Source organism: Peromyscus maniculatus, chromosome 6 (assembly GCF_049852395.1).
Source record: "Peromyscus maniculatus bairdii isolate BWxNUB_F1_BW_parent chromosome 6, HU_Pman_BW_mat_3.1, whole genome shotgun sequence".
Classification (NCBI taxonomy): Eukaryota; Metazoa; Chordata; class Mammalia; order Rodentia; family Cricetidae; genus Peromyscus; species Peromyscus maniculatus.
The window spans coordinates 42395971-42468059 of NC_134857.1; the positions used below are offsets into that span (position 1 = coordinate 42395971).

General features: G+C 39.1%; 1 protein-coding gene across 1 annotated transcript; it reads left to right on the forward strand.

The window, feature by feature from the left end:
* The first annotated feature begins 10044 nt into the window (after positions 1-10044).
* LOC102904761 (arylacetamide deacetylase) lies at positions 10045-30361 on the forward strand. The gene is made up of 5 exons (XM_076574146.1): positions 10045-10222; positions 19463-19685; positions 26025-26094; positions 27119-27290; positions 28873-30361. Exons 1-5 carry the CDS (start codon positions 10088-10090, stop codon positions 29467-29469), a joined length of 1197 nt encoding a protein of 398 aa, XP_076430261.1. The 5' UTR covers positions 10045-10087; the 3' UTR covers positions 29470-30361.
* Positions 30362-72089: the final 41728 nt, after the last annotated feature.

The window sequence follows — 72089 nt, forward strand, 5'->3', positions numbered from 1 at the left end:
TTTAATTACCTAGATGAACCCCAGGACACAGAGTTTAAAAGAGAAATCATAAACAATAATCAAAGGATCGGAGCAGTTTAAAGAGAATATGAATAAAAACCTTAGCAAATTTGAAGAGGGTGGGAACCAACTCCCGATCGAAGTGCAAGCAACAATAATAGAAGTCTGCCTGAAGACATCCTGTCTGTTCCATATTTATCATTCAGGCCTAGCCAATGGTCAACCAGGACTGTTAAGTCCTGTACTCACTATTTGGAGTCTACAGGACTGCCCCTGATTGTACAACTTTCATATCAGTCCAGAATGCTCAGCCCTGCTTCCCCCTAGTCACATATCCTATAGCACAGCACAGCCTACTGAGACTGCTGCAGCTTAGCCCAGTCACTGCTATATCCAAATTCCAGGGTTAACCTGCTTTGCATATCCTGGGTGCTGGTTCAGTCTGGTGAGTCTCCATGAGTCTAGCCCACCTGCACCACAGCCAGCCCCCAGGCCTAACCTGAGATGCACATTTACATGGGGCCCTCACTTGCCTCTCCAGCCTTGTTTCTGTGCTATGGTAACCAGATTTGGGTATGGAGGTGACTTTAGAGCTAACAGAAGTTCCATTGTTACTGTTTTCCATTTTAGATCTTACATGCTAGAAAAGACAGAAACTAAATTATGGCATCATCTGTAAGGGTAATTTGGGGAGGTTCTCACAGGCACATAGCTTTTCAGTCTTGCAGCAGCACTAAGAAATCGATCACCAAAGCCAGGCGGTGGTGGCACATGCCTTTAATCCCAACACTCAGGAGCCAGAGCCATCTGTTTTTGGTCATCTTTGCACGAATTCATTTTGCACTGCTTTTATTAAAAACTACTGCCTTCTCCATTCCTGAGAACAAAAATCAACATGCAATACTATATAGTCAGAAAGGAAGTTTTGACAAAAGATTGAGAATCTTTTCCAAAAGTCCAGTTTCTGCTCAACCATGGTGGCTCATATCTATGATCATAGCTTGTGGAAGGCTGAGGCAGTGGGATTACCATGTGGTCTAGGCCATCCTGGTTTACAGAAGGAGTCTCTGACTTAAATATCAAAACCACATAGTTTATTTCTGTCATCTACCAAAAAAAATTTTGACTCACCATCTTTAGATGTTTTAACAGGCACCAACTCCATTTGGAGTTTTGAGTCATTCATAGGGATATGGCAGAAATTCCACTCTGCAGGAATTCTGCACTAGGCCTCAGCCATGGTAGAATATACCTGTGTGCTTCACCATAGATAGTGAGAGAACTTGAACAAAAAGCAGGTTCTGCAACTCAGCTTTATACTTACCCTCAACCCAGTTCAGTCTGTTCCCATGTAATCTGAACTACTCATATGATATAGCCTGTGTCTTGCATCCCATAGCACAAATGATGCAGGGCTGGAAAGTTTGAATGAGGTTTTAACTAGAGTTCACGAATAACAAAAAGGATCCTATGTATATAATCAGAAGTCCTGGCTCATCCCTCTCTTTTGAAGTCAACTTTAAGGATGCTTTCTTCATGAATTCCCAGTCTTCCATTTGCAGAGTTCTGTCTTTGGGGGTGAAGAGAGGACAAAGAAAAGTGTTTTCATTTTGCTCTTTACCTAGGAAACCAACAGGTACATAAGTAAATATTTATTGTCAATTACAGTGGTTCTCAACAGCTGGTTTCTAATGCTGCAACCCTTTAATATAGTTCCTCAAGTTGTGGTGACCCCTGTGGTGGTATTGTGTTCCCCAAAATATTGTGTACTCTAATAAATTTATCTGTGGTCAGAGAACAGACAGCCACTAGATACAAAGGCTAGAAAATGGTGGCACTCACACCTTTAATCCTAGCATTCCAGAGATAGAAATCCCTCTGGATCTCTGTGAGTTCAAGGCCACATTGGAAATAGCCAAGCATGGTGACACACGCCTTTAATCCCAGAAAGGCAGCCTTTAATCCCAGGGAGTGGTGGTAGAAAGCAAAAAGAAATATAAGGCGTGAGGACCAGAAACTGGAAGCATTTGGCAAGCATTTGGCTGGTTAAGCATTTGGCTGGTTAAGCTTTCAGGCTTTGGAGCAACACAGTTCAGCTGAGATTCATTCGGGATGAGGACACAGAAGCTTCCAGTCTGAAGAAACAGGACCAGCTGAGGAACGGGTGAGGTGAGATAGCTGTGGCTTGTTCTGTCTCTCTGATCTACCAGCATTGACCCCAATAACTGGCCTCGGGTTTGATTTTATTAATAAGAACTTTTAAGATTCCTTCTACAGATCCCCAACCATAAAACTATTTTGTTGCCACTTAATAACTGTAATTTCTCTATTGTTATGAATTGTGGTGCAAATATCTGATATGCAACCCCTTGAAAAGGTCAATTGACCCCTAAAGTTGTCTGGACCCACAGGTTGAGAACCACTGGTCTATTATATTTACACAGCAGTGTCAGAGCCCATCTTAGTGAAACTAAAATGATTACTTTCTTAACAAGGAAGAGTATAGTAAAATCAGTAAATTTATCTTTCAGATATAGGGAAAACTTAAGACTGTTAAGAATCTCTAAGGAAATGTTTCATATAGGCCTATTATAGAATCTTTTTATTTACATAGTTATAATTGATGTGTGGTTCTCTGTATATTTTAGAAGGAGCTTCTCACAAGACTGTTTCTCATGCATCTATAAAAAGAGTACCTTCTTTGTGGGTTTGCCAGTTTTTAGTTAACCAGAAACTACAGTGAGGGTTTCGTGTGTGTCCTTGTAGAACACATGCCGGGGTAAGGTTCCAGGAGAGGAAGAACAGTAATTAGCAACAGTTTGCATTTTGTTCAAACTGTAAAAATGTTCATTAATGTAAATAAAAATACTATTTTCAGAAAGATAATTATCTGCTGGATGGTGGTTGCACCTTCCTTTAATCCCAGCACTGGGGAGGTAGAGTCAGGCAGATCTCTGAGAGTTGGAGGCCATCCTGATCTACAGAGAGAGTTTCAGGACAGCCAAAGCTACACAGAGAAACCCTGTCTCAAAAAAATAAAGATAAGCATTTGATAAAGATATTTACTTGAAAATTGTAAAGGTGTTGATATATTGATGTATAGACTCCTTACTACAGGTTTACTTTAGAAGATAAGATTTAATTTGCCAAGAGAATTATGACTTGGAATGAATAGCATCTTAGGAGTGAGATGAAATTTGAATCAAGTCATTGCTTCAAAACTGTGAGCAGTCAGTTTCTTGTAGACAAGATATATAGAAGTACATATCTGGTTATACAAATCCCAATTTGTTGGTTAGATTACTATGCAATATAAAAGCTAATCTTTATCATGGCTCATTCAGTAGACTTTATGATGTTCATTACACTGACAATGTGGTATGTATGCATTTAGTTCTGACTGCTTGTCAACTTGACACACAAACACATCACTGTTAAGCCAAACCTTTCCTTTTTATTCATCCCCAAGACATCATATTAAAAACATAACTAATTTTAAAAGTTCCAATCTTTACAAATTCAAACACATTAAAATTTCACTCTCTTTAAAAATAGCCAATCTCTTTAAAATCCAACGTCTTTTAAAATTCAAAGTCTCTCAACTGTGGACTCCAGTAAAATACGCCCTTACTTCAAGAGGGAAAAAACTTACTTCAACAGTCATAATTGAATCAAAGCAAAATCAAACTTCAACTGTGCCATGTCTGTGATCCACTCTCGATCTTCTGGACTCTTCTAAAGGGCTTGAGTCACTTCTGCAACTCTGCCCTCTGTGGCACACCCAGCTTGGCTCCACTTGCCTGGTGCTGCTATTCTTAGTGGTTATCCCATGGTACTGGCATCTCCAAGATGCTAGAGTCTTCTGCTGCAAGGGGGCTGCACTTTCACCAGTAGCCTCTCATAAGCTCTCTTCAGGGTACCAAGTCTCAACATTTGCATGACCCCTTCAGTCCTGGGCCTTCAGCTGACAGTGAGGCTGCACCTTCACCAAAAGCCTCTACTGGTCACCACTTTGGAGACTCTTACACATTACCAATTCCAGCTGCCAATAATCTTATCCACTTCCGGAACATAGCTTGTGTGTACTGACCCTGGGTTAGCACTTTCTACAAGATTTTTCCTCAGTGATGCTGGTCTCTTCACCCCAGCTGGCCAGAATGACAGAATCTCTATTCAGAATAGCAAACAGCCCTGATAGAGTCTATAAACTTCCTTCAGAAACTTCACAAATCAGGTCTCCATGTTCTGCACTGCTCTCAGTGATCTTATCTCCCAAGCTTGTGCAGAATAGCTCACTGATATCACCACACTCAATGTCTTTTCTAGCCCAAAGTTTCAAAGTCCTACAGTCCTCTCCAAAACATGGTCAAGTCTGCTACAGCAACATTCCACTGTGCTGGTACCAACTTGCCTTAGTTAGGGTTTCTATTTCTGTAAGAAAACAATATCAGATATTTATACTACAGTTCATAACAATGGCAAATTTACAGTCATGAAATAGCAACAAAAATAATTTTATGTTTGTGGTTCACCATAGCATGAGGAACTGCATTAAAGGGTCAGAGCACTAGAAACATTGAGAACCACTGCTCTAGTAGAAAGAAAAACATTAAAAAATATTAGATCATTCCAAATTGACCTGATGGGGTAAATAAGACAAATTTAAATGAGAAAGGAAGGGTTGGTTCTGGGAAGAATTTTGAGTTTGGTCTTGACATCTGGATCCTGTATGATCTGAAAGGAATAAAATTACATTTGAATGAATATTTTAATGAGTAGGTATATTTTCATCTGGGAATAATATGTAGAAATGAGATAAATTCAGATAATCATATAAAATAAAAATATCTCAGTCCTCAGGGGAGGCTTGCCATGGAGGAGGTGGGAATGAGGGGTGGGCTGGGGAGAAGTAGAGGGAGACAGGAGGAGGGAGAACAAGGGAATCCGTGGCTGATATGTAGAACTGAATTGTATTGTAAAATAAAATAAAAAAAATCTCACAGAATTTTCCAATTTTCTATATTGTCAGTGTCTACTCTTTAATACAATTACTGCCATCATGTAGACATGATTTTACAGAATGATCAAGATTGAATTTAAAAAAAAAACAGTGGAAATAATATGCCGTATTTCTCCTGAAAGGGTTTTTATGATTTTGGTATTATGTATTATTAAACATGGTAACTTCAGCCAAATATCAAGGAAGATGATGAGAAGCATAGCTTTAACTGTTATGAACATTGTTTTGCTCTGACACTGGGAGCCAATAATTTTAGCATATTACAGAGGGGGTAGTTTATGCATGTCCTCCTATCCAGGAGAATGAATGAGGAGAGGTTCTTCAATTTAGCCTCACAGCTGTAACCCTGAGAGGGTACCAACACTCACCTCAGACAAAAGTGTTCCTTTAAGTATTGCATATATTATGGAAGGTAAGACAATGAGGTCTTACTTCATGGTTTACTGCATGGAGCTTCTTTGTCATGAAATTGTTTTGGTCTAGGAATGTTCTGTTTCTTTTTAGTCTGTGATGGTCCATAGCATATTATATGGTATTTTATACAGATATTAAATAATTGTTGATCAGAATTGTTTAGAAAGTACAGAAGTTGGAACATATAAAGAAAGGTTTACAATGTAACAGGGAAAACAAATGTATGCTTATAGAGATTAGGAGAAATGGGCAAGCCCATAGTCAGATACTGATTTAGTTCCAATAGTTCTTGACTCTTGAGGTGTATCTCATGTTTACCATGCTGCCTTCTAGAGAAGTGAGGCACAATCAGTGTAGAATTCAAACTCTGGAATATACTGTACATTTGTTTTACAGGATATTAGAACAAACCACAGAATGTGTAGCTTCTTTTCTCTGGGAATAAAAAAGGTACCTTAAATGTAGCAGTATGTGGCAAATGAAATGTACTCATAGTAGCTAAATATCCTGAAATTTCATGAACAATTCAGATCTGAAAATTATCAATCCTTTGCCAAGCAAAAGGTTACTATAAACCTACTAATTACTTTCATAGTTCTCTGGCATAACATTTTTCCTTTGGAAAATTAATTATTCTGATACCATGAGAAATTATATCAGTTTTGGCATGCTTCAATTGTGTATACTACAGTTACCATGTTCTCAGTTATGGTAATCAGTTTCATTGATCAACTTTACAAGTACAACCCTCAATATAACAGTACAGGATATTACCTAAGCTTGTTTTTCTTTAAAGAATTTTATACAGGTATATCATAAACTGTGGTCATATATAAACCCCATTTTCTCATCCAACTCCATCAACATCCCAACACCCCCCCTCTCAACTTCATTCATTGCAGCATTTGTGTGTGTGTGTGTGTGTGTGTGTGTGTGTGTGTGTGTGTGTTTGATATTCTACTAAGTCTAGTTCAAACTACTATTAAGTGGATGGGTATGGATTCCCCCAGTGGAGAATGGAAAACTTATTAGAGGCCTCATCTTCAATAAAGAATGATTCTCCATATTCCAGCAACTATCAGCTGCTAATAGCTCCTCGGTAAGGGTGGAGCTTCAAAACAATTTACCTCACTTATGCTTGGATTTGTCTGGCTTGATCTTTTCTCAGTCTTGTGTTTGTAACCACAGCTACTGTGGGATCATGCTTGAGATAGTAATGTCATGTCCAGAAGATAGCATTCACAGCACTCCTCTCCATTGACTGCTGTATACTGAAAAAAAAATCTTGTCTGATAAAGATAGAGAGATTCAAGTTGATTGTTATAATCATAAATATGTAAAGGAAATTTGACAGCATAACCATTCAGAAAAACAATATATTCTACCCTTAGGCCTCTGACCATCCAAGCTACAGGCTTTTGACCAGATCTTGTATAATATTATAAGGACCAGCCTTAATATTATACATCCCAGGGGTTCAGGAGAGAGAACTACTAACAGCAAAGACTATTTTGGGGAATGGAATCTCAGCACACCAAGCTCTATAGTCCATTTGCTTTTATTCCTCTGGGAAAGCATCCTATTTACACAGCTTCAGTTCTGTTCTCGTGCCTAGCTCCTTTCTTGCCTGATTTCTCTTTGTATTTATCTACTGCTCCCTCTAAGTTCTATCTTAATTCTCTCATCTTAATTCTGCCTTGTCTATGTCATTTTTATCTTGTTCTTACCCAGCTAGTACTTCCCGATCTGACTCTTCCTCATCTTCCACCTCTGGTCAGAACCCTCCTTATTCCTCTCCGTTCGCCATCTCTCCATCCTCCCCAAGTTTCTCGGGAGTCCAGTTATAAACCTAAGCAATAGCAATCCCCTGGTCAAGCAAGGTTACCACGCTTGAATTCTACGGGGATATAAAGGTAGGTAAAAATTTTCCTCAAGCAGTGACCACCAGGTTTTCTTTTTCAATCCATAATGGGAGTGGTGAAGGATTGAGTGCTAATGACTGGATAGTATAGCAAAGGGGAATCTATGTGCTCACTCTACATTCCTAGAAGTGGTTAGGTAAGAAGTTAGGGGTCACTAGGCAGTGGTGGTGCATACCTTTAATCCCAGCACTTGGGAGGCAGAGCCAGGTGGATCTCTGTGAGTTCGAGGACAGCCTGGGCTACAGAGTGAGTTCCAGGAAAGGCGCAAAGCTGCACAGAGAAACCCTGTCTCGAAAAACAAACAAACAAACAACAACAACAACAACAAAAAGAAGTTAGGGGTCTATTAGTAAGGTTGTATAAGAAAGGAGGGTCTCACCCCAAATTGCACAAGAAATAAACCTATCTGCCTGACCTAGGAGACAGGTGTTGTTGTCTCGTATGGCCTTGGATGCTTGATAGGCATTTTAGATAAAATGGAGTTCTTGAAAGCATGCAAGAAAATCATTTTAGGAACCAGCTAATATATATTCTTAAGTCATGGTTTGACCTTTGGAGAAGTCCTTGACTTTTCCAAGTAGTAGCTTTTGTGATAGTAGCTGAATTCCATTATGTTTTCCTGCGGCTTGCAGCAACCAGGCTTAACAGTACTGTGTATGACATCCACTCCTGTGCAGAAGGCCTCAAACCTAACCAGAAGAGGGTTAGTTACCCAAACTTGAGCCACTACCTCACTCATCCTCTTGGGAGACTGGTATTGCAACATACCCCATCCAGTGCTATACAAAGCCACTGAAACCCTTTTTTCCCCTAGAAGTCTGCATAGACCCTCCCAGCATGATAAACCTAGCTGGGAGAAAAACAATTTCATCATCAGTTTGGTGTTGGGTTATTTATGTCCTGCAGCTAATTCTGGTGTCTTCAGCAACGGGGTCAGCCTGTAAGGATAGGCTACAGATAGATCCTGGGGCCCAGAATGCCAGTCCAATAGCCAAAAACGTCATAACAACTTTGTTATAACCTAGACTTTCCTGAACATTACAAAACTGTCAAATGGAAGAAGGGAAACAACTTGAAGTAAAAGAATAAAAGGAAAAATTATTCTGAACCAGTGATCAAAACCCAAATGGGCAGATAGCCATGAAAAAACACATGGGGCATGAAAAACAAATAATTTGTATCTTCCCCTCCCAAATCATCAAATCAATTCTAATGACCTACTCATTCACATGATTTAGATGAAGTTCCAGATGCAGAATTCTTTTTTATTTTTTTTTATTTTTGAGATTATAATGTAGTTACAACATTTATCACATTCCTTTCCTCCCTCTAAGCCCTCCCATATACTTTTCCATGCTCTCCTTCAAAATCATGTCCTCTTTTTTCACTTCACCTTCACTGATGCCTTCTACAAGACCATCCACCCCCCTAATCCTGTCTCATAGCATGTGAAAAAAAAAACTCACTGAATACCCCAGATAGTCATGGTATAATAATAGACAAAACTAGACCAGAGTTTCCACCTAATTTTGTTTTCATAGTGCTCTAGGATAAATCCCTATGAAGGAGAGGATCCAATAAATGAAATATTAGCTTTAAAATATGTAATTATGTTCACTCTTTAAAAAGTAGTCTGGTAATACTCTTCCTTATACTCCATTGTTGATAGGGAGACCAAGAGATGAAATGAACTTATTGAGAAAATTAAGTTAGCTGTTTAAATTTGGCATGGAATATGCTTGGTACTTAATAAAACAGAATTCAGTTATTCAAACTTTGAGCCATTTACTATCCAAGTAAATGGGACTTAGAAAAGATGTTATTTTTTTTTTCTGTGGGTTTACTGCTGGCAACTATAAACTAACAGCCTAAAAAAGACATCAGGTTTTAATTATAATATTAGACTGAGTAGAGGAAACAGGTTTTACAAGCAAGTTGTACAGACTGGAGTCAACTGAGCTGTAACTGGAAGGGCAAAGGATGTAATTTCACCTTCATCTCAAAATAAAAGAAATAATATAAATAAAAAGGAAAGAATTTCCTAAGCAGTGCAATTGAATAGTCATTAAAAAAAAAAAAAGCTGAAGTGTCTCAGCAGGGGTCATATTAAGGCACAGAGAGAATAAAGAGAAAGGGACTTCCTTTTAAAAGTACACATTGCTTTAAAGGTGCTGTTAGTCTTCTTTTGTTTAAACTTGATGCACACCCTGGGCTCCTGTATGTTGCAATACCTTTTGCATATAGAGAAGAGAGTCTGAAGATAATACTTTTGTTATGATACGTTTCATTAAAAACTGGCATAGAAGCCGGGCGTGGTGGCACACGCCTTTAATCCCAGCACTTGGGAGGCACAGGCAGGCGGATCTCTGTGAGTTCGAGGCCAGCCTGGGCTACCAAGTGAGCTCCAGGAAAGGCCCAAAGCTACACAGAGAAACCCTGTCTCGAAAAAACCAAAAAAAAAAAAAAAAAAAAAACTGGCATAGAAACAGGATCTGGTTCCTAGATTGGAAGTAACTTGGAGAGAGCAATTCTGTTTTGAAAATTCTTTCTTTGTGTGTGAATTATGAAAAGGACAAAGGATTTTGGAGTGCTTACGCAGTAAGAGATTGTGCGGTGGAATTTGTACTTAATAAGTTAGGTAACACTTTACAGCAGGTTAAAATTCAACCTCCAAAGATTTGAAAACAATTGCATCTGCTGTGCTGCCAAAGTAAACAGAACAGAGAGAAACATGGCGAGAACCATTTTGCTTCTTGTTGCTGTGGTCCTTGTAGCTTATTATATTTATGTTCCTCTTCCAGGTGATATTGAGGAGCCTTGGAAGCTGATACTTGAAATGACACCTCCAAGAATAATAATGGATTTGGTAAGTTCTGTGTGAACAGTAAGTTCTGAACTTCATCTGCCTTATGAATACTGTACAATTTAATAGAGAGAAAATAGTGGTTGAGAAGTTTCTTATCATTCTCGGTCTCTTGCTTTAATCCCAGTATAGACAGCAACAGGGAAGAGGCTGGGGAGAAAGAAGAGGGAGCAAGGATGGAGGGTGTGTGTTTTACAGTACTGCCAGGTTAAGATCTTTAGAAGGATCAACTTCAGGAAAGGAAGAATGGAATAGTATTCTGTTTAGTTATAGAAATCTGTGCAAGTACTCTTGGAGTCAGGCATGGAAACACATGTTTTCTAGCACAGTATGTGAGAATAACTGATTAAAATAAAAATAAAAAAGCAACACATATGATTCCCGATTGGAGCAGGTGTGTTGCTGTAGGAGAATGAGGTCACCTGGCTTGCTGCTTATAGTTGTTCACAGCTAGTTCTTTTCTAGTGAGTATTAGTACATAGAAATGAAATCATGCATGTGTCCTTTAGCCTTCTCTGTAGTAAATATCCTTATGGAGCAAAAGACACCAGTCAATGACACAGCCTGAATATCAAACGTGTCACACATTGTCTTTGTTAGGATTCTATTGCTGTGAAGAAACGCCATGGCCATGACTCCTCTTATAAATGAAAGCATTTAATTGGGGCTGACTTTCAGTTCAGAGAAAGTCATAAGCAGACACAGTGCTGGAGAAAGAGCCTAAATTTATATATATACACATACATACAGGAAGAAGAAAGAGTGACACTGGGCCTGGCTTGAACATTTGAAATCCACCCCCAGTGACATACTTCCTCCAACAAGGCTTTTATACATTTTTTTTTCATTTTATGTAACTCTGAAAAAAAATGTAATGTGCTTTATTTTTATTTTCTTATTTATTTGACCTTATTTTAGTTATATTTAGTTATTTAGTTACTTTGCTAGAATATCTATTTGGTATTAGATATGGTTTTTCTTAATTGCTCAGCGTTTCAATACTAGCTTCTAAATTGTATATAAAATTGTGCAAATAGTTTGTTTTTGGCTGTGCTATACATACATAATCCTTCAATGAATAATATGAAAAATATTATCATTTGTCATTATTCTTTCTCAACTATTTTTATAATACTCTTTCCTTTTGATTTATTTTCTTTTATATAATATGTAATATTTTGAGTTTTAGTTTGATTTTTGGTGAAGTTATTTTGACATTTATTCTTATTCCTTTTTAATTCTCAAAACATGAAGGCTGGTAGCAGTGTATTTTATTTATTTCTCCCTTCTGATTAGGAATAATCTTATAATATCTTTCTGTCTAGTCCTTGATTTCATATGATTCTGCTTTCCAATAGTCTATGATATTTTAAGAATTCATTTCTGAAGTAGTGTATAATATTGTTTTATTATATTTGTGATGACATTTTCTTTATGAATACTTGCACTATTTATTTATAGTACATGTCATTTTGCTCGAATGGTATGTGTACATTTCTTGTATTGTTATCATTATAATGCAATGGTTTTTCATGGACAGTTTTCAACTATGTCTTGGAGAATACAGTCAAATATTTTTATTCAATTTTCAAATGTAAGAAATCTTAATGCTGTAATATCTGTGTATACAAATATATGCAATATTTAAAATATAAAAAGAGATGTAGTCTCTTCAAACTCCCTGGCCAATAATGCAAAGGGAGGTATCACATGTCTGGGCATTTTGTTTCATAGTCTATAGCTTCTGTAGGGTCTTACTTTTGTGGAGTAATTCCATATATATTATTCCATACTTATACACACACACACACACACACACACACACACACACACACATATGCACACATTTCATGTATAAAGTCTTCTTACTCAGTGTTCTACTGCTGTGAAGAGGCATCATAATCACAGAAACTTGTATTTAAAAAAGCACTGAATTGGAGCTTGCTCACAGTTTCAGAGGTGTAATTCATTATCATGGTAGGAAGCATGATGGCATGCAGGCAGTCATATTGCTGGAGAAGTAGTTGAAAGTTCTTTATTCATATCTTCAGGCAGCAGGAAGAGAGAAAAACTGAGACTGACTTGGGTTTCTGAAACCTCAAAGCCCATGCCCAGTATAGATGTAACCAACCGTCTTATTAAATAAGAAACACAGAAACAATGCAAAAGAGAAAGCCGAGAGGTCAGAGCTCAGAGCTAAAATCTCACCCTTCCGCCTGCGGTGTCCCAGCTTCCCGAATCAGGGTTCTATTTCCTGTCTGTTCGTCTATTTAAAGTATTTTGTTCTGCCTTCTCATTGGTTGTAAACCCAAACACGTGACTGCCTCGTCACTGTCTGAATGTACAGCCCCCTAGGTCTTAAAGGCATATGTCTCCAATGCTGGCTATATCCCTGAACACACAGATATCTATGGGATTAAAGGCGTGTGCCACCACCGCCACACTCTGTCTATGGCTCTAATAGCTCTGACCCCCGGGCAACTTTATTTATTAACATACAATCAAAATCACATTTCAGTACAATTAGATTACCACCACAGACCAGATTTTTACTTCCTCTAACAAGGCCACACCTCCACTTCCTGTGAGCCTATGGGGGGCCATTTCCAGTCAAACCACCACATTCCATTCCCTGCCTCATAGGCTAGTAGTCCTATTGTAATGCAAAAATGCATTCAATCCAACTTCACAAGTCCCCATAGTCTATAATAGTCTCAACACTGTTTTAAAGTCTCCTCTGAGACTCAATGCAATCTCTTAACAGTAACTCCCTGTAAAATAAAAACAGAAAAACAGATCCCACACATCCAACATACATATTACTATTCCCAAAGGGAAGAAAGACAGCACAGTGAGGAAATATTAGACCAAAATAAGAATGAAAACCAGCAGAGCAAACAAATTCTGCATCTCCAAGTCTGATGGCAAAGTGTTCTTCAGATCTCCAACTCCTTTCTGCTTGGTTGACAGCAACATTTCTTTCACTTGGGCTCATTTCCACACCCCATTAGTAACTGTTCTTGGCAGGTGTCTCATGATTTTGGCATTTCCAACATCTTGGGTATTCCAATGAAATTCAGGCTCCACTTTCACAGCTTCACACGATAGCTTGTCTTGAGTCTCTATGCAGGGACACCCCAGACACACACCTGGCCTGAATGGCTTTCCATAGCCATGGAGGGGATTCCACAACTTCTTTCTTGTATCCTTTACACTAAATCCAGAACCACCTGTCCAAAACTGCCAAGTGTTTCTACTTTCTGGGGCTGAAACCCAGCCTTCTCAGGCATATATATTTTCATCAGCTTTCTGCTTCCTATGGTTTCCTTCACGGCTTATGCTTTTCTTTAATTCCTTTTCACAAGTTGGAAGCTTATCTGAGTGGACCTTGCCCATATATTATCAGAATTTTCTTTAAACTTCTTATCTCCTGGAGCACTGAACTTGGCTCCATTATACTTCCTGGTCATCCTTCTCTCCTCAAACTGTTCATTTACATTTTCTATGATTCCTTGCTCAGCTTGATCCTTTTCAGTATATACCTACATATGAGTGGCTACTAAAAAAACCACACATGGTCAATACTAGGTTTTCTTGAAACAGTCTCTGCCTAGGCCATTAATCCAAAGCTCTTCAGTTTAGCCTCAGGTAGATTTCTAGGACAAGTGTAGGAAGCAGCCACATTCTTCACCAGAATATCATAAGAACAGTCTATAGGCCACTTAATAATTTTCTTTTCCTCTGAAACCTCCTCAGCTGGATAGTCATAATCTACATTGTTCTCAACACCATTGTCTTCCATGCTCTTACTGATGTGGCCCATTAAGCTTTCTGAACACAATGTCCCAAAATTCACATTCTGCCAAGAAGCAGCATGGTAAGACCTGTCACAGCAATACCCCACTCCTGGTACCAACTTCTATCTTAGTCAGTGTCTTGTTGCAGTGAACAGACTCCATGATCATAGCAGTCCTTATAAAGAAAGCATTTAATTGGGGCTGCTTATGGTTTCAGAGGTTTAGTTCAAGTGGCAGCATACAGGCAAACATATTCTTGGAAAAGTAGCTGAGAGTTATACTTGTGGATCCACAGGCAGGAGGAAGAGGAAAAAACTAGGACTGGCTCGGGCTTCTGAAATCGCAATCCCAGCAGTGATGCACTTCTTTCAATGAAGCCACACCTACTCCAACAGATAGTGCTACTCCCTAAGCATTCAAATATATATGTCTATGGAACCATTCTTATTCAAACCACATCTCTCTTTCCTTCTTTCTTTCTTTCTTTCTTTCTTTCTTTCTTTCTTTCTTTCTTTCTTTCTTTCTTTCTTTCTTTCTTTCTTTCTTTCTTCCTTCCTTCCTTCCTTCCTTCCTTCCTTCCTTCCTTCCTTCCTTCCTTCCTTCCTATCTCTCTCTCTCTCTCTCTCTTTCTTTCTTTCTTTCTTTCTTTATAACTCAGTCTATTTCCTGCTGTCTATATACTCATGAGTTTAAAGCCTTCTTCTAGAGTGGATTGATTCTACAGGGACCCCACTCTTAAAGAGAATGGATTCTCCCTTTCTCAAAAGCATCAGCTGTTAGTAGCTCTTCAGTTAATTGTGAGGACTCATGTTCTCTTCACTTTTCCATGGCAGTGTTGTTTGGCTTAAACTTGCTATAAGTCTTATGCAGATAGTCAAAGCTGCTGTGAGTTCCTGAGTCCAGTAGTCCCGACATGTCCATAAGACACGGTTTCCAGTCCCACTGACATCCAGCCCTAGCAGTCTTTTTTCTCTATTGTACTTTTTGATCTTTGAGCCCTGTGAAGAGACAGTGTGATATAAGTTCCATTTATGGCTGAGCATTCCACAAAACTAATTCTCTGCACTTAGGTCATTTTTGAGCTTCTGTGCTAACCTCCCCTATTTAAATAAGGCATCTTTGTGGAATAACAAGCAGCTATAATTGCATGAATGTACATCTGAGACTGAAGTTCAACTCAGCCACATACCCGTTTTGGTGGCATTACCTTTTTTTTTTTTTTTTTTTTTTTTTTTTTTTTTTACTAGTATGGCTCTGTAGTATATCTTGAGATTAAATGTAGCAATTTCTACAGCATCATCACCATTATTAGTATTGTTGTTGTTACTGGTAGTACTAGTAATAGTGGTATTTTGCTTCACTTTGGTTCTTCTAATCATGTTCAAAGTTGCTTTAGCCATCTGCTGGATTTTGTGCTTCTGTGTGGATTTTAAGCCCTTTCTTTCTATTTCTGTAAAGAATATCATTAGATTTTTTTAAAAAAATTTTAATTGAGAATATTTTATACAATATATTCTGACCTCAGTTTTTCTTCCCCCAGCTCCTCCCTTTCATCAGGATTGCATTGACTCTGTCAATTCCTTTTGTTAGGATGTTTTTACAACATTAATTCTACTAATGCATTGATCATGGATAATATTGCCATATTCTAGTGTTTATTTTGATTTTTTGTTTTTTTAGTATTCAAATTTTTGTCATATAGGTCTTTTAACTCCTCTGTAAGAATTATTACAAGGTTTAAATTTTGATGCTATTGGGGATGGGGTTGTTTCTATTTATTTCTCAGAATTTTTGTTGTTGGGATATAGAAATGATACTGGTTATTGTAAGATAATTTTGTGTGATTTATAATTTTTCTCTGTAAAGTCTGTATGATTTATTAGATTTGTTGGCTTAAGTATGTTGAGCCATTCTAAATTTCTGCTGTGAGTACATCTGTGCTTATGGTGGGTTTTTGTTTTGTTTTGTTTTTGTTTTTGTTGTTGTTTTGGTTTTTTTAGGGTTGTAATATCTTTCTGGTTGAATGTTCCCTTGATCAGAATAAAGTATTAAAGACTTCTTTATCTCTCCTCCTTAATTTTTTGTTTGAAATCTGTTTTGTCAGATATTAGAAAAAGATCCTTGTTTGTATTCCAATATTCCACTTAATAAAATATTTGTCTGAGTAGTTGAATTATTATAAAACTATGGCTTAAAAGAGCAAAGGAATAATTTATCCAGGGGTTATTCTGTATTTATCTCACTGTGTTTATGTTATTTTTGTATTAATATATTAGTCTGTGTCAATTATAGTTTTCTTAAGGGAAGCTATAATCTGATGGTTACAGCAATAGCACCATCTGAAATTCGTCTATATGAGGAACTCCCGAGTTTCTGAAAGAAGAGCCAAGTGCTTCTTTGTATCTGTTTGGGGTGACTTTGGGTGACTTGGGCACTAATGAATGTGTTGGGGGCATCTGACTTACGACATACAGCAGTCTCATAAGAACATACCAGAAACAGTCACAGCTTTCCTGGATTGGTACTTCTAATGGTTCATTTGTGAGGTATACATAAGGATTGTCTACCTAGTACCATAAGATAACCCAGAGATCTTGTTATGGGGGCATTCTATGTGATGCACTGAGGATATCTGATGTTGTTAATACTTACAAGAGAAATCGTCTACCAGGAAATGATTCTTACTGTCCCAAAACAAACCCCAATAATGAATTCTTGCATCAACAACAAAATTAAGCCTCTAATAGAGAAGTCTAAAAAAATGTGTAGAATTACTGAAAATAACTGAATAGTGCTGTGGGATGTCCTGTATCCTGTAAATATATGTTGCTATGATTGATTGATAAATAAAATGCTGATTGGCCAGTAGTCTGGCAGGAAGGATAGTGTAGGAGGGACAAGGAGAGAGCGGAATGCTGGGAGGTGTAAGGCTGAGGAGAGGAGATGCTTCCAGCCACCATGAGGAGAAGCATGATGTAAGATACCAGTAAGCCACAAGCCACGTGGCAAGGTATAGATTAATAGAAATGGGTTACTTTAAGATATAAGAACAGTTAGCAAGAAGCCTGCCATGGCCATACAGTTTATAGTGATATAAGTCTCTGTGTGTTTACTTGGGGGACGAGAGTAGGAGAGATTTGTTCCAACTGCTGGCAGGCCAGGACACAGGAAAACTTCAGCTACAGAATAGTGTCCCCAAGTTTGCCTCATTTTAGCATTTTTTAAAAGTTATTACAAAACTAAACTATTATTTGTGACCCGTCCAAGTAAAAATTTTCATAAGTGTGATTGTGTATACACTTTTAGTATCCTCCTTTGCATAATTCCTCCCTCCCTTCTGAGCCTAAGTTCTGTCTCCTCTTCTCTTTTTTCTTTCCTCCCCTCTCTTTCTACTCCTCCTTTCTTTCATTGTTTCTGTCTTGCTCCGTTTCTGCTGTTTTTGAAAAATTGGTTAATAAACATCCTTTCCTTAACTGGGCCTAAATGAAATGTATGCATTTAAGAATGAACTCTAAAACCTGGGATTGAAAAAGTAACTTCATTTAGGTACTAAGCCAGTTTTTAAGGATTTAAGGCTGTCAAAATGATCCTGGTGTCCAACCATATGCATATGAGGATAATGTGGGTGTTTTATTATGAGATAAATTTAAATTTTGTCATATATGTATCTGGGACAATTAACAAACATGTTTTGATAGATTACAGTGTGTAGGGGTCAATTTAATGTTACCTTATTCCTGGGCCTTTGTTAAGAGTATAATTATGTTTTGTTTTGGCATTTTACTATCTTATTAATTTTTTTTTTTTTTTTTTTGGTTTTTCGAGACAGGATTTCTCTGTGTAGCTTTGCGCCTTTCCTGGAGCTCACTTGGTAGCCCAGGCTGGCCTCGAACTCACAGAGATCTGCCTGGCTCTGCCTCCCGAGTGCTGGGATTAAAGGCATGCGCCACCAATGCCCGGGTATCTTATTAATTTTTTGCTTGATAATTTTTGATTTTTGTCTTAGTGTGTTTTTTTTCTTTTGAGAGAGAACATAAAGTTGGGTGGGTAGGGAGTTGGGGAAGATTTTGAGTTGGAGGAGGGAAAAACATAATCAAAATACAGTATATGAAAAACACTTTTAAATAAAAATTCCAATATGATTATTAAAAGTAAAACATTCTAACTAATATGAAGTTCCATATATGAAAAATATTAAAAGAATGTGTGCTATGATTTGATGACAAAATTATAAAAGCACAAAATGTTTTAGATGATAGTAGCACAGACTGGCATGTAAACCAATGGAAGAGAAGACCCAGATGTAAATTCACATTGAAAATCTATTTCATATTTCACAAAGATGCCAATGCACATACTAGAAAAAAGACAGGATCTTCAACAAATTCTACTGGGACAACTGCATGTGAACATGTAGAAGAAAGCTATATCTATCATACTGCCCCCAAACCAACTCCAAATCAATCAAATATCTCAATGTGAAACCTGAAATGCTGAAATGGCTAGAAAGAAATACAGGCAGTACCCTACATGAATATAGATGTAGAGAGGACTTTCTGAATGGGACACCTTTTACCCAGAAATTAAGGTCAACAATTGAAAAAAATAGCAAAGAAAACTCTCAGTTGAGTGAAGAGGAAGCCCTTAGAGGGAGAGAATCTTTGCCAGGTATATATTTGATAGAAGGTTGAGATCTAGAATATAAAATAATTCAAAGAAACAAATGACAAAATTAAAATTAACTAAAAATTAGGAGCTGAAGAGATGGCTCAGTAGTTAAAAGCACTGGCCACTCTTCCAGAGGACCTGGTTTCAATTGCCAGCATCTACATAAAAGCTGACAACTGTCTATAACTCCAGTGGCAAGGTACCTGGCATCCTCATACAAACATGAATGTGGACAAAACACTAAAGCACATAAGTCAAAAAATTAAAAGATGTACACTTAGTAAAATACATAAATTAACTATGTGGGTGTCAACATCAATTGATAAGTCTACAACACACTCCCTATACCTGAGGCTGAGAGATCATCACACACAGGGAGCAGAAAGATTGTAAGTGCCAGAGGACCAGGATGTCTGAGGTGACCATGGAAACTGCACCTAGGAAATCTCAAAAATCGGTGACCTAAGCAAGACAAGCACACTGGCAATTCCAGCTCACATTCCAGTGAGGATGGCAAAAATTCACAAGACCCCAACCAGAGCTGAAGAGTTACAGGGAATTAAGTCTGATGAGAGATGGAGAATCAGTTGTCTCAAGGGAAGAGACTCTGATAGGTTATGCAATCATGAGCACTGAGCCCTAAAGCATATACACAGGAACAACACTAAAGGAGTTCAGAAGGCTGTATTTACTCTCTCTCTCTCTCTCTCTCTCTCTCTCTCTCTCTCTCTCTCTCTCTCTCATATACATTTTAATCATTTTTCTTCTCTTCACTTAGTTTTCTTTTGCTGAGCTTTTGGGAATCAATCATTTGATGGACTCAGTACAGTTCCTTATGAGATTTCAAGAAGTCCCAGCCACTTCTGATGAAAATGTCACTGTGACTGAGACAACTTTCGACGGTGTTCCTGTTCGCATCTACATGCCCAAAAGGAAGTCAGAGACACTCAGGAGGGGCCTGTTTTTTATTCATGGCGGTGGTTGGAGTTTCGGGAGTGCTGGTATGTCCTCTTTGTTGAGCATTCTTGTTTGTCTGATAAAATGTGATATTTGCTTCACATTAAAAGCTCATATATGTTAGTAATAATAAGATAAGTCAGTGATATATAAGAAGTAATAATGCTTTGATTGTTTGAGATGTGTTCTTCTCTGAAAGGGGGATTGATTACTAAGAACTGTAGAAAATCTCAGGTAAGAAGAGAAAGGGCCTCTAGAACCCTGGGCTTTATTATTGCAGAATGCTGGGAGAACAGAGGTGGGGTGAGCTAGCAGCAAGTAGAGATGTGACTGTGCTCTTTTATAATGAGGGAAAAAAGAACAAAGATGTTAGGTGTGAAAAGCAAAGAACTGAACGTGCTATTTTTATTTGATATTATATATTTCCCTTGTTACATATGGATTGTATAATATAATATTTACCACATATAATTATATTTATTATAATTTTGCTTTACTGAATGTAAATATATAAAATATAAATAATATACCCAATATATCTTATATATTTTATAATGTATACATTTCATAATAACATGAGGAGGCTATGAAAATTTTATAAGTTGATTTTTAAATAGTGGCATATGAAGTATTCTGGAATTTGAGTTGTGATTAAAAGATTAAGTACATTTTGCTTGGACAATTGGAGGTAACTGTGCTTCTCTTTCTTCCTTGGGGATCATCAGCCACTGGTCCATGAAGTTGGAGACAGCAGAAGTGGGGAACAGGGTTCAGACAGCTGTGGATATGATGGAGATAGCCCTCAAAGATATGACTTTGTGAGACAACTCAACTTTATTCTAGAGTGTATGGAATATGTAGGTTTGGGGACAGTAGTTGGGGAATCACCTAATTTACAGTAAACAGCGCACTCCTATCATAAATCCGGGTTAGTGGAAGCACGGCCCTATGAAAAAAGCCAGAGCATGTAATTAAATTACTATGTGGTCAGCAGGGGAAGAGCATTCGCAGGGAACTCAGTTAAGGGTCATCCTTGAGATAGTCAAGTCAGGCATCTGGGCCTAGAGACATCCTCCAAATAAGGGCAGGAAGAGAACAGGAAACCTTGCTGGGGAGGCAGTCCTTCATGTTGCCAAGCTTGGAGAAAGCTGCCAGGCCATGATAGACTGCGACCTCTGATCAGTACGAGCTCCCAACATCTCCCCCAGTTCTTTTTTACAATGGAGAGGTGTCATTGTAAGCCCTGAGGAACCTGTTATCTGAATCAGAAGGGTCCAAGGCCCGGTAGTGAAGCATGACCTGATTGGTGGTAATTTTATCAATGGTAGTAGTCTATCATAGGAGGAATTGAATAAGTCAAGGGGCAAGCTTTGAAATAAAACACAGTATAATCAGGGGACTGATAAAGAGTAGGAGCCAGGAAAATAAGGGGTTATGGAACCAGCTAAGTTGCTCTATGGGTTGGAATTTTGAGAGCAGGTCTTCGCTGAGTTTTTTGAGGGTGTGACATTAGTTTCAACATCTGATTCATTTATGTAGAAGCAACATTCTTCCCCCCAACACCAAACAAGTCCCCCAATGTTCAACATGTTATGAGATCCAGTGCTCTTCTCTTTGGAGCACAACCCCGGTAAGAGAGTGCATCTGTTGCTAGAGGGATTCAAGGCTGTCAGTCATGGATGTCATCACCTGATTATGTCTGTTTCTGAAGTCCCAAGACAAATGTTGTGTCTGGAGCATGGCAGTTGTTGCAGCCCCAGCAGATCCAAGGGAGATGACAATTCCTATTCCTACCAGTAAAGGAAGGACTAGCCCTCATCTTTGGTTTGTAGCAGCAGTGTTGCTTCTTCCTCCTTGTAAGGATAGACCTGGGGAACAATCACAGTGGGGGTGCAAAACGCTGGCAGAGGTGTGTTTATGCAGACTATCTTTCCCTTACTCCAAAGAAGAAGGAGAGGAGCGGCACATGTCAGCCTGGAAAGAGTGATGGTAGTGAGACATTGGTAATGAGTAGGCTTGTCCAGACTGGATGTGCAAACTGGACAGCTAGTCAAATAGGAGACTATCGGATGGGCAAGAACCAGTGGAATCTTTTGTGGTCCTGGGGGAAAGGAGAGTGGTATTGACCAGTACAGCTGTCAGCAGAGGTCTATTGCTGGATGCACAAAAGAAACAGAGGCGTTAGGGTGGGTAGTGAAAGGGCAAAAGTCAATAACATATTGAGTATACTGTGGCCAGCATGGACTGAGCAATGCTTCTGAGTTGTGTCTCCTGTTTTAAGAATATTTTGCGGGCTAGTGTGGTAGAGGAGGTCCACAGTAGCTGATAAGAAATGTGAATATCAGCAGAGGGATGCTCAGCATAACCTGTGGGATATGGTTTTCCCACGACTCCTGTTTTTCATCTTCCATTCCAGGAGTGATAATGGTGAGATGGTTATTTAGGTTTTGAAACAGAAATGGCATCCTTGGTTGGGGAAGTCCAAGGACCCAACCTCCTGGATTTTTGCCCTCATAGATTTCCTGAAGGGAAAAAACGCCAGTAGTGGGTGTTGGGTTGGTAATTAGGGGGCTGAGCATAGGCAGGACAGGCCTGTAATATAGCAGAGACCAGAAATTGTTTTTAAAAGAGCAGAGAGGGATGCTTGGCAGAAGAACATATGGCATTGACAGTGGCCATCAGGTCATGGATGTCTTTTCAGGAGATTTTAGTTGTTTTTTAAGAGGTGGCACTTTTCCCATATCCACTGTCCCTGATTGGTCAGTGAGAAGTAGGCAATCTTTCTGGTCATCAGGTGATGTCAGACATTTCTGAATGGGACCCAAATAGGCCTCAGTTGGTCCTTTCTGTGGAAGAAACCAAGCAAAAAACTTCTTCCCATTGTGAGGAAGGTGTTAGGTCCTTTCCACATTCCATCTGTGGTGTAACTCCATCATACCAAGATGGAAAGGTATTTGGAGTTTTTTTAGATATTAATATATTTAGGGTAGTCATGCCAACTGCATGTTAGAGGTATAGATGTTCATTTTTTGTTGATGTTGTTAAGTTGAGCATTTTGGACTTTGATGTGTTTTTTCTATGATCCTTTAGCCTTGAGGATTGTAAGAAATCCCCATGTGGTAGGCAATCTCCCATTATAAGCAAAGGCCTTGAATTGGGAACTGGCAAAGGTAGGACTATTGTTAGATTTTTTTTTTTTAATTTAGGACAGGGTATGTGAGCCATGCCTATAACCGGTAGGGACTGAGGGATACTGGGGGAACATGGCAGCCAAATCCAGGTTTGATATGTTAAATAGGCACCTCAGCCTTTTGTCCCAGGTTTGAAACATATATAATGTGTGTGTGTGTGTGTGTGTGTGTGTGTGTGTGTGTGTGTGTGTGTGTTAAAGATAAAAAGTAAAGCTAAAAATTAGCTTAAAATTTTAAATACTGACCAAGATGGAATTTGGTCATGACCACCATCTGCTGTGTGGCTCTAAGATGTGTGTTGTTGGGACTTATATGGACGAGACCATATGCCACATACCTTTTTATAAGGCTTTGTTGTTGCTTTTTTAAGAACTACAAATTTCAGAATCCCAGGAAGTTATCTGGCCCTTGGGCAGGTGTTATCTTTCTAAAAACTTTAATTCCCAGAATCCCAGGAAGTTACTTAATCCCTTGTCAGGTGCTATCTTTTTAAGAAGTAAAAGTCCCAGAATTCCAGGAAGTTACCCTGTCTTTGGGCAGGTGGGGCTGATAGGTTACTTCAGGTCTAACATTCCCCCTATGCAGCTGTATCTTGGGTCAAATATTTGACTTTATGATGGGAAGTGGTTTACTTTAGGATCTAATAACCATCAGGTTAATGACACCAAGACAGGAACTATCATTTAGTTATTACATTAATGATGTAAGAGCCAATAGTAATTAACAAAACAGAATGGCCAAGGCCCTGTGATTGACAATATCTCTTTGTTCTGCATAAAGCAGAACAGGTGTTCTATCATATTATAGAACCATTTTAATTAGTGAATCTACCCATTGATAAACCTGAGCCCATTTTTATATATCAATCAACATTATAAGTAGTCATTTTGTCCCCTATGTCAGGGAGTTTTCTTTTGACTTAGCCTTATTTAGCGACTGTTACCAGGGCAGGGATGATGTCGTCTCTTCTGCAGCTCCTCCCATCTAAGCTGGGAAATGGGTTGTCAAGGCCCAGGAAGGCTAATCAAAGGCTGGGCAATGGGTGTTTGTCAGAAGCATCGGATTATCTGCTCCCAGTGGAGGAACAAGGAGCATTCCTATTGGCTGGACTGGTTCATACCAGTTTTCAGCAAGTCCAGAGCTCAGCAGTTTGAAATTTGCAGGTGCTCCCTAGATGGTGACTGTCAACCAAGTAGAAACCAGTTGAGTTATAGATTAGACAGAAATGTCTTCAGTTTGATGGGAAGCACCCTTACATCTGTATTTAGAGGACAACCAAAGGAAACTTAAAATCTCAAGCTTGTGACTAATTTTAGAGCTAGATTAATAGCTTGTCAGAATTCCATTGTTTAATGGTAAAATTCTGAAATTTTGGAATGTTAGTGTAACAATAGAAGGGAAAAGAATTCTGAAACATTTTTATATGCCTTTAGCCATCTTTATATCTTTACAAATTTTATCCCTCCATTTATCTCAAAACACCTTTTAGATCCTCACACCTCAGGTCTTAATGTTCTCAGACCTCTGTAACTTACATTTACACACATTAATGCATCTTCTCAGACTCTAAAACATTTTTATAGATCCTCACAACTTAAAGTTTAAACTTTACACCTTTTTTTCTATCTAATCATTTACCGGGAGACAAAGGTGATTGATTGGTAAGGGCAGGTATTGTAAATTCTTTTAAATAAAAGAATAGGAAAAATTTACATTGAAGCCTATTTTGTGAATATATCTCATTTTTGAGTCTGGTAACAATGTAAACCATGACTAGACCTAGTAGTAGCTCTAGGAAATTGAGGCCTGTGGCCTGAATTTTACACACAAAGATAACAGAAGGAAGCTGAAGCATTGGGAAAAGAAATGGGAGCTTGTTATTAAATCCACTTATTTATCAAGATTATATTATAATAAAATCTTTCATGAACTTAAGATGTTTTACAGCCTTAAAAATAGTAAATATTTTTAAAAGCTGTTTTTTAAAAGTATATCTAGCATTTTTGTAATTTAAATATAAAATTTTAAATTTTTTTTTACAAAGTTTTAAGATCTTTCAAAAACAAGGTATCCTTTTTTTACTTCAAGAGGGAAAAAACAGGGCTCAACCGTAATCCACACGAGGTAAAAACAAGCTCTAAGAGTGTAGATTATTTAATATTTGGGATTTATTTATAAACTTTATTTTTAGGGCAGGAATTGTCATACAAAAAAATCTATGCTAATTGGAGATCTATTATAGTCTCCTTTGTAGGCCCTCTCTCTATGTGGTCACTTTTAAATTATATGGTGGTAAGGCCACATGGCATTTATCTTCTCCAACCCTAGCAAAAAATGGTGACCACTCACGTGGTTCTTTAGAGATGTTAGCAAGCCACGTGTTAGTTATATGCTAGAATGGGATCAAGGCACATGGTCTCTTTTAAGATTACCTATGTATAGAATTTTAACTATCAACCATGTATTACTAATTTTAAGTTAACCCCTTTTATAGGTTTAACAGAATTTTAGACAAATCCAACAAAGTGAATCTTGAAGTATAGAATGTTTACATAAATCAAGTCTAATTTTTTTGGTTGTTCTGTTTTGCTCTCTGTGCCAGGAGATTCAACCAGACACAGGGCATAGAGGAAACTTCTAAACGTGCTAGAATCTAGAGACAGAGAGAGCCAGACCCCAACTCTAGAAACAGCTTTTGAATAAAACAGAACACCAAAAAACATGTTCATTGTTTTCTGCACCAAAAGGACACCTAAACATTTGTTAACACAAATCTGTGACCAGAGAGCTCAGAGGTATATTCTGAGGTCTGGCCATAAGGGTGGTGACTGCAGAGACAAGGGAGATGGTAGAGACAAAGACATCAACCCATTTCTGTTTCCAAGTCGGGGAATAGTCATGTGTACTTTCAACACCTGAAATATGCTAAATGTGAGGGAAACACATGGATCTCGAAGAGAATGACAGTGGTTTAGACCAGGCAGTGTGAAGCTAAGAGAGCAAGCCCCTTGACTGTGTCTATGTGAAACTGCTCAGGATGTGTTTTCTACATTGATGATGACGGGCTGCTAACAGCAGAAGCCATTGCAAACCGTCTTCTCTGTGAGGAGCAATGTGCGTTGTTGTGCCTTTGCTGGCAAGCTTCTCCAGCAGGTGGCTTGCAGCTCTCTCACCCTGTTTTCTCAATTTCAGCTACTGTTAACTACGACCTTCTGACAAGACAGACAGCTGATAGACTGGATGCTGTTGTCGTGTCAACCAAGTAAGACTATGGTTTGCTTCTTCCGTGTTCAGTCATGTGCTTTGTGTGGAAAGAAGCCAACACTCTTGGCCATTTGGATTGGTTTGTTTTGGTTTGTTTTGGTAACTCCTGGAATATTTCAGCTGAAATTAAGAGTGTGAGCAAAGAGAAAGTGAACTTGAGTTGGGGAGAATGGAATCAGAGATAACAAAACAAAAAAGCTGAACAAAACACTTAAATCAACCAAGAACCAAATAGAAAGTTCTGAAGTCATTAGAACACATTAACACTGGTGCAATACACACATCAATGACCTGCATGGAAATCATAGCTTAGCTTCTTCCAGCAGAGTGAGTACTTAGAGAATCACAGGCAAATAAGGTTTGAAATTTTGTCTTGAGTCTTTATATATGTCGTATATTATTAATTCTGTCTAATCTATCCATATGTGAACTGAGAATCATATATTTTCTACACAATATGGTCTTTCTGAGGATTACATGGTAAACTGTACTTAAGTTTACTGTATGTATTGGCATAATCATCAGTGAAAACAATTAGTCCTCAAGCTACATGTGGAAACAGGCAAATAGCATACTAAGCCAATAACTGATAAGCAATTAATTCGATAGGAATGAAAAGAAAAATGAAGTAATTAATAAAACATAGTGAAGTAATTAATAAAACATGCATAAATCACATACCGATTTGATACTAGGTGTGGTTCAAACATGAAATTAATAAGATTTTTTGTCATTGATTAATTTCCTATAAAGTATAATAATAGTAAAATGAAGATGCTGGGAAATGTATTATCTGCTATATTTTTCATTCTTTTATTTTTGCCTCCAGGTGAATTCAATTGGTTTACTCAAGTTTTTACTAGTATAATAATGAAATCAGACAAGGTTTTGGCATGGAATATGTCTGTGGGTATATAGCTAGCAATAATATTTGTTTATTAAAGTAAAATTAGACTTTTATTTTAGAGAGATACCATATAAATTTTATTTTCATTCATTTGAAATAATTCTTCTTCACACAGCTATGGCTTAGCCCCCAAATATCACTTTCCACATCAGTTTGAAGATGTGTACAGTGCCTTGCGATGGTTCTTACAAGAAAACATTCTTGAAAGATATGGCGTAGACCCTAGGAGAGTTGGTGTATCTGGGGACAGTGCTGGTGGGAACTTAGCTGCAGCTGTGACCCAACAGGTTTGTTTGGGATCTTAAAACACCCTATATGTAATTACATTTGCCTCAACATTTGAAAGATCAGTGAAAACATGCTATTTTAGTACCATGTTAAAATATTATAGAAACACCTGGACTGATGTCAGAAAACATTTTGTCTGTATAGTTTTTCAAGATTGTTCTATGTCAACATTTTCTTTTTTATATATACTATGACAGAACACATTTTCTAGACTGTTGCTTGAATATGATTATTATAATCAGTTATGTAATATCCTTTTTGTTATATTAGTTATGTAATATCCTTTATTGTTATATTATTTACAATACTAGTAAAGTGGATCAATGAAACTGATTATCCTGGGAACATGGTAACTGTAGTATACACAATTGGAAGATGCCAAAACTGATATAATATTTCTTTGTATCAGAATAATGAAGTTTTCCAAAGGAAAAAATTATTCCAGAGAACTATGAAAGTAATTAGTAGGTTTATAGTAACCTTTTGTTTGAGAAAGGATTGATAATTTTCAGATCTGAATTGTTCATAAAATTTCAGGGTATTTAGCTACTATGAGTACATTTCATTTGCCACACACTGCTACATTTAAGGTACCTTTTTTATTCCCAGAGAAAAGAAGCTACACATTCTGTGGTTTGTTCTAATATCCTGTAAAACAAATGTACAGTATATTCCAGAGTTTGAATTCTACACTGATTGTGCCTCACTTCTCTGGAAGGCAGCATGGTAAATGTGAGATACACCTCAAGAGTCAAGAACTTTTGGTACTAAATCAGTATCTGACTATGGGCTTACCCATTTCTCCTAATTTCTTTAAGCACACATTTGTTTTCCCTGTTATATTATAAACCCTTCTTTTATAAGTTAGAGCTTCTGTAGTTTTTAAACAATTCTGTCCATAATTATTCAATATCTGTATAAAATACCATATAATATGCTATGGACCATCACAGACTAAAAAGAAACAGAACATTCCTAGACCAAGACATTTTCAAGACAAAAAAAGCTCCATGTAGTAAACCTTAACATTCATTGTCTTTTCTTCCATAATATATGCAATACTTAAAGGAACCCTTTTGTCTGAGATGAGTGTTGGTACCCTCTCAGGGTTACAGCTGTGAGGCTAAATTGAAGAACCTCTCCTCATTCATTCTCCTGGATAGGAGGACATGCATAAACTACCCCCTCTGTAATATGCTGAAATGATCAACTCTCAGTGTCAGAGCAAAACAATGTTCATAACAGTTAAAGCTATGCTTCTAGTATTCTTCCTTGATTTTGGCTGAAGTTAGTATGTTTAATAATACATGACTTACCAAAATCATAAAAGCCCTTTCAGGAGAAATATGGCACATTATTTTCACTGGTATTTTTTAAATTCAATCTTGAGTATTCTGTAAAACACATCTACATGATGACAATAATTGTATTAGAGAGTGGACACTGACAATACAGAAAATTGGAAAATTCTGTGAGATATATTTGTTGTATCTGATTATCTGAATTTATCTAATTTCTACAGCAGAAAATAGAACTACTAATTAAAATATTTATTCAAATGTAATTTTAATTCCTTTTCAGGTCATACAGGATCCAGATGTCAAGACCAAACTTAAGGTCCAGGCCTTAGTATATCCTGCCCTTCAGGCTCTTGATTTGAAGTTACCTTCATACCAAGAAGGTTCAAATTTTCCAATTTTAAGCCCCTCATTGATGGTCAGGCTTTGGAGTAAATACTTTACTACTGATCAAACTCTGGAGAAAGCCATGCTTCTCAACCAACATGTACCTATGGAATTCAGCCATCTGTTCCAATATGTGAACTGGAGTTCCTTGCTCCCTGAGAGATATAAGACAGGTCACTTTTATGAAAGCCCCACTCCTGGTAGTTCTGAGCTTGCTAAAAAATACCCAGGGTTTCTAGATGTGAAGGCATGCCCTCTGTTGGCCAATGACAACACATTGAGTCATTTACCTCTGACCTATATCATCACTTGTCAGTATGATGTCCTAAGAGATGATGGACTCATGTATGTCAGGCGGCTTCAGAATGTTGGAGTTCATGTGACTCATCACCACTTTGAGGATGGATTCCATGGAGCATTCACCCTTCATCGTTTTAAAATTGCAGACAAGATGCAAAATCAGTACTTGAGTTGGCTTATGAAAAGTCTATAGCAAATCCTATACAATGATCTGTTAAAGATATATAAGAAATAAACTTATAAAAAAATCATGGTTTTGACGTTTTGTATACTGTTTAAAACTTCTGTTGTTCCTAAGGAGCTGATAGCTTTTATCTTTTGTTCTTGTTATTTATTATTAACAGACACTTTTCTATGTGATCACTCCTCCTTTATTTACCTACAGACACACACCCACCTCCAAACCAGCACTTTATGTGGGTGCTGACAAATTCATGTCACCATGCTTGTGAAGCAAGAACTCTATCAGCTGAGCCATGTCTCCAGGCCAGAATTCCATCACAATTCTACAGTATACTTTTACTATGCATTATTATTACACATATAAGAAAATTCGTGCTTAAAGAAGTGAAATAATAACATGTGTTCTAAATCTAGATACCAATTGCAAGACTGATACTCAAGTACATGGTATGTCAACACCAGTGGATTTATATTTGGGAAACTAAACTTCATTTTATACTTCATCATGGCCATTAAATTTGATCATAATTGCCCTTTGCTCTTGATATATACTTTAAACTATGTTTCAAAAGAAAACACAAGTATAGTATAAATGTATATAGTTTCTGAAGTATCATGCTACCTGATGCTTACTTTAAATTATTTTAATGTTGATAACATTCTATCAATTCATTAATACTGAGGAGAACCTCATCTTATTAGTTCAAAATCCATGTGCTTGTAGCAAATGTGTTTCTACTCTTATACTTAAGAGAATGAGATTTGCATGTGGCATTCTTTTTCTCAGAACAAAACAGTAACTTTAATTTCTAACATCTCTAATTTCTGTTTCCATTGATTCAATGAAAATGCTCTGTATATGTGGCTAAGTTCAATACATTGTACTAATCTCTTGTACTCTTAACTTTCTTCTCTACTGGTTGTATGAGTTTGTATACATATCTATTTTCTGCACCAGTAAAATGGCTGCAGTGATGCACCAGTAATAGGATTAGGTAGCAAATAAATTAAGTCAAGTTTTAATGAGAAATTATTGTGTAATATATTCAAAACTATAAAAATGTATTTCAGGTAAGGAGGTCCCTAGACCCTGAGACCCAAATCTACATTTTCTCAGAACACTTAGCTCTGAGGATGACAAGCCTCAAGTCCACAGACCTCCAACACCTAACCTACACCTTTACTCAACCAGTTAACTTGAGACATTCAATCCTAGCCCATACACAATAACAACATGAAAACTCAAGGGGCCATGACTCCTTCAAAAATCTGATAATAAGGGATCTGATGAGTATGACCTGGAAAAATAATCAGAAAAATAATTGAAAATAATGATTGTAACTGTGTTTAAACAGCTCAAGAGAGGTTTGACTATGGCCAAAAATAACAAAAATGTAGAACTGAAATAAACAAGGAAGTCAATCCAAGATACAAAAGTAGAATTCAATAAAGAGAAGTACTACAGAAATTCCAAACTGAACTGATGCTGGAAATGAAAAACTCAGGAAGCCAAATACAAACTTCAGTAGGAAGCCTCAAAATACAGTGTGTCATGTAGAAAGCAGAGTGTTAGAGCTAGAAGAAAATGCAGACGAATGGGATCACTCAGGTAACCCAGACCCAGAAAGACAAACATGGTATTTACTCACTCATAAGGGTATATTACATGTAAAGCACAATCCATAGCCTCACAGAAGCTAGGTAACAAGGAGGACCCTAAGAGGGACATGCATGGATTGGCCTAGGAAAGGGAAATAGATAAGAAATCCTGGGTAAACCGGGGGAAGTATAGAGGGGAGGGGATGGTTTAGTACAGAGAGGGACAGAAAGGGATAGCAATGAAAGAAATAAATTTAAGGGGTTAGGGAGAAGCCTGGTGCTAGGGAAATTCCCAGGAATCCACAAGGATGACCCCAGCTAAGACTCCTAGCAATAGTGGAGAGGGTGCCTGAACTGGCCTTCTCTTGTAATCAGATTAGTGACCACCCTAATTGTCATCATAGAACCTTCATCCATTTACTGATGGAAGCATATGCAAAGATCCACAGCCAAGCACTGGGCTGAGCTCCTGAGTCCAGCTGAAGAGAGGGAGAAGGGATTATATGAGCAAGGGGGTCAAGATCATGATGGGGATACTCACAGAGAAAGCTGACATGAGCTAGTGGAAGCTCAAGGACTCTGGACTGATGGCTGGGCAGCCTGCATGGGACCAAACTAGGCCCTCTACATATGGTGACAGTGTATGGCTTGGTCTGTGTGTGGGGCCCTTGGCAGTGGGAATAAAATTTATCCCTGGTGCATGAACTAGCTTTTTGGAGCCCTTTCCCTATGATGGGACACCTTGCTCAGCCTTGATGGAGTAGGGAGGGTCTTGGTCCTGCCTCAACTTGATGTGCCAGGCTTTGTTGACTCCCCATGTGAGGCCTTACTCTTTCTGAGCAATGAATGTGGTGGGGGAACAGGAGGGGAGGGGGAGAGGAACTCTGGTTAGTATGCAAAATGAAAGAAATTTAAATAAAAAAGAATTTGACCACTCAGTAAAGGTTGATAGATTTATAAAAATACATGAACAGATTAGGAGAGTTTGGCAACAGTATAAAAACAATAACCCTATACTATATATCTGTTTACAGATTGTTTATTTATGTAATGTGAAGCCTTAGTCTTTGTTTTATTTATGTTGATAAGAATTACAGGTTAATAGTCACCGTGTGTACAGCTTGTATGGAATGGACAGAGTACTTACTGTCAGCAGCTGAGTCAAGGGCACTTCTTTGCCCAACAGGCTATTTTTTGCTAAGAAGAAGACAAACTCCATATGGGAGAGGGGGTCTCATTTTCCTGCTCCCTAGGGGGGGGGATAGTATCTCTGTGGGATCCTGTAGGCTGGGCGGTGGTGGCTCATGTCTTTAATCCCAGCATTTGGGAGGCAGAGGCAGGCAGATCTCTGTGAGTTTGGGGCCAGCCTGGTCTACAGAGTGAGATCCAGGATAGGCTCCAAAAGCTACACAGAGAAACCATGTCTCAAAACACCAAAAACCAAAACAAAACAAAACAAAACAAAAAAAATCAAAGAAAGAAAGAAAGAAGAAAGAGAAAGAAAGAAAGAAAGAAAGAAAGAAAGAAAGAAAGAAAGAAAGAAAGAAAGAAAGGAAGGAAGGAAGGAAGGAAGGAAGGAAGGAAGGAAGGAAGGAAGGAAGGAAGGAAGGAAGGAAGAAAGAAAGAAAGAAAGAAAGAAAGAAAGAAAGAAAGAAAGAAAGAAAGAAAGAAAGAAAGAAAGAAAGAAAACTAAAAGAATAGTTAAGTCTCATTAAGGACTAGCTGTAACATTTGTAGTGCCAGTCTCAGAGTAATAGGGAAAGCTTATCTGAAGTTCTAGCTAGAGGTGTAAGATGATGGATCACCTAGAACAGTCCTGAAAAGTTTGTAGTCCAGATCCAATCTTTGAGTGGTGTTTATCAGCTCAATGGCATTATTATGAACCAGGTAGAATTGTTCTTTGGTGCCCCATCTTCCTCCTGGAGACTTCAGAGGTCACTGTTAGAAAAATTTGTTGTTCACTGTTGAAATCTTAAACATTATTAATATCAAAAATGGAAAGTTTAAATTTTAGGATATCACTATATCTAAAGAAATGTTCCAAAGAGTCAAGAATAAGTATGGGGAAAAATAGAATTTTCACAATAGTCCCTAGATTTCGGGAGAATCAAATTCATAAAAAGAATAGTTGAGTCCTTCCTCACATTGTATGGAGAACATCAATCTCTAGAGTCCCTAATTTCTATAAGGATGCAAATAAATCAGAAAAGGAAGGATATAAATCAGGAGATTTAATTAAAGTGGTTCAAAGCCCTTCAAATTCTGTATAAAAGTCAGAATCCATATGCCATTCTTATGGTACTAATGGAATTTACAGAACCTCTCAATGTAGTTACTGTAGTTACTCTCAATATGCAGAAAGATTTATATTACATATTGAAACTGCTGAATTTATTCCTGATAAAACAGAATTAACTTAGCTATTTATACAATTATAGGGAATAATCAGAAATAGGGATCATCTTATATACATATAAAAAAACACATCAGATCCCATATGGGTCTGCTACATCCTCTAGCACAAGGTAATGATGAGGTGGATCAATTATTAATATGAAGTGTGCTGGAGGCCTCATAATTTCATTAAAAAAAAACATGATGACAATAGCTAAGGTTTAAAAGGAGATTTCTTCATTACTTGGCAACAAGCTAAGGAAATGGTGAAAAAATGTCCAACTTGTTCCTTCTGTAACAAAACTCCATTACCTGCTTGAAGTAATCCTAAAGTTATACAGAGAAATGCAATTTGGCAGATGGATGTGTTTCATTTTGCAGAATTTGTAAAATTAATATATGAACACCATACAATAGATACATTTTCAAGATTTCAATGGGCAACTGCTTTGAGTTCTGAAAAGGCTGACTCTGTAATTACATATATTAGAAGTCATGGCCATAATGGATATACCTGTACAAAATAAGACTGACAATGCTCCAGCATATGTCTCCAGTAAAATGAAACCATTTTTTTGCATGTTATAATATAAAACATATTATAGGCATACCACACAATCCTACAGGACAAGCTATTGTTGAAAGATTTAACCACACCTTAAAAGAAATTCTTAATCAAAAGAAAGGAGGAAATAAAACCCCCAAAGATAGAATGCATAATGCCTTATTAATGTTGAATTTTCTTAATGCTAATGAGAAAGGAACATCAGCTGTGGAGAGACATTGAACTATAGAAAAAAACTACTGAGCTAAATCAGCCTGTGTACTTCAAAGATGTGTTGACCTCAGAATGGAAACCAGGATGTGTTACTTCGGAAAAGAGGTTCTTCTTTGTTTCCACAGAAGATAAGAACCTGGGATTGCTTCCAGGTTAATAAGGTTTGGTCAAGCAAGACCCCTCTGAAAAATCTCCAATGGGAACAGATGGCCCAGATAATCCAACATTTCAGGGCACCTCTATTGCAGTTTCCTTTGAATTCTGCATCCAGAAAGGCTTCAAAGCTGCTGGCTGAGATGATCCAGCCTCACAGACTACTCTAGTCAGGACTTGACAATTAGTCACTCCTATTGGTTTAATAAAACTCTGATTGGACAGTAGCTGGGCAGGAAGTGTAGGCAGGATGACCAGACTAAGAGAAAGCTGGGAAGAGGAGAGGCAGAGGAAGTAATATGAGAAAGTTGGACTGAGAAAGGTTGCCAAGCCACATGTCTAAACATGGACAAGAATTATTGGTTAATTTAAACGTAAGAGCCAAGTAGTTATCAACCTGAACAGAAGGCCAAAACAGCTTCTTTCTTAACCAATATGAGCAACACATATTCACAGTGTACAGAAAGACCATCCCATAACATTTTGGTTTTGGTTTTCCAACTAGGCAAATTTCTTTTGGTTTGTTTTCATTGGACAGGATTCAGCTATCTGATTATAGAAGACCTCAGGAAAATAGAAGCCTGGTAGCACATTGTTGTCACTGTGGTAAGGACAATTTTGACTTGGTGAGCATGAAGAAAATAGTGGTTTTTTTTTTTTTAAGATTTATTTTTTAATTATGTTTATGTGTATGTGTGTGAGGGTGTATGCATGTGTGTGCCAATGTCCACCATGGCCAGATGCATTTGATGCTTTCAAGCTGGAGTTATAGGCTGCTATGAACTGTTGATGTGGGTACTGGAAACATTTTGTGCCAAGAAGACAAACTTCCAAATGGAAACGTCTTAGAAGCCCAACATTCTCTTGGGATCAAATTGGTGCTGCCTGGAGTCTCACATCAACAGAATTGTGTCTCACATCAACAGAATTCTAAGTTGTTTAAATGCCATATTCTCTAGGTCTATGAAGTGTTTGAAGATTACCTGTCCATCTGACCTATGTATCTGTAAATCCGGATAACCTAACTAACGTAACTATAGAGATGACAGCATAGGTGACTATAAATCTATAAATCTTATCTACCGAAATAACCTACGGACTAAGGCTTCATGTAAACAAAGTAAACAGTCTATAAGCAAATGTATGGTAAAGAATGATGACTTCAAAATTGTGACAATACACAAGATATTTATAACAGAGGTAGGGATATATAGTGCAATATGCAATATGACAATAATCTTAAATACATATCAATATACAGAATATCCTAAACAGATGTAGAGCATACATACATAGAGTAGAGCATACAAAGTATGACAGATATAAATTTACATTTGCATAAATATACAAATATTTCAAATAAGAGCAGAAATATATGTACATTATAACAAATATAGTTCTGTATTTGTATCATTATGCAAATTATCTTAAACAGGAATATAAAAATAGTTTACATTTGTATCAACATATAAGAATCCATAACAGTGCAAATTACAGTGCAAATTATCTAAGGCTGCTATTTTACTAAAATTGTTTACTAGTATATACAATAATCTACCATAATATCTTATACCTATCTATTCCATTTCTTCTTTTCTCTTTTTTTTTTTTGAGACACTTTTTCTTTTCTTAAGGAGCTTGGTCCTCTTGTGGGACTCCTAACAATGGAAACATGGGTCATCTCTGACACTTTTACTGGCTTTTTGTACCCTACTCCTCATACTGGGTCACCTTGCCCAGCCTTAATACATGGGGAGGTGCTTAGTCTTACTGCAACTTGATATGACATGTTTTGCTGATACTCTTGGGAGACCTGCCATTTCCTAAACAGAAACAGAAGAGAAGTGGACTGGGGGTGGGGTAGGAACAGAGGCTGGGTATGTGGGGGTTGGGGTTGGATTGGGAGGAGAAGGAGGGAAATTGTGGCTGGGATGTAAAACAAATATTTAAATTAATTTTTTTTAAAAAAAATCTATACTCCACCAAACTGGGAAAGTATAAAAGATAGAAATAAATTTCTACATATGTATATAATGTACCAACATAAAATCAGGATGAATTTAATTATGTAAATAGATTCATAATATCCAGTAATATAAAAAATGGTAATTAAAATTCTCCCAATTAAATAAGGTCTGGGACCAGATGGATTCAGGGCAGAATTCTGCTAGGCCCTCAAAGAACTAAATGCAATGCTCCTTAATGCTTATGCAACATAGAAAAACAGAGAACATTTCCAAATTCCTTTTATGAAGCAGCATTATCCCTGACTGCAAAACCAAAGCCCATGAGCCCCCAAAAAGACCAAGAAGAAAAGAAAATTATAGGTTAATATCTCTGATCTATACTGGACCTAGACACAAAATTTTTCAATAAAATACATGCAAACCAAATTCAATAAAATTTCAAAAAGATTATCCACCACAAATGCAGCAGCTTCATCACAGACATTCAGGGATCACACAGCAAATATAAATCGATAGTATAATCTTCCACATACACTAAATGACAGAAAGCACATGATTATCTTACTAGATACAAAGGGGCCTTTGGCAAAATCCAACATCCAACAACTATTGATGATAAGATTCATGGAGCCGGGCGGTGGTGGCGCACGCCTTTAATCCCAGCACTCGGGAGGCAGAGCCAGGTGGATCTCTGTGAGTTCGAGGCCAGCCTGGGCTACCAAGTGAGTTCCAGGAAAGGCGCAAAGCTACACAGAGAAACCCTGTCTCGAAAAACCAAAAAAAAAAAAAAAAAAAAAAAAAAAAAAAAAAAAAAAAAGATTCATGGAGAAAATAGCAATGCAGGTACAATATATAGGAAGCCCACTGTGGTGGTATTGTGTCACCAAAATATTGTATACCTTAATAAATTTATCTGGGGTCAGAGAACAGACAGCCACTAGATACAAAGGCTAGAAAATGGTGGCACTCACACCTTTAATCCTAGCATTCCAGAGATAGAAATCCCTCTGGATCTCTGTGAGTTCAAGGCCACATTGGAAATAGCCAAGCATGGTGACACGCCTTTAATCCCAGAAAGCCAGCCTTTAATCCCAGGGAGTGGTGGTAGAAAGCAAAAAGATATATAAGGCGTGAGGACCAGAAATAAGAGGCATTTGGCTGGTTAAGCATTTGGCTGGTAAAACTTTCGGGCTATGGAGCAACACAGTTCAGCTGAGATTCATTCTGAATGAGGACTCAGAGGCCTCCAGTCTGAGGAGGCAAAACCAGCTGAGGATCCGGCGAGGTGAGATAGCTGTGGCTTAATCTGTCTCTCTGATCTACCAGCATGGACCCCAATAACTGGCCTCGGGTTTGGTTTTATTAATAAGAACTTTTAAGATTCCTGCTACAGCCCACAGCCAATGTCATTCTAAACAAAGAAAAACTGAAAATATTTCCACAAAAATTAAGAACAAAACAAGGATGTCTACTCTCTCACCTCTTCAACATAGTACTTGAAGTCTTATCTAGAGCAATAAAACAAATAAAGAAAAAAATGGAATACAAAGAGGAAAGAAGTTTAAGTATCTTTATTCAAATTATATATAAAAATAATTATCTTATCTATAAAGATACTTATAAATGTATACTATCTGTAAAAAAATCTGTAATACACACACACACACACACACACACACACACATATATATATATATATAAAGAATCCACCCTTCAGAAAACACCTACAGCTGATAAATACATTCATCAAATAGCAGTAAACAAAATTAACACAGAAGAGTCAATAGCCTTTATATATACAAATGACAAACACATCAAAATAGAAAGCACAAGAGCCTCAAAAAAAAAGAATAAATCTAGCCAACCAAGTAAAAGGCTTTTACATGAAAACTTTAAACACTGAAAAAAAAATTGAAGAAGATACCAAAAGATGAAAAGATTTCCCATGTTTCCCATGTTCATGAATGGGTAGGTGTGGGAGCCCATTTCTGGGTTCCTTGTGGCTTTATCCAGCAGGTCCGCATAGAGGATGATTCGGACCACGGGCCTGAGTGCAGGTGTCTGAGATGGTCTGCACTTGGCTGTGCTGGGGGAGGAGGTCTTTTGCTCTACCCCTTGGCATCTCTATAAATACTCTGGGGCAGAGACAGTTGGGGCCCTTTAGAAAAGGTTCCAGGCCCTCTCGAGGCTATCCTTTATTTTCTATCTGTTTATCTCCACAAGAGTATTCGCAATAAATCCTTCCATCTAATATTTCCTGCTGCCCGCACTCAAGACAACTCTGGGGAGCTGTGGGGATGGTGGGTAAACGCCCCACAGGCAGGATTGTGAAAATGGCCATTCTTCAAAAGCAATATATGGTTAAATATAACCCCCATAAAGTTCCAATTCAGTTTCACAGAAGTTGAGAAAACAATCTTAAATTATATATAGAAATATAAAAGACTTAAGATACCCAAAAAACCTTGAACAATAACAACAAAAACCTTCTACACATATCACTCTCCCAGATTTGAAATTATTTTAAGGAGCTACAGACCTATAATAATAAAGACAGTTTGGTACTGGCACAAAAACACTCATTGGTCAATTGAATGGTATGGAGTGTCCACATAAATCCCCACACTCCTACAGCCACATGATTTATGACAAAGAAGCTATTACTACACACTGGAAAAACAAAAAGAACATCTTCAACAAATGGCACTGCCTACTTATAGAAGAAAGAGAGTCAATCTCTATATCTAACCTTTCATGAAGTTCAACTCCAAATGATCAAGGACCTCAACATAAGACCTGTTGTCTTGAATTGAATAGAGAAGAAAATAGGGAATATGCTTAGATTCAAGGCTATGGGCAAGGATTTTCTAAACATGATTCTATAGCACAATTAATAAATAGGAAACTACAAAACTTGTAAAGTACACCATCATTTGAGTAAAGAGGTAGCTTACAAAATGAGAAAAATATCTTACCATCAACATGCCTGGTTATAACATTAACTCAAAATGTTAATCATCAAGAAAACAATCCAATTAAAAAAAAGGACATAGGCCGGGCGGTGGTGGCGCACGCCTTTAATCCCAGCACTCGGGAGGCAGAGCCAGGCGGATCTCTGTGAGTTCGAGGCCAGCCTGGGCTACCAAGTGAGCTCCAGGAAAGGCGCAAAGCTACACAGAGAAACCCTGTCTCGAAAAACCAAAAAATAAATAAATAAATAAATAAATAAATAAATAAATAAATAAATAAATAAAAAGGACATAGAAGTAAACAGGTTCTCAAAGGAAGTAATAAAAACGGCTCAGAAACATTAAAAATAAAGTTTGATGTTCTTATCCATAAGGGAAATGTGAGTTAACACTAGTTTGAGATTCATCTTACTCCAGTTGGAATGACTAAGACTAAGAAAAACAAACAACAACTGAAAAATAACAACAAAAATAAGTGACAACAAATGCTGGAGTGGATGTGGAAAAAGAGAAACACTTATTTATTGCTATTGGGAATGAAACATTTTGAAGACACCATGGAAATTAATATTGTTGTCCCCCCCAAAAAATGCTGAGAACTAATCTACCATATGACCCAGCTATACCAGTCTTGTGCATATACTCAAAGGAGTTTATACCCTACTAATAAGATGCCTACTCAATCAAACTCATTGCTGCTCTATTAAAGTCAGCACCAGCTTGGGTATTCCATGTCCTATAACTGGTGCTGACTTTAAAGCTTCATGCCTACAGGCTAACCTCCATAATGCTGAAAGGTGCTATGCACATTGCAGAAGTGGGCTTCCACACTTCTTCCTTGGGATCATCGGCTGCCTCTGCTTGGGGAGAGCCAAGGCGAGTGAGCAGGGTCCCATGGCTTCCTAGTGGTTAAGTGTCACAACTCTCTTTATTCCAGGAAGAACGGGGAATATAAAGGCTGGGGAAAGTGGCAGGGGCATCACCTAATTTGCATTAAGAGGCATGTTCCTATAATAAGGCTCCTAGTGTGTGCAGCAAGGGAGTCTCGCAGCATGAATCTGGGTCAGGGTTCAATCTAAAGATAAATCAGGTATCTGGTTTAGAGACAGCTTTCAGATAAGGTCAGGCCTCCAGGCCCAGCCATATCCTCCAGATAAAGCTAGGTAGAGAGCAGGAAGCTTTGCTGGGGAGGGAGGGAGCCCAGCTCAGAGAAAGCTTCCAGGCTATGGCAGACTGAGAACCTCTACCAACCAATGCCTTGCAACACAGGAGAAAAGTAATCATCAGACTTACTCACCCGTGAACACCAGTCACAGTGACTAGCCTGACAAGACACACCCAGTGATGAAACAATTAAGAATGTGATAGGAGTAACCAATCAAATTCTGTTTGGATTTAAGGCCCACTCCAAAGATAAACCCCTTACCTGGCACCATTATTTGGCCAAGAATCTGTGGCTAGACAGGTCACAGGCCCTAGGAGAGAACTAATTACTATCATTCTGATAAACTGACATAATGTTAAACAGACACCTAATGACATCATTATACCCATAGATCAATGAGTCTCTCAACCTGAGAGATTTACCTTATTTATTAAATCAATAAACCTTACCTGAGAAGCTTCTATTTGGAGCAGGTGACCATTAAGACAGAAACCCACAACTAGCCAAAGTGCAGAGAGTAGGAGACTGTGGGATTCTCAGTCATTAATAGAACATACATACCATACCCTCCTCCAGAGCTCAGGGATCATTGCAGAAGAAGGGGTGGAAAGGATGTAAACCCCATTGGTGGTGGATAATTGCAAGTGTCTTCTTGATACAGCGGGACAGCTACATGTATGAACTCACCGGTGTTATGAAACCATGCAGAAGACCTGCGCAAGTGCAAGCCATACCAAACCTCACTACTGAGAGAGGAGTTGGGCCCTAAGTCCCACCCATATCCAAAGAGCTGTAGGCAATTAGCAGCAGCTGGGAGAGGGACGGTCTTCCCCCACCCCCTCTAAGAATGTTGCCTTTTATAAGTCAGCATGCTCTAGTAGAAGGTCATAAATACAAGACTATTTGACAGCACAAATTAGCCTTTATTGGAAAAGGGGAACAGAAAGTTGGATGAGTAAGAAACTGGTATTGGGTCTGGGTAGAATTAGGGAAGAGGTACAGGAGGGCAAATATGAGCAAAACACCTTAGTATGAAATTCTGGAAATAATAATAAATTATACACATATACAAAGAAATTGTAAAAGACATCTGAGAGAAAGAGATTACAAGAATGACAGGGAAACATAAAAAGAAAAAAGGCTTCCTGGAAAAGTAACCATTCAAACAAATTCAGGATGCTTTAGCACAAACATGATGCATAGTTCTATTATATTTTTAGTGTGAACAGCAAAATAAATCAATTAAAATTAGCTATATAAGTAGGTCTATGCATTAGCAATATAGAAGATGTAAAATGGGATGTCAAATGTTAAATGTAAAAATGTAATGATAAAAATCAAGCATGGGTATTTCTATTATTATTGGTTACTTTTGTGCTTTGTATTTGGTTTTATGATTAATGTTAAGATATCATCATCTTAAAATAACTTGTTATACAAAAAAAAAAAGCATTTCTGTAAGCCTCATGGCAACCAAAAAAGCAAAATTTAGTAACAGAAAATCTAAAAGTAATAATCAAGAAAAAACACCAGAGAAAAATCATTTACACAAGAAAAAGTAAGAGAGAGAAGAAAGGAAAGAAGGAAACAAAATGGGGAGGGGAGGGTGAGAAGAGGGATGAAGAGGGATGGAATGGCAATAGCAATACCTTACTCAGCAGTAAGTATGAATTGAGTCATCCACTTAAAAGACATGCAGTGACTCAGCATATTTTTAAAAGAGAAAGAAAACAGGCACGAATGACAAGAAACTCACCTTGTGAATTTGTGAAAGTCAACCATGATAAACACCACACACCGAAAGCAGGAGACTGAAACAATATTTTTTATGCAAACAGAATCTAACACATATCACAAACACCTGTGCTGATATAAAATGAAATAGAATTTAAATAAAATATAACTATAAAAAAGTAAAGAAATTCATTATATGAGATGTCATGTTTGCAAAATAAAGCAGTTATAAAAGCATATATGTTCAACATCAGAGTACCTAAATACATAAAAGTATTAATAAGCAAAAGAGAGCAATAGACATCAATACAGTAATTGTGAAGAGACTTTAGCACCTCTCTTGTGTTAATGACCCAGGGAGAAAATCCACCAAGCAACAGCAGCATGAAATTCATGGGGGTCTTCTCTGGAAGATGGCACATGAGAAGGCAAATCTATGAAAACACATAGAGGAAAATAAAGATAAAAAGCCACAAATGCAGAAATAAGAGAAAAACTAAGAAAACAGAAATAAGACTGGATGGGATTTTTTTTCTCCAAAGCAGCTAGCTAGTGTCCTTGCCTAGGTACTAGAGCTGAGCTGGGTCTTGCTAATGGAAGCATGTTCAGTGACTCTGAGCCTGGGTACTCTGAGAGCCAGCCATAGTTTATGCTACCATAAAGCCAAATCTGAGGCTGCATTCAGTGTCTCCCAAGAGGAAAGTAAAGACATACCACCTGAAGACGTGTATGGAGTCTGAGGTCTTACTTCATGTCTTCACTTCCTGTTTTCTATTCCCTTACCACTTTGATGATGGTAAGCATATAATTTAGTTAACTGATTTGAGGACACCACCTGATTTGAGACTAAACACACAGATAATGTGGGAGGTTTTTTCCAGATAAAAATGCATTTATTGGTTGGCTAAGATTCTCACCTACATAAACTATGTATGCACACTCCACTTTATAGCTAGCAACCTGTTGGCAACATAATACTCTCACCTGCAGCTGGCTGCAAACACACCCCTCTATAAACAATGGAACAAGTTTCTCTTCCATTGTATAATGACCACCAAATTTAAATTCTATTAAATCATATCATCTGTATGATACGAGACCAAAAAGTCCAGTCCATCCTGAACTTGTTTTGGGTACATCTACAATGCACAATAAGAATGAGTGTGACCTTGAGTTAGTGCTTAAGGGGAATCCTCTGTTTACCATCTTATGATATGCATACGTAAACTTGCATATAGTTAATATCAGATGCATAATGAAAGGAAACATGTACAGTAGAGGAATGATTATATAACTTTGCTGTGGGATGTTTTCCTATATGCTATGAATGTATGTTGCTCTTATTGTTAATAATAAAGATGATTGGCTGGTAGCCAGGCAGGAAGTATGGGCAGGACAACCAAACTAAGGAAGCAGAGAGAGTGGCAGAGTCAGGAGTAGACAACAGGCAGCTGCTGGAGGAGCAAGATGTATTAGAAGACAGGTAAAGCCATGAGACACGTGGCAAAACATAGATTAATAGAGATGGGTTAATTTAAATTGTGAGAGCTAGTTAGTAATAAGCCTGAGCAATAGGCCAAACAGTTTGTAGTTAATATTAAGCCTCCTAGTGATTATTTTGATCGGGTGGGACAGAAAAGCCTCTGTGTTAAGTAACTTAATCTAGTAATTAAAATAATAACTATCAAACTTCACCCTTTGTAATCATCCTCTTTTCCTTTTAATTCCGTACAAAGAGACACGGGATAGTAAGCTGGAGTCCTTGCAACTATTCATTATGTGGCCTGCAGCCCTCTTGCAATGTATTCTGACCCTTTCAACAACTTTGCTATGGATAAAATTTCTTTGATACTTTGCAATAAATTTTGGCTTTATTTCATTCTTCTGTAAGAGCCAAGAACTTGGAAATGCTCATCTTAGACTTCAACAACTTCACTGATTGAACATCCTATCCCTAGTAACATCTGAAGTACTTTTACTTCAGACAGGAAGCTAAAGCTGCTCCCTCTGAAACTTGTTAGGGACACAAATGAAGTGTGTGTGTGTGTGTGTGTGTGTGTGTGTGTGTGTGTGTGTGTGTGTGTGTGTGTGTGTGTTGAATCATCATTCTTTTGAGCATAAATCCAAGTGAAAACAACTTATTAAGGGTCTCAAGTAAAATAAAATTTAAAAAGCACTGGGAAAGGAATAAAACCTACAAACACTTGGAAAATATACACTGTCAGATGCACACAACAATATAAAAACATTCATTTTTAATGAGACAGCCCTCTATTGTGACATTCCCAGAAGCTCATTAACTTCTCAGTACTGAAAGCAAAGATAGCTGAAATGGTAGAAAAGTATTTCAGAGTCTTACTTGAAAATTATAAATGGTATATAGAGGAAAAGCAAATGAATGGAGCAAGGCAATAAAGTCTTCAAAAAGAAAGCTAGAAGTCAATTCAGAACTGAGATAAGAAAATAATCCAAATGGACAAAACAGTAACTTGGAAGAAAATGTACAAGAAATTCAGATGCTTAAACAGCCTCAAACAAAAATTCTCAAAATAAGAATCAATTGATAAAATAAAAGCACCACCAACAAACATAATACAATAGAAGAATAAATTTCAAGAATGAAGAACAAGATAGATGTAATATTACATATAAACATATATTAAAAATGTACAAACATGACCCAAACTTCACAATACTCTGAGATACGTTCAAGAGAAAAATCTAAGAATCAGAATACAGCATAGAACTAAGATAGATGTCTGTGCTGGCTAGATTTTGTCAGCTTGACACAAGCTAGAGTCATCTGAGAAGAGGGAACACAACTGAAGAAAGGCCTCTATATTGGCTTCTGGACAAGCCTGTGAAATATTTTCTTGATTGATGACTGAATTGTGAGGACCCAGCTCTTTAACGGTGATCCTGGATGCTATTAGAAAGCAGGATGAGCATTCCATGGGGAGCAAGCCTGTAAACAGCACCTTTTCATGGCCTCTGCTTCAGTTCCTGCCTTCGGGTTCTTGCCTTGAGTTACTGCCTGGATTTCCCTCATAGATGGAATGTGACTTGAGAGTTTTAAGCCAACATAAATGATTTTCTCCTCAAGTTAGTTTGGTTATGCTGTTTCATCACATCAATAGAAACCTTACCCAAGATGATGTCTAAAAGCTGAGACAATTTATTCAGTGAAATTATAGCCTAAAATTTCCCAAACATAAAGAGATAGAAATATCAATACAAGAGGAATTTACAACTCCAAATAGAGAATTTCTCTACACATATCACAATCAAGATGTCAAAAATAAAATAGTGAAACAATACCAAAAGCTATGAAGGTAAAAGCTAACTGAGGATACTCACAAATATAGAAAAATTAACAATGAAGGTTCTACATTGCATGTGAAGCCTAGCTTTTATATACATATATTAATATGGAAGTGAATATGTATATAAGACATAAAAATAGGAAGGGACAGTGAGAAGTGGAAAGAAGTTTTCTGAAGGATGAGTATGCTGAGTAATAGGACACATGTACCTGAAGGACCACTGGTGAGGAAAGGAAGATGGAATGGGAATAGAAATCTAAGAGGAAGATCAACCAAAGCAAAGTTCTTTTTTACATACCATAATAAAACCTATTAATTAATCCAGACCATTGTGTTCTATCATCGCTGAAGACCCATCCTCACCCATCTTCATCAGTATGAGGTGACACTCTATTGTCTAGGCCACAAAAGAGTAATCAATGTTAGTAGTTTGAAAAAAAATAGAAACCACATATCATTTTTTCTGTTTGCATTGTCATAAAATTAAAATTTTGTAACAATACAAGCTTTGGAAACTATCCAAATACATGAAAATTGTGCATGTTCCTGAGCATTCACTTAATTGAGGCCTCTTACTCCTTTTCATTCTTTCTTTCTTTCCTTCCTTCCTTCCTTCCTCCCTCCCTCCCTCCCTCCCTCCCTTCCTCCCTCCCTCTTTCCCTCCCTCCCTCCCTTTCTTCCTTCCTTCCCTTCTTCTTTTCCTCCTTTTCCTTCATATTCTTATTTTTATTGTTGTTTTTTGAAATTTTTCTTACCTGTATACACTACCTATCCCACTCTCTGGACACTCTCAAACACATCTCCCTTCCTAAAAGTATTTTTTTTAAATAACCCATTCAATTTGAATAGTGTTGCCTCTGTACACATGGGTGGAGACTTGGTAGAGATTCATCTGCTAGACATGGAAAACCTACCATTCCTGTATCAACCTCCCAAAGTAAAGTGACTCTCCTACCACAAGCAGCCATCAGTTACCCATACCACCTCAAAGCTGAGCTCCTTGGATTTCCCTGTCTATCCATGCTGAAAATTTTGAGTAGATTGTTCTTGTGCTGCTCTTGTGCAGGGTGACCAAGCTTATATGATTTCATTTGTGCAACAGTCATGTCATGTCCAGAAGACAGCATTTCACAGCATCCTTCCCATTTGTCAGCTCTTATATCCTTCCTCTCATTCTGTTCCCCGAGGCTTGTGGGAGTTTCATGTATGGCCTGTCTACAGCTGAACACTCACAGATAAGTGGTTAGATGGAAGAAATATGACAGTAAGTAGGAATTTCAATCAATACAAATGAGTGAATTCCAGTGGAAATATAGCTTAGAGACCTAGGATAGAAAAAAAAGAGAAATTCTAATGATATTCTGCTATTCTCATAGATCCGTGCCTAGCCCATAGCCCTAGACTTTCTCCAGCAGTTGATGGGAGGAGATGCAAAGACCCACAGTCAAACATTAAGTGGAAATCAGGGAGTCACATGGAAGAGTGGGAAGAAGAATTGTAGGACCCAGAGGGGTAGATGACATAAGGAGAACACGGCCCATAGTATCAACTAAGCAGGGCTAATAGGGGCTCACAGCGCCTAAAATGACAATCAGAGATCCTGCATGGGTCTGTGCTAGGTCCTCTGCATATTCTTTGTGGTTGGGTAGCTTGAGCTTTTTGTGGGACTCTTAACATTGGGAGTTGGGGGGCGGTTTGTCTCTGACTCTTTTGTCAGAGACAAAAGATGTCTTTCCCTCCTACTGGGTTGCCTCATTCAGCTTTGATATGAGGGTTTGGTCATAGTCTTATTGCATCTTGTTATGCCCTGTTCTGTTGATATCCCTGCTCCCCCCCCCCTCTTTTCTGAAGGGAAACAGGAAAAGTGGATCTGGGGGAGAGGGGAGGTGGAGAAAGACTAGGATGAGTGGAAGAAGAGGAGGCTGTGGTTGGGATGCATTATATGGGAGAAGAATAAATAAGAAGAAAAAAGAAAAAAGATTTTATTTTTAATTATTTGTACATAGTGTTCTTGTGTGTGGGTGTATGCAAATGTGTGAGTGCCTCCTGAGGTCACAATGCATCCAGTCCTCTGGATCTAGAATTATAGGTGGTGTGGGCTACCCAACATGATTTTTGGGAACTGAACTCAGGTCCTCTGAAAGAGCAGCAGACACTCTTAATTAGTGAACCAACTCTTCACCTCAAGAGAAACACTTCAAGTACAAAAGTATGGGGACAATGATATAAAAATGAATATAGACCCATGAGTCAAAGACTAACCAGAAAAAAAATTGGTCAGTTATAGTACTATCACACAATGCAGATTCACATTAAGAAAAAAAACAGCTGTAAAACACAAAAAGAAAACAAATCCTAAATCACAAATCATTGTCATTCAATATATCACAACAATATGACCACGCTAAAAATGTTATAATGAAGAAAATTAGAAATTAATAATATAAATATGAGCACCAAAATATATTAAAAATGAGCTCATCAAATCATATTTAAAAAAAAAACTTAAAATAAATGTTGACCAACTAGCAATTACCTTAGATAATTCAAATTTTAGTTTGCATACAAAAATAAATGAATCTTCTAAAATTATGTTAAAATTCTAAAGCAAAGCTAATTTTCTCCTTTACTATAAAAAGTGATCAAATTCAAACAAAATTATATTGAATATTTTCCAGACTTTCAGAACTTGATAAGAGTGTCTATGGAGAAAATCAAATGAAATTATGCAAAGTAGTAAAATTTGAATGCTTTATTTTAAGGTTGAAAAAAAATGTGCCATTATTTCCATTTATTATTATACTGAGAACCACACACAATACACATGATGACAAAAATACAAAGGGAAAGTTAAACTTTTCTAGTAGAATATGATCATTTCTTAAAAAAAAAATCTCAAGCAATATTAATAGTGAATAATATTTGGAATGTAGCTCTACATGCAAATATAAATTATCTTTTACATGTTGTTATTAGATGTGTATACTGGTCTTCCTGACTTCCCAATAATAAACACACACACACACACACACACACACACACACACACACACACACACACACACACAGAGTCTGTTTACTAACTGCCTAGCAACATAATAAGGCTGTTGGTGTTTTAGAGCTTGCAGATAAGAGCTATTTCCTATGCAAAGTTCTTCCTTGTATATCTGTGAAGTAGAACTTTCCTGTGCTTCCTAAGAAAGATCAAAGAGAGCAGTGAAATGTGTACTGAGTAATTACGCAATGTTTTATAATAGAGGCTTTATGAAACTAAAAACTAGACATCAATGTTTCAAAGGGCATCTGTTTATATTGCCAACATACAAAGGACAGAGGGAGCATCTCAGACAGAAAGACTCTTTTACTCCTTAGTGTAGAGTGATTTTTTGTTGTTGTTGTTTGTTTTTTGAGACAGGGTTTCTCTTTGTAGCTTTGGTGCCTATCCTGGATCTTGCTCTGTAGACAAGGCTGGCCTCGAACTCACAGAGATCTGTCAGCCCCTGCTTCCCGAGAGTTATTTGGGCATACTATATCTCCTCAACAGTGCTGGGGAACCTTGGAACTTCAAGTGGAGGAACCATTATCAAAAACAATAAAACATTTTATAAGTTTAGAGTTTTGTCAATTCTGAATATTTAGTAATTTAATCTCTCTCTCTCTCTCTCTCTCTCTCTCTCTCTCTCTCTCTCTCTCTCTCTCTGTGTGTGTGTGTGTGTGTGTGTGTGTGTGTATGTGTATGGACATATTCACTAGAGATTAAACTCAAGACTTTGCTTGTACTAAGCAAGTGCAATGCACTGAGAATGATGTCCCACCCAATTTTAACTATTTTTTAATGCACATATCTAAGAGGATGTATATGGAGAAATTCTAGTCATTTGATTTTTCAATTTATGTTAATAAACAACATATTAGCTAAAATAAACAAACAAACAACAAAACCCCCTTATATTGTGTTCTATGGAAAATTAACATTGAAAGAAAAATTTTGAAAAAAAAAAAACAGAAAAGGTAGAGCTAAGACAAATGTTTTTCTGAAACAGAGTTATTTGCAATAAACAGTATTCAGACATTAAAATGAACTAATTGAAATATTTTGGATCACCAGTCAGTGGTGGTGCATGCCTTTAATCCCAGCACTCGGGAGGCAGAGGCAGGTGGATCTCTGTGATTTCGAGGCCAGCCTGGTCTCCAAAGTGAGTTCCAGGAAAGGCGCAAAGCTACACAGAGAAACCCTGTCTCGAAAAACAGAAAAAAAAAAAAAAAGAAAGAAAGAAATATTTTGGATCACAATTACCTTGTTAAGTACCACAGAAACTGGGCAAATATCCTTATAGAAGTGAGCTGTGTGTGGGCTGTCTGTCTACCCACTACTCTGAGATGGTCTTGTGGTCCTTTTCTAGTGAGAAAATTTACTCAGTTTCTTGAGTGTATACATTGTCTCAGGTTTAGCTCAGGTTATGCCCACTAGCACAGCCTGGTGAGTGACCCAGGCTCCCTTCTACTCAAGATGCCCCCACACTCCCAGAAAGCCTAGCTTAGGCCATGGAGCTAGTCCAGAGAAGTGTGTCCAAGATCCCTGATGAAAACCTCACATTTCCAATTCTAGCTAGGTGTCATGTGACACTATTCCTGGGGAAATGTAAACAAATGTCGATTCACTTCAAATAGGGAAACAAATGTAAAGATATCACTAAAATTCAACTTGGGGAACCAATGAGTTTTTTAGAGCTACTTACAGAAAAATAGCTGAGAGGTTACTTACAGGAGCAGAAATGACGCAAAGATAGTTGCATCATCAAAGCACACCCCAACATGGGTGACAACTGATGGAAGCTAGAAACCTGAAGCTCACTGTACAATCTTCAGGCACCCCAACATGCAAAATGGTCTTTCCATATAACTCAGGTGGCCTGAGGTCCCAGGAAGCTCATCTCATTTCTGCCTCTTCTAGCTTGATCTACTGGTCTCAGCTTCTTTCAGACAATTAAGCTTGTATGAGTGTTTCTCCACATTCCTTACTCCTTACTGCGTATACATGTTTGGGAGGAAGAGACTTAGTAAATTTGGTTAATTTTAGGGACTTCCTGAAGCCACTGAGTTTTCATGAGTTTCTTAGAGTTTCTCTTCAGAATGCGATGTTTCATCTACCCTTAGGGTATTATTCTGCTGTTTCTCTTACATGTAAACTCTTGTCTTAAAATGTAATTTTGACCTCCCCTTTAACATCTTGTGTCTTAATGAGCTTCCCTCCAAGATGCAAAGTTTTAATCTCTAAGGAAACTGTGACACACACCCAGGTAGCACATCTGTATTAGCCCAGACAGACCGAGGTAGGAGTCCCACATTCAGAACCTTTCTTGGTTACCATTGAATTGGAATCACACTCATCACTCTGATCAAAAACCAACATTGAGCATCTAAAGACTGACCTACTAACTCTTCATACTTGACCTGAAATCAACCAAGCTTGAGCAACAGCAAAAACAGAATCAAATTTTTACTCAATGAAAGCAGGCTAGTATCTCGTATCAGACACACAATGAAAGAGTTCATATGGCCATACCACCTAACAAAACCAAAATCAATGTGAAAGGCAATGACAGTATTACCTGCCACCCCCCCAAAAAAATGATTCCTATAGAAATGTTCTCCATTTTAATTACCTAGATGAACCCCAGGACACAGAGTTTAAAAGAGAAATCATAAACAATAATCAAAGGTGTAGATGTAACCAACCGTCTTATTAAATAAGAAACACAGAAACAATGTAAAAGAAAAAGCCGAGAAGTCAGAGCTCAGAGCTAAAATCTCACCCTTCCTCCTGCTGTCCCAGCTTCGCGAAAAGAGACCTACTTCCTGTCGGTTCGTTTTTTTATAGTATGTTGTTCTGCCTTCTCATTGGTTGTAAACCCAAACACATGACTGCCTCGTCACTGTCTGAATGTACAGCCCCCTAGGTCTTAAAGGCATATGTCTCCAATGCTGACTGTATCCCTGAACACACAGAGATCTTATGGGATTAAAGGCGTGTGCCACCACCGCCACACTCTTGCTATGGCTCTAATAGCTCTGACCCTGAACACACAGATATCTATGGGATTAAAGGCGTGTGCCACCACCGCCACACTCGTGCTATGGCTCTAATAGCTCTGACTCCCAGACAACTTTATTTATTAACATACAATCAAAATAATAATTCAGTACAATTAGATTACCACCACATTTCCCCTTTTCTATTTTAATAAAAAGAAAAAAAGCAAAAGGTTATAACTAACAAAAGAAAAACTATATACAAAAGTACAATAACTATATACAATATATACAAGTAATAAATACCTAAACAGGTATTTGACAAATCAGAGAAAATAATTCCATTATCTATCCTATTTTGGTAAATCCAATATGTATCTAATGCACTTTCTATCCTAATTAATTTTCAACTATAACTAACTAATCTTCAACCATAACTAACTAATCTTCAACTCCCTCAGAGACCCAAGAAGGGAATAATATTAGCTAACAAAAATAAAAAACAGGAAGTGCATGCAAGCAACTTCCAAAAAATTTTGTGAGTTGACAGAAACAGCCAGCTGCCTGGGCAGTCACCTGAGGTTTCTCCGCAGTGTTGGGGCATCATCTTCAGCCTATAGGCTTAGTGTATCTGACAGACTCATTTGTGAAGTAGGATGTACACAAGGTCAACAGTTCAACCTCACATTGGGTGAGAGCAGTCCACGTACCAGAAACACCTGAATTCCACTAGTGTCCTGTCATGATTCAGGATTTTAAATTCTGGAAATTGTTGACAGTTTTTTAATTCAGCTGTCCATTCTTCTTGGCTGTGTATATATGGCTTCATCTCAGCATCCCCTTCTTCTCCACATCCCTCTATTAAATGCCAGTCTACTTTTGAGAGGCATGAGCTTTCAGCTGCTGTTCCATTGTACAACAGAATCCATCGGCCCTCTGCCTGTTAAGCTGCCTTCCAAGAAAAGGGCACTGTACCTTTTCCGGATGCGAAGGCCACTTCAGGGATGGGGCCATATTGTCCTGGCCTCAGAAGATGCCTTTTGATAAAGCCATAACCACACTTGTTTTGGCAAGAATCAGTAGTCCCTTGTTTCGTGATCTGTCTGTCCATTTTGTCCTGTTGATTCGAGGATACTTTGTTGTCCAGTGGCTAACTTTTGCCAGAATGAAAGTTGACTCCATATGCAGTTTCTTCAATGCCCATATTTTCTCTAAAATAGATTGGTACTGCCAGGAGCCGACATGTCTCAAAAAAAGAAAAATTTTCTAAGTTATTAAAACATTGTAAATGCCATATTCTGTAGATCTCTGAAGGGTTTGAAGATGACCTGTCTAAAACATCTCTGCTCAATTTTTAAAACATATCTAATATGACTACAAGTTCTATTGTAATGTCTAACTACTAACTTTCATTTCTTTTTTTTTTTTTTTTTCTTCACTAGTCTAGAATTTATTAAGTTACATTGAATTTTTTTTTTGTTTTTTTTTTTTGTTTGTTTTTTTTCAATTTTTAATTTTTTTTTTTATTATTATTATTATTATTATTATTATTATTATTTTATAACACCATTCAGTTCAACATAATAGCCACAGAATCCCCTGTTCTCCCCCTCTCGCCCACCCCTCCCCCCAGCCCACCCCCCATTCCCACCTCCTCCAGATCAAGGTCTCCCCCGAGGACCGGGGTTGACCTGGTAGACTCAGTCCAGGCAGGTCCATTCCCCCCTCCCAGACCGAGCCAAGTGTCCCTGCATAAGTCCCAGGATTCAAACAGCCAACTCATACAACGCGCCCAGGACCTGGCACCAATGCACAGCTGCCTCCCAAACAGATCAAGCCAAATGACTGTCTCACCCGTTCAGGTGGCCTGATCCAGTTGGGGGCCCCTCAGCCTTTGGTTCATAGATCCTGTGCTTCCATTCATTTGGTTATTTGTCCCGGTGCTTTATCCAACCTTGGCTTCAACAATTCTCGCTCATATAAATCCTCTTCTTACTCACTAATTAGACTCCCAGTGCTCCACCAGGGGCCCAGCCGTGGATGTCTGCCTTCAGATTCCTCAGTCCTTGGATGGGGTTTATGGCACCACTATTTGGGTGTCTGGCCATCCCATCACCAGAGTAGGTCAGTTCCTGCCGTCTCGCGAGCATTGCCAGCAGTCTTGAGGGGGTATCTTTGTGAATCTCCGTGGGCCTCCCTAGCTCTCTGCTTCCTCCCCTTCTCACCTTCTCATGTGGTCTTCATTTACCATGGTCTCCTATTCCTTGTTCTCCCTCTCTTTTCTTGATCCAGCTAGGATCTCCCACTCTTTCCCTCGACTGTCGCCCTTCATTGTTCCCACTCATGACCAGGCTATTCATGTAGATCTTGTCCATTTCTCCGTGTCTTTTTTTGGGGTCCCGTTTTCCAGGTAGCCTCACTGGTGATGTGAGTAGCAGTCTAGTCATCCTTGTTCCACATCTAGCATCTTCCTATGAGTGAGTACATACCATATTTGTCTTTCTGAGTCTGGGTTACCTCACTCAGGATGATTTTTTCTAGATCCATCCATTTGCCTGCAAACCGTGTGATGTCGTTGTTTTTCTCTGCTGAGTAGTATTCCATTGTGTATATGTGCCACAATTTATTTATCCATTCTTCAGTTGAAGGGCATCTAGGTTGTTTCCAGGTTTTGGCTATTACAAACAATGCTGATATGAACATAGCTGAGCAAGTGCTCTTGTGGTATGATTGAGCATTTCTTGGGTATATGCCCAGGAGTGGTATAGCTGGATCTTGGGGGAGATTGATTCCCAATTTTCTAAGAAAGCGCCATATTGATTTCCAAAGTGGTTGTACAAGCTTGCATTCCCACCAGCAGTGGAGGAGAGTTCCCCTAGTTCCACATCCTCTCCAGCATAAAGTGTCTTCAGTGTTTTTGATCTTAGCCACTCTGACAGGCGTAAGGTGGTATCTCAGAGTTGTCTTGATTTGCATTTCCCTAATGATTAGGGAAGTTGAGCAATTCCTTAAATGTCTTTCAGCCATTTGGGATTCCTCTGTTGAGAATTCTCTGTTTAGTTCTAAAGCCCACTTCTCAATTGGACTGTTGGTCCTTTTGATGTCTAATTTCTTGAGTTCCTTATATATTCTGGATATCAGTCCTCTGTCAGATGTGGGGTTGGTGAAGATCTTTTCCCATTCTGTAAGCTGTCGCTTTGCCTTGTTGACCGTATCCTTTGCTCTACAAAAGCTTCTCAGTTTCAAGAGGTCCCATTGATTGATTGTTTGTCTCAGTGTCTGCGCTACTGGTGTTATATTTAGGAAGTGATCTCCTATGCCAAGGCGTTCAAGACTATTTCCTACTTTTTCTTCTAGCAGGTTCAGAGTAGCTGGATTTATGTTGAGGTCTTTGATCCACTTGGACTTAAGTTTTGTGCACGGTGACAGATATGGATCTATTTGCAGCCTTCTACACGCTGATATCCAGTTATGCCAGCACCATTTGTTGAAGATGCTTTCTTTTTTCCATTGTACACTTTTGGCTTCTTTGTCAAAAATTATATGTCCATAGGTGTGTGGGTTAATGTCAGGGTCTTCAATTCGATTCCATTGGTCCACATGTCGGTTTTTATGCCAATACCAGGCTGTTTTTATTACTGTAGCTCTATAGTAGAGCTTGAAGTCGGGGATTGTGATGCCTCCAGAAGTTGTTTTATTGTACAGGTTTCTTTTAGCTATCCTGGGTTTTTTGTTTTTCCATATGAAGTTGAGTATTGTTCTTTCCAGATCTGTGAAGAATTGTGTTGGTATTTTGATGGGGATTGCATTGAATCTGTAAATTGCTTTTGGTAAGATTGCCATTTTTACTATGTTAACCCTGCCTATCCATGAGCATGGAAGATCTTTCCATTTTCTGAGATCTTCTTCAATTTCTTTTTTCAGGGACTTAAAGTTCTTGTCATATAGGTCCTTCACTTGCTTGGTTAGTGTTACCCCAAGGTATTTTATGTCATTTTTGGCTATTGTAAAGGGTGAAGTATCTCTAATTGCCTTCTCAGCTTCTTTGTCCATTGTATATAGGAGGGCTACTGATTTTTTTGAGTTGATTTTGTATCCTGCTATGTTGCTGAAGGTGTTTATAAGCTTTATCAATTCCTGGGTGGAATCTTTGGGGTCACTCAAGTATACTATCATGTCGTCTGCAAATAGGGAAAGCTTGACTTCTTCCTTTCCAATTTGAATCCCCTTAATCTCCTTATGTTGTCTTATTGCTCTGGCTAGAACTTCAAGTACTATATTGAATAAGTATGGGGAGAGTGGACAGCCTTGTCTCGTTCCTGATTTTAGTGGAATTGCTTTGAGTTTCTCTCCATTTAATTTGATGTTGGCTGTTGGTTTGCTATATATTGCCTTTATTATGTTTAGGTATGTTCCCTGTATTCCTGATCGCTCCAACACTTTTATCATGAAGGGGTGTTGGATTTTGTCAAATGCCTTTTCTGCATCTAGTGAGATGATCATGTGGTTTTTTTCTTTGAGTTTGTTTATATGGTGTATTACATTAATGGACTTTCGTATGTTGAACCACCCTTGCATCCCTGGGATGAAGCCTACTTGATCATGGTGGATAATTGTTCTGATGTGTTCTTGGAGTCTGTTTGCCAGTATTTTATTGAGTATTTTTGCATCAATGTTCATGAGGGAGATCGGTCTGTAGTTCTCTTTCTTTGTTGCATCCTTGTTTGGTTTAGGAATCAGGGTAATTGTAGCCTCATAGAAGGAGTTTGGTAATGTTCCTTCTGTTTCTATTATGTGGAACAATTTAGAGAGTATTGGTATTAACTCTTCTTTGAAGATCTGGTAGAATTCTGCGCTGAAACCATCTGGTCCTGGGCTTTTTTTGGTTGGGAGACCTTTAATGACTGTTTCTATTTCCTTAGGGGTTATTGGACTATTTAAATAGTTTATCTGGTCTTGATTAAACTTAGGTATGTGGTATCTATCGAGAAAAATGTCCATTTCTTTTAGGTTTTCCAGTTTTGTGGAGTAGAGGTTTTTGAAATATGACCTTATAATTCTCTGGATTTCCTCAATGTCTGTTGTTATGTCCCCCTTTTCATTTCTGATTTTGTTGATTTGGATTCTCTCTCTCTGTCTTTTGGTTAGTTTGGATAAGGGCTTGTCTATCTTGTTGATTTTCTCAAAGAACCAACTCTTTGTTTCATTAATTTTTTGTATTATTCTCATAGTTTCTAATTTATTAATTTCACCTCTCACTTTGATAATTTCCTGGCGTCTATTCTTCCTGGGAGACTTTGCTTCTTCTTGTTCTAGAGCTTTCAGATGTGCTGTTAATTCACTAGTGTGCGATTTCTCCAACTTCTTTATGTGGGCATTTAGTGCTATGAATTTCCCTCTTAGCACTGCTTTCATAGTGTCCCATAAGTTTGGGTATGTGGTGTCTTCATTTTCATTGATCTCTAGGAAGTCTTTAATTTCTTTCTTTATTTCTTCCTTAACCCATTGGTGATTCAGTTGAGCATTATTCAGTTTCCATGAGGTTGTAGGTTTTCTGTAGTTTTTGTTGTTGTTGAAATCTAGCTTTAAACCATGGTGATCTGATAGAACACAGGAGGTTATTCTGATTGTTTTGTATCTGTTGAGATTTGCTTTGTGGCCAAGTATGTGGTCGATTTTAGAGAAAGTTCCATGGGGTGCTGAGAAGAAAGTATATTCTTTCTTGTTAGGATGGAATGTTCTGTAGATATCTATTAGGTCCAATTGGGTCATGACATCGGTTAAGTCCTTTATTTCTCTGTTAAGTTTCGATTTGGGAGATCTGTCCAGTGGTGAAAGTGGGGTGTTGAGATCTCCCACTATTAATGTGTGGGGTTTTATATGTGGTTTAAGCTTTAGTAATGTTTCTTTTACATATGTGGGTGCCCTTATGTTTGGGGCATATATGTTCAGAATTGAAACTTCATCTTGGTCGATCTTTCCTGTGACGAGGATGTAATGTCCTTCTTGATCTCTTTTGATTGATTTTAGTTTGAAGTCTATTTTGTTGGATATCAGGATGGCTACCCCTGCTTGTTTCTTAAGACCATTTGATTGAAAAGTCTTTTCCCAGCCTTTTATTCTTAGGTAGTGTCTATCTTTGAATTTGAGATGTGTTTCTTGTATGCAGCAGAAGGATGGGTCCTGCTTTCGTATCCATTCTGTAAGTCTATGTCTTTTTATAGGTGAATTAAGTCCGTTGATATTAAGGGATATTAATGACCAGTGATTCTTCATCTCTGTTATTTTTGGTGGTAGTGTGTGTGTACTTCTCTTCTTTGGGGTTTACTGTTGTGGCTTTATCTATTGCCTGTGTTTTCAAGTGTGTATCTGACTTCCCTCGGTTGGAATTTTCCTTCTAGTGCTTTCTGTAGGGCTGGGTTTGTGGATAGGTATTGTTTAAATCTGGCTTTGTCTTCGAATGTCTTGTTCCTTCCGTCTATGATGATTGAAAGTTTTGCTGGGTATATTAGTCTGGGCTGACATCCATGGTCTCTTAGTGTCTGCATTACATCTGTCCAGGTCCTTCTGGCTTTCAAAGTCTCCATTGAGAAATCGGGTGTTATTCTGATGGGTTTACCTTTATAGGTCACTTGGCCTTTTTCCTTGGCTGCTCTTAATATTCTTTCTTTATTCTGTACATTTAGTTGTTTAATTATTATGTGTCGAGGGGACTTTTTTTGGGGGTCTAGTCTGTTTGGTGTTCTATAGGCTTCTTGTATCTTCATAGGCATTTCCTTCTTTAGGTTGGGAAAGTTTTCTTCTATAATTTTGTTGAATATATTTTCTGTGCCTTTGAGTTGGTATTCTTCACCTTCTTCTATCCCTATAATTCGTAAGTTTGGTCTTTTTATGGTGTCCCAGATTTCTTGGACATTTTGGTTCATGACTTTGTTGGCTTTAGTGTTTCCTTCGACTGATGGAACTATTTCTTCTACTGTATCTTCAATGCCAGAAATCCTCTCTTCCATCTCTTGCATTCTATTGGTTATACTTGCATCCGAAGTTCCTGATCTTTTACTCAGGTTTTCTATTTCCAGCATTCCCTCTGTTTGCGTCTTTTTCATTTTTTCAATTTCCCTTTTCAGATCTTGGACTGTTTCCTTTGTTTGTTTCATTGCTTTTTCATGATTTTCTTTCAGTGCTTTATTGTTTTCTTCTAGGATTTTAATGTTTTCTTCCAGGACTTTATTGTTTTCTTCTAATTTGTTTGCCCTTTCCTCTAGTTGTTTACAGCGTTCTTCCAATTTTCTTGTCTTTTCCTCTACACAAGCCTCTACCTTCTTCATGAAGTTACTAATAAGGCTACTTTCTTCTGCTTCTTCCAATTTTTGGTGTTCAGGTCTAGATGTTGGAGGCGAGCTAGGTTCTGGTGATGCTGTATTGCTCTTCATTTTGCTGTATGTACTTCTGCTTTGACGTCTGCCCATCTCCTTGTGATTCCTTCTTGGTCTTATCAGTGGACTTGTTTCACAAAGAGCTGACAGACTCAGGAAGACTCTCTCTCTTGTCCAAAAGGCAGTTCTCTTGTCCAACTCTTTGGTCCAGAAGGGAAGTCAGGGGCAGGCTCTGGTCCAGAATGGCAGTCGGGGACAGGCTGGGAGCTGGGGGCCGGTCTCTAAGTCTCAGGAAGTGGGTGGGGTCTTGGGCAGATGGGCGTGGGGGCAGGGCGCGGAGACTGCAGGGGCTGCCTGGGGCTTGGAAATGGGGATCCCTCCCGGTGGGGCTAGAAGGGGAGCTGCCCGGTGGCCCGAACCTGGTGCCAAGTTGGACAGGCCTCTCAGGAGTGGCTGGTGGCCAGGGATGGGGTCCTGGCTGGACCCAGGCACTCACCTCTGGTCCAGAAGGGAAGTCGTCAGGGGCAGGCTGGGAGCTGGGGGCCGGTCTCTAAGTCTCAGGAAGTGGGTGGGGTCTTGGGCAGATGGGCGTGGGGGCAGGGCGCAGAGACTGCAGGGGCTGCCAGGGGCTTGGAAATGGGGATCCCTCCCGGTGGGGCTAGAAGGGGAGCTGCCCGGTGGCCAGAACCCGACGCCAAGCTGGGCAGGTCCTCCCAGGGTGGCTGGTGGCCAGGGATGGGGTCCGGGCTAGACCCAGGCACTCACCTCTGGTCCAGAAGGGAAGTTGTCGGGGGTAGGCTGGGAGCTGGGGGCCGGTCTCTAAGTCTCAGGAAGTGGGTGGGGTCTTGGGCAGATGGACGTGGGGGCAGGGCGCGGAGACTGCAGGGGCTGCCGGGGGCTTGGAAATGGGGATCGCTCCCGGTGGGGCTAGAAGGGGAGCTGCCCGGTGGCCAGAACCCGGCGCCAAGCTGGGCAGGCCTCTCAGGAGTGGCTGGTGGCCAGGAATGGGATCCGGGTTGGACCCGGGTACTCACCTCTGGTCAAGAAGGGAAGTCGTCGGGGGCAGGCTGGGAGCTGGGGGCCGGTCTCTAAGTCTCAGGAAGTGGGTGGGGTCTTGGCAGATGGGCGTGGGGGCAGGGCGCGGAGACTGCAGGGGCTGCCGGGGGCTTGGAAATGGGGATCCCTCCCGGTGGGGCTAGAAGGGGAGCTGCCCAGAGGCCAGAACCCGGCGCCAAGCTGGGCAGGTCCTCCCGGGGTGGCTGGTGGCCAGGGATGGGGTCCTGGCTGGACCCAGGCACTCACCTCTGGTCCAGAAGGGAAGTCGTCAGGGGCAGGCTGGGAGCTGGGGGCCGGTCTCTAAGTCTCAGGAAGTGGGTGGGGTCTTGGGCAGATGGGCGTGGGGGCAGGGCGCGGAGACTGCAGGGGCTGCCGGGGGCTTGGAAATGGGGATCGCTCCCGGTGGGGCTAGAAGGGGAGCTGCCCGGTGGCCCGAACCTGGTGCCAAGTTGGGCAGGCCTCTCAGGAGTGGCTGGTGGCCAGGGATGGGGTCCTGGCTGGACCCAGGCACTCACCTCTGGTCCAGAAGGGAAGTCGTCAGGGGCAGGCTGGGAGCTGGGGGCCGGTCTCTAAGTCTCAGGAAGTGGGTGGGGTCTTGGGCAGATGGGCGTGGGGGCAGGGCGCGGAGACTGCAGGGGCTGCCCGGGGCTTGGAAATGGGGATCCCTCCCGGTGGGGCTAGAAGGGGAGCTGCCCGGTGGCCCGAACCTGGTGCCAAGTTGGGCAGGCCTCTCAGGAGTGGCTGGTGGCCAGGGATGGGGTCCTGGCTGGACCCAGGCACTCACCTCTGGTCCAGAAGGGAAGTCGTCAGGGGCAGGCTGGGAGCTGGGGGCCGGTCTCTAAGTCTCAGGAAGTGGGTGGGGTCTTGGGCAGATGGGCGTGGGGGCAGGGCGCAGAGACTGCAGGGGCTGCCAGGGGCTTGGAAATGGGGATCCCTCCCGGTGGGGCTAGAAGGGGAGCTGCCCGGTGGCCAGAACCCGGCGCCAAGCTGGGCAGGTCCTCCCAGGGTGGCTGGTGGCCAGGGATGGGGTCCGGGCTAGACCCAGGCACTCACCTCTGGTCCAGAAGGGAAGTTGTCGGGGGTAGGCTGGGAGCTGGGGGCCGGTCTCTAAGTCTCAGGAAGTGGGTGGGGTCTTGGGCAGATGGACGTGGGGGCAGGGCGCGGAGACTGCAGGGGCTGCCGGGGGCTTGGAAATGGGGATCGCTCCCGGTGGGGCTAGAAGGGGAGCTGCCCGGTGGCCAGAACCCGGCGCCAAGCTGGGCAGGCCTCTCAGGAGTGGCTGGTGGCCAGGAATGGGATCCGGGTTGGACCCGGGTACTCACCTCTGGTCAAGAAGGGAAGTCGTCGGGGGCAGGCTGGGAGCTGGGGGCCGGTCTCTAAGTCTCAGGAAGTGGGTGGGGTCTTGGCAGATGGGCGTGGGGGCAGGGCGCGGAGACTGCAGGGGCTGCCGGGGGCTTGGAAATGGGGATCCCTCCCGGTGGGGCTAGAAGGGGAGCTGCCCAGAGGCCAGAACCCGGCGCCAAGCTGGGCAGGTCCTCCCGGGATGGCTGGTGGCCAGGGATGGGGTCCTGGCTGGACCCAGGCACTCACCTCTGGTCCAGAAGGGAAGTCGTCAGGGGCAGGCTGGGAGCTGGGGGCCGGTCTCTAAGTCTCAGGAAGTGGGTGGGGTCTTGGGCAGATGGGCGTGGGGGCAGGGCGCGGAGACTGCAGGGGCTGCCGGGGGCTTGGAAATGGGGATCCCTCCCGGTGGGGCTAGAAGGGGAGCTGCCCGGTGGCCCGAACCTGGTGCCAAGTTGGGCAGGCCTCTCAGGAGTGGCTGGTGGCCAGGGATGGGGTCCTGGCTGGACCCAGGCACTCACCTCTGGTCCAGAAGGGAAGTCGTCCCTAACTTTCATTTCTTTATATCCTAATAGTTGATAATAATAACATTCAAGGATCAGAAATTTGCATTACATTGTTAAATGAATGGTATAAATACAATTAGAAATATACATATAGCGTTTTCTAACAATATCAGTTTCAAATTTGTATACAATATAAAACAATCCAATCCAATGTAAAGTATTTAAAATTAGTAATTGTCTTTTTCTTTTCTTTCTTTCTTTTTCTTTTTCTTTTTTTTTTAAACAAGAACCTTAAATCTAATCTCCTTTGCTTAGCCTTTTTCCTAACCCTTGACAATAACTTGTAACCAACCCCCCTAAACACTGAAAATTATCCCAGACCCAAAACTCATTAAAAAGACCAAAAAACCACCTGCCCCACACCACCTCTTTGGGAATGTGGGCGTCGTATTCTTAAAATTGCTTCCTGCTGGGTATGGGCGAAGTTTTCTTTATCCTGAAAGAAAAATTTTAGGTTAATTGTCAAATTCTAGGAGAGGTAACTATATCCTTCATTATCCAGTCTGTGTATAATGCCAAAGTTCAGGGGTTATCTCAAGTCCTTATTCAAGTAGTCTTTGAGACTGGATCATCTCAGCTAGTCATCTCAAAATTGCTCTGAGCACCTTGTAGTTCAAAGCTGATCTATGGATGATGTTTGTCAGCTTAATGATATTATTATTGTCCACGTGGAATTGTTGTTGTTGTGGGGCCCCATCTTCTTTCTGGAGACTTCAGTTGATATTAGGCCTTGCCGTGATTTCCTGCAGAAAACTGATAAGAGACTCGAACACAAAAACATATATATGCAGCTAGCCTTTTTTCTAGAATTTGTTAGTACTCTATGTGACCATTCATATCTTAACAAAGTTTAAAATGTATATATATATATATATTAATCTTGTAAATTTTGATATAAAATTTATACTTTAAGAAAAGTTTAAAGAAGCAGAATAGAATCAAAGAGTTGAGATTAGTAATGGAATAGTCCCTTAATTAATTTTGCTTTTGTCCTGTACCATAGCAGAAGATGGCTCTTATTCTGGCATGATACAGGGAGTTTGCATTTTCCTTTTAACAACATGCTTGAGTTTAAAGAAGGAGAGAGCCATTCTCCAACTCCAAAGTCAGCTTTAAATTTTAATTGAACTGGGACTATTAGAAAACCAATAGTGTTAAATCTTTAGAGAAAAGCAGAAACAAACATTTAGGAAGACATAAAATTTTTTAGATAATATATACCCATACACCGTTTCATTCTGTTTCTTGGGATAGATGATTTGTCCCTTTTCTTCAGTTGTCTCATTTGTCCAGTGTTCTTCAGATTCCTTAACCTTCATTCTCCTAAAAGACAAAAACAAAAACCTTTCCCCAAGACTAATTTTGGGGATGTTTCCTTTTGACAAGTTATTATCTGATTAAATGAAAAGGCATGTGTTATTGATACCAGTTAGTTTAAATTGGATGTTCATGCTGGTTAATGAACTATCACCTCCTCAATTAAGAGGTCTCTCTTGTTCAAATCGAACCTTTATCAATTTTGACGGTACCCACAGCTTATCTTCTCCTGTAGAAACAAAAGCAAAACCTCGTCCCCAATGTAATACATACCCTGGTTTCCATTCTGAGGTCAGCACATCCTTAAAGTATATAGGCTGATTTAATTCTGTAGTTTTTTCTATTATCCAATGTCTCTCTGCAGCTGTTGTTCCTTTCTCATTGGCATTCAGAAAATTCAAAGTTAGAAGAGCATTATGCAGTCTATTTCTGGGGGTTTTTGTTACCCATTTCTGTTTATTTAGCATATCCTTTAGAGTTCTGTTTGATCTTTCTATAACTGCTTGACCTGTAGGATTATGTGGTATGCCTGTAATATGCTTTATATTGTAATAAGCAAAAAACTGTTTCATTTTAACAGAGACATATGATGGAGCATTGTCAGTTTTGATTTGTGCAGGTATACCCATGATGGCCATAACTTCTAGCAAATGAGTGATTACAGATTCAGCTTTTTCAGAACTCAAAGCAGTTGCCCATTGAAATCCTGAATAAGTATCGATAATGTGGTGTACATATTTCAATTTTCCAAATTCTGCAAAGTGAAACACGTCCATCTGCCAGATCTCATTTCTCTGAGTACCCTTTGGGTTACATCCTGCTGGTAATGGCGTCTGATTGTAGAAGGAACAAGTAGGACATTTCTTTACTATTTCTTTGGCTTGTTGCCAGGTTATGGAAAAATCCTTTTTTAAACCTTTACTATTGACGTGATGTTTTTTATGAAATTCTGAGGCCTCCAGCACATTTCCTATCAATAATTTATCAATCTCATCATTGCCTTGTGCTAGAGGGCCTGGCAGACCAGTATGGGATCGAATGTGAGTTATATATAAAGGATGATTCCTTTTCCTGATTGTATCTTGTAATTGAATAAATAGTGAAGTTAATTCTGAAGCATCAGGGATAAATTCTGCAGTCTCAATATGTAACACCACTCTTTCAGCATACTGAGAGTCAGTTACTATGTTGAGAGGTTCTGAAAAATCCATTAATACCAACAGAATAGCATACAATTCTGATTTTTGAACTGAATTATACGGACTTTGAACCACTTTACTTAAATTTTCTGATTTGTAACCTGCCTTTCCTTCTTTGTTGGCATCTGTATAAAATGTACGAACTCCAGATATGGGTTTTTGCCGTACAATTCGAGGCAAGATCCAATCAGCTCTCTTTATAAGATCAATTCTATTGCTTTTTGGATATTTGCTGTTAATTTCTCCCAAAAAATTACTGCAAGCTCTTTGCCAAGGTTCACTTTCTGTCCATAATTTTTCAATGTCCTCCTTAGTTAATGGTACGACAATTTCTGCTGGGTCTATGCCTGCTAATTGACGAAGTCTCAGTTTTCCTTTGTAAATCAAGTCAGAGATTTTTTCCACATAAGTTTTTAATTTTTTATTTGGTTTATTTGGTAAAAATATCCATTCCAATATAATATCTTCCCTCTGCATTAATATTCCAGTAGGAGAACGCCTAGAAGGTAAAATAACCAAAATGCAATCCAGCTTTGGATCAATACGATTCACGTGTCCTTCATGCACTTTCTTTTCTACCAAGGCTAATTCTTTCTCAGCTTCAGGTGATAATTCTCTTGGACTATTTAAGTCCTTGTCACCTTCTAAGGTTTTGAACAAATTAGTCAGTTCATCATTTTTTACCCCAACAATAGTTCGTAGATGAGAAATATCTCCAAATAATCTTTGAAAGTCATTAAGAGTCTGTAGTCTATCTCTCCAAATTTGCACCTTTTGGGGTCTAATTTTTTGTAGCTCTATTTTATATCCTAAATAATTAATAGAATCTCCTCTTTGTATCTTTTCAGGAGCAATTTGTAATCCCCAGCAAGGCAAAATTTTCTTTACTTCTTCAAATATTATTTCTAAAGTATCTGCATTTGAGTCAGCTAGTAAAATATCGTCCATATAATGATAAATTATAGATTTAGGAAATTTTTTACGTATCACTTCCAATGGCTGTTGTACAAAATATTGGCACAGAGTTGGTCTATTCAACATTCCCTGTGGGAGGACCCTCCAGTGAAATCTTTTAACCGGTTGAGAATTATTATAAGTAGGCACTGTAAAAGCAAATCTTTCTTTGTCTTTTTCTTGTAAGGGTATTGAAAAGAAACAGTCTTTTAAATCAATAACTATGAGAGGCCATCCTTTTGGTAACAGAGTAGGCAAAGGCATCCCAGATTGTAGAGAGCCCATTGGCTGAATTACTTTGTTAATTGCTCTAAGGTCTGTTACCATTCTCCATTTACCAGATTTCTTTTTAATAACAAATACAGGAGAATTCCAAGGGCTGGTTGATTCTTCAATATGCTGAGCATTTAACTGTTCTTCTACCAGCTCTTCTAAAGCCTGGAGTTTCTCTGTTGTTAAAGGCCATTGCTGGACCCATACAGGCTTGTCTGTTAACCATTTTAAAGGTAGAGCTGTTGGTGTCTTTGGAAGATCATCAGTTATTGTGCCCTGTTCTTGTATAATATGGATGGCTGGTGACCACTCATTAGAACAATATCTTCTAATATTTCTCTCAGTAACATGTGCTAGTTTATGATTTGTTTCTGAGATTGGAGGGATGTTAATCTGAGTATTCCATTGTTGCAACAAGTCTCGACCCCACAGGTTCATAGTTATGTTAGCCACATATGGTTTTAATTTTCCTCTCTGTCCTTCTGGACCTATACATTCGAGCCATCTTGCACTCTGTTTCACCTGAGATAATGTCCCAATTCCTAACAGTTGAACGTTTACCTCCTGAAGAGGCCAAGTTGGATGCCAAAATTCTGGTGCAATTATGGTAACGTCCACACCTGTGTCTACCAGACCAGACAACAAAACACCATTTATTTTTATCGTTAATTTTGGTCTTTGTTCATTAATAGAAGTTTGCCAAAAAATTTTCTTTATGTTTTCTCCTGAATTTTCTATTCTCTCTGTTTCATCATCCTGACTAGCATGATTTATTCCAATAGGCATTTGGTTATTTAATCGCTCTCCAGAGCAGGCATTTCCTCTATGGCTGCAGGAAAGGTTTGAACTGGATTTGCACTGGGGGCCTGCCTGAGGCCCCTCAGGGAGTTTCCCGAAGACTGAGGCAAAGGATTACCCTGTCTGTCCTTTGTTGATCTACATTCGTTGGTCCAGTGTTTTCCCTTACCACACCTTCTGCATACTCCAGAAGGAAGGGGCATTCTGTTGCCATTGTTCCTTGAAGAAACATTGTTTCTGGGAATGACCTGTCTACAGTCCCTTTTCAAATGTCCTTGCTTTCCACATCCAAAACATCTAACACTCCTCAAACCTTTTGAAATTACTTCTCCTACCCATGTATCATCATGCTCATCAGCTTCAACATTAATTGTTTCTCTAATCCAAACTTCCATAGGTGCAGATCTTGCCCTTAATGGCCTGATTATTCTTTTGCATGCTGCATTCACATTCTCAAAGGCCAAAGATTCAATTATTGCCTTACTAGCTTCTGAATCCGAGACCATTCTCTTTACTGCTGAAGCCAGTCTTTGTAAAAAATCTGTAAAAGACTCTTTTGGGCCTTGCATCACCTTTGTAAATGACTCAGATTTTTTTCCTGGTTCCTCAACTCTGTCCCATGCATTCAAGGCTGCCGTTCGACATAAAATTAGGGTTTGGACATCATATAAACATTGTGTTTGTGCTGAAGCATATTGGCCTTCGCCCATAAGCTGATCCTGGCAATCTTGTACTCTTTTATCCCTCCATTGTTTTTCTATGTTTTTAGCCTCCTCCTTAAACCAAGTCAGAAATTGAAGTCTCTGGCTGGGTTCCAGAACACCTTGTGCAAGGTCCCGCCAGTCCTGTGGTACTATCCTATTATATGTTGACCAAGTGTTTAACATTTGCTTTACATATGGGGAATGCATGCCATAAGATACTATTGCCTCCTTAAACCTTTTTAAATCCAACATTTCAATTGGAGCCCAAGTATTTTGTGTAGCCATTTGATCAGGCATCTGCTGTACAGTTACAGGATAAATTAAGGGTGACTGTGTGAAAATAGGCTTTCTTTCTGCAACCTTATGATCCCGACTTGAAACAACTTCACTGTTAATTTCTTCTGTCTGAATTTTTACAGGTTTAACAAGTTCTTCTAAAGCTGTTATCCTGGCACTTAAATTGACTATCTTTTTAAATATTAAAATGTGGATTATTATAGTGATAAGGTGCATAATTCCACCAATGCTAATATTATATAGTTGTTCCATTGCCAGACTGCCTAAAATTTCGAACAAAAACCAATTTTCTTCCAATGTACACATAAAACCCATTTGTTTTTTAATGTGGAAAAAAATTCTCTTTTAGATAGTTTCCTTTAAAATATCTGATATATTATGACTTACCAAATCTGCGTAGAACAGTAGAAATTCGAGGGGATTTTCAAAGCAGCCACCTAGTGTCCCAGGTGTAAATCCAAAGAGAAAGAGAGAGAGAGAGAGAGAGAGAGAGAGAGAGAGAGAACAAGAAAGCGTAGCTGGCTAAAGTTTAAATGCAGCCACGTGTTCCCTCTTGTGCCGAGTCAAGGCTTGGGTCTGACTTCCTTAAGCTCCGACCACGTGCGTTGGCTTTACAGGCAGGGCCCTGTTCGGCAGGGCAGGTCTGAGTTGTTTGTAGCACCGGCTTTAAGCAAGCAGGATTTAAGCAAGCAGCTCACCGATAGTCCAGCCTGAGGTCAAGCAGAACTAGACCCAGGCTAAGAGGCCGCTGCTCGGACTAAGAAGCTGATCGCCGTCGGCCGCCACGTGCCACCGCCGCCACCGCCGCTGCTGCAGGCCGCCTGCCACCCTTGGGGGAAAGTGGATCTGCCGCCAAGCCAAGCAGTTTTTAATGGATTCTTGTCACGTTGGGCGCCAGATGTAGATGTAACCAACCGTCTTATTAAATAAGAAACACAGAAACAATGTAAAAGAGAAAGCCGAGAAATCAGAGCTCAGAGCTAAAATCTCACCCTTCCTCCTGCTGTCCCAGCTTCGCGAAAAGAGACCTACTTCCTGTCGGTTCGTTTTTTTATAGTATGTTGTTCTGCCTTCTCATTGGTTGTAAACCCAAACACATGACTGCCTCGTCACTGTCTGAATGTACAGCCCCCTAGGTCTTAAAGGCATATGTCTCCAATGCTGACTGTATCCCTGAACACACAGAGATCTTATGGGATTAAAGGCGTGTGCCACCACCGCCACACTCTTGCTATGGCTCTAATAGCTCTGACCCTGAACACACAGATATCTATGGGATTAAAGGCGTGTGCCACCACCGCCACACTCGTGCTATGGCTCTAATAGCTCTGACTCCCAGACAACTTTATTTATTAACATACAATCAAAATAATAATTCAGTACAATTAGATTACCACCACACAAAGGATCTACACAGTTTAAAGAGAATATGAATAAAAACCTTAGCAAATTTGAAGAGGGTGGGAACCAACTCCCGATTGAAGTGCAAGCAAACAATAATAGAAGTCTGCCTGAAGACATCCTGTCTGTTCCATATTCATCATTCAGGCCTAGCCAACGGTCAGCCAGGACTGTTAAGCCCTGTACTCACTATTTGGAGTCTACAGGACTGGCCCTGATTGTACAACTTTCACATCAGTCCAGAATGCTCAGCCCTGCTTCCTCCTAGTCACATATCCTATAGCACAGCACAGCCTGAGACTGCTGCAGCTTATCCCAGTCACTGCTATATCCAAATTCCAGGGTTAACCTGCTTTGCACATCCTGGGTGCTGGTTCATTCTGGTGAGTCTCCATGGGTCTAGCCCACCTGTACCACAGCCAGCCCCCAGGCCTAACCTGAGATGCACATTTACATGGGGCCCTCACTTGCCTCTCCAGCCTTGTTTCTGTGCTATGGTAACCAGACTTGGGTATGGAGGTGCCTTTAGAGCTAACAGAAGTTCCATTGTTACTGTTTTCCATTTTAGATCTTACAAGCTAGAAAAGACAGAAACTACATTATGGGATCATCTATAAGGTTTATTTGGGGAGGTTCTCACAGGCACATAGCTTTTCAGTCTTGCAGCAGCACTAAGAAATCGATCACCAAAGCCAGGCAGTGGTGACACATGCCTTTAATCCCAGCACTCAGGAGCCAGAGCCAGGTGGATGGATCTCTGAGTTCAAGGCCAGCCTGGTCTACAGAGTGAGATAAAGGACAGGCACCAAAACGACACCGAGAAACTCTGTCTTGAAGAACAGAAGAAGAAGAAGGAGGAGGAGGAGGAGGAGGAGGAAGAGGAGGGGGAGGAGGAAGAGAAGGAGAAGAAGGAAAGAAAGAAATTGATCACCAAGAAGCCAGCATACCAAGGAATTGTATCTCTGCCTACATCCACTCAGGACAGGTAACTGAGGTATATACAAGGATGTAAAAAACAATTTTTCTTTTCTTTTTTTTACTTTTTAAAATTTTGTTAAAACTTTTTTGAAGGCATTGGGTCTGGTTAATTTGAATGTGTGATTTTTTTTTATTTGCAAGATTTTTATAATAAATTTTATAAAGTCTTTATTGTAAATAAGTTGCAAATTAAGAACAAAATAACAGCAAAAGAAACTAGACCCAAATTCTATACATATCAATGGATTTCTATACAGTTAGAATTTTTAAAATATTTAAAGAGCATAAAACAAAAACTGACCCATCTATTTTTATCTTGGATATCTGCTATTCTGCTGAAAGCCATTTTCAGCAGTAAATTTTCTAGAATGGTTTTTAATGTGTTGTTTTTCTTCCCAGCCTTTTGAACTCTGAAGTTTTTAGCTTCCTGTAAAGAAAAGGGAAGTACACACACTCTGTAAGATTCCAGATATTTCATGGGAACGCTGAATGTTGTTGTAAAGTTCACTTAAGGGAAACAAATAACAAACAAACAAAACTTCCTGTGAATAAAATTAGGGTAATTTCAGGGGGACAGAGATGGGATTTGTTGTGTGATACGATAAAACACAAGTACTTTCAGTCTTTTTATTTGAAGAGTCACTAGTTGATTGGTTTCACTTCATTTCCCTCATAATAATTTCTCATAATTTAAAATATGATCTGCCACTGGAGGAGTTAATAGTTATACAATGCGGTTTTGCCAAGGCTACAGATCCTGAAGCAGGACAGACTGAGCTTTCTGCATCGTGAAACAAAACACACAAGTAGTTCGGCTGCACACATGAAAGAACCTTATAGGAATCTTCTAAAGCAGATCCAGGTCTCCTTTCAGAGGAGGCGAGCCTGGAGGACAGGTGAGGACCTATAGGGACAATTCCAAGGCATCCCCACATGGTGGCGAACACAGCAGTTAGAAATGTTAACTAGGTAAATGCCAAACCACGGAGTCAGCAAGGATCACAAGGTGACGCTTCTTAGGCGCATGTTTCTTAGATATTTTAAGGTCTGAAGGAATTGACACTTAGTGTTAAACCACTGGTCGACTCACTGAGATGCCCGCAATTCTGTTTCCGCTCTGGATGACCTCCACTGGCCTTTTAAAAGGATTGCTCTATGTAGTAACTGTGTCTTGCTCCACCCTACCCTCACCAGACACTATTTAGAGCTGACTAAAAGTAAAGGAGCTTGGGTTAGAGCTAAATTGTTTGGAGTTTGGCTTCTGCAGAATGTAGAGTTCTTCATGTCGGATGTTCACTGAAGAGCGTCTCTGCTGAACCCAGACAAAGTGCTGTGACTGCCTCTTTTCAAAGTTTGCTAAAGACTCACTGAAGGACAGCATGTGCCTGCCTTAGGGGACTGGCACTCATGTTTATTTAAAAAACTGGATTTGTAAAGTTGGATAGTATATCACAGGGAGTAGTAAACCACTTTTCGTGGGTATCCTATAGGTTTTTTTGTTTGTTTGTTTTTGTTTTTAAATTTCTTAGTCTCAAGTGAACATTTCTTTCTTTGGGAGGAGGAGAGAACCAAACCAAAACAAACCAAACCAAAACAAAAAACCTACCTAATCCAAGCCACTAAGCACAGGTACCCAGGGAGTTTTCCCACAGCCCTGGAGGACTAGTAATCATCCTTCTGAGTTACTTCAACAGAGGATTAAAAAAAAAAAACAAAAAAACAAAAAAATTTATTTTATATTTAATTTTGGCTGAGGTATTTGTAGTATAATATACTACTTTAATCCTATTTGTTTATTTTTGACTAGACCTCAATTCACAGTTGTCTTCCACTTTTTTTTCAGAATGTGTTATATGCAGTCATCTACCCTGTATTAATATATTGGAAATCAACAGATCTGTTTTCTACATGTTATACTGTTAGATAATTATAATCAAAACGTTTACTAGAGTCTTGAGCAAGTTTAGTATTCCTAGAAAGGAGATAAAATAAAACAAAATAAAAAACATTCTGATAGTGTTCATGACTTAGAGAATTCTTTCTCCTCTTCTGCCCCCTTGTGGTCGCCAAGGCTGTTGCTGGGTATAAGCTAAAATGAAGATAAGTAGTCTTTGAATACATACCTAATAATTCCACATTTGTGTGTTTCAATGTGAGTTTTAAAAAATTAGCATTTCCTCGATTGAGAAAAGTATTTCAGATTATAAATATTTCAAAATCATCTCTGAATGAAGATATATCCAATTCCTAAATTTTAAG

What these genes read in the sequence shown, in the direction of transcription:
- LOC102904761 (XM_076574146.1), top strand. Translation starts at nt 10,088, where the DNA reads ATGGCGAGAACCATTTTGCTTCTTGTTGCTGTGGTCCTTGTAGCTTAT. An exon ending in GCTGTTGTCGTGTCAACCAA is followed by an intron (nt 26,095 to 27,118) that starts GTAAGACTATGG and finishes TTCTTCACACAG; the next exon opens with CTATGGCTTAGCCCCCAAAT. An exon ending in CTGCAGCTGTGACCCAACAG is followed by an intron (nt 27,291 to 28,872) that starts GTTTGTTTGGGA and finishes ATTCCTTTTCAG; the next exon opens with GTCATACAGGATCCAGATGT.